The following is a 63,064-nucleotide window of genomic DNA, read 5'->3' as shown; positions in this document are numbered from 1 at the left end:
CAATAATACATTTTAAGGGAGTAGCGTTTTTATCTTCGTTTTAAAAATGAGTTATTTAAAAAATTGAGCTAGCTTTAACGCGTCGTAAATTATACGGGGTGTAACTCCAAGTGGAGGATCAGTTTTTTAGGGGTAATACTACGTGTTCTCGTGAATACAAATCTGAAATTATTTTCTTTTAATCAAACAAATAGTCGTTTTTTACACCATTTCAATTCTTGGGGGCCACTCGAAGTTAATGTGGTAAGTTGTATCAGTGCACTATCGATGATGCCAGTTTATTTTTTTAAAATAACTGTAAGAGGGATACAATGGGAAATAATTTAGTAAAACAGTAATTTTTTGATATCAACATGCCGAACATTAAAAATTGTTTGTTTTTGAAAAAATAAAATTTTTTACATTTATTAAATATTAATTAATATTGGTAGACAAAATAATTTATGTTTTACGATAATTATTTTGACCGTTTTAAAAAATGTAATAAAGGAGAGTTAAAGCAGATAATATTAAAAAAATATATAATGCGGTACTTTTTTTTCTTATTTAGCCACTTTGGCAGCCAATTGGACCAGACACTTTAAATTCATCCAAAGTAAATAAAACAACAACAAAATTAAATCGTGGACAGTTTTAATTTAAGCAGAATCCGATCCTGTTCTGAACGCTTACGAAGGTGTCGTGCGTGCACCGAAAATGGTGGTGGTCATTTTGAGCATATGTTGTAGTTTGTTTTATACTTGTGCGTTTAAAAATTATAGTTTAAATTATTTTTAATGCGTGTGATTATTTGGATGACGTGAATCTTTGGGTACTTTAACTACATATTTTTCAAATTCATAATTTGATTAAAAGTCAAGTTCCTGTTTTGAGAGATTCATAATTACTAAAATTCGAGCTAAAATTTAAGCACAACACTATCTTCGTACTACAAAATCGACACATTTTATTTTATTTATTTAAAAACTGGAAAACAATTGTCTTGAAATAGTTGTTTACATTTTTTCCGTAGGACAAGTCTGCCGCGAGTAATACGTGTACACCAGCTGTGTAGCGTTAGGTTAAGCGCTGTTGTCACGTTGTGATGAAACTCCCAAATATTAATACTCGCTGTATTTTGAAACCTGTTAATCTTACGCCCCTGTAATATACAACTTTTTTGTTCATTTGTGATTAATCTACCTCATGCTGAAATAATAGCAGTCGAGCTTCTTACACCCTGTAGATAATAGAATATGTAGGGCTAAAATTAATTTTGTTCACGAAAACTAAAGAAATCGCTCTGTTGACTTTATTTCATTTCTGTATGCAACAGCGAGATCTTGCGCTGAGCTAAATACAAATAAATCCCAACTGAGCGTAAAATTATGCGCTTCACATACCCCAATGTGCAATCTCATTGAAATTTCCGACGAATCTAGTTTTGCATTAACCAAGGAGCTCTTAGAAGGCGTACAATCCTCGTATGACTAGAGGTATGGTTGTAATACTACGTGTTAGTCTTATAGGTAGCAGAATGAGATACAGCTGGAGTATTGGCAGCAATTTCGGTAATATATCAAAACTTTACCGAAACGGGGATCTTTGCAACAGGCTCCTAATTCAAAGATGTTTATTACGTCCAAGGTATTTGACAAATGTTCCTGTTTGTTACGAAATTGCTTTAATTCTCTACTGCAATCTTGGCGAAAACTTTCCTGTTTTTAATTACAAGCCAAATAAATGGATCACAAGGTACAAACAGAAAAATGGGTGGATTTCTTTGAAGAACTAATTAACGTAGGATTATGTAAAATTAGTCAAAGTTAAAACATAAAGTATACATATTTTTTCAGGGAAATTGCTTTTTTTCAATCACTTCGGGAAATAGTACAAACACCCTAAAATTGTGGAAAATGAAACGCCTTGTGCAGTACAGGATCCTGTAATTTTTGAATTCTGTTAGGAAAGCGTAAACACGTAAATACTTGTAATTCGTTTTGTTTCCCGTCGTAGAAAGGAAAAGTTAGCGGCCCCTTATCATATTTTGAGGATCCTCTTTCATTAAATCAGGCATCATTCCGGGAACGTCACAAAGCGGGCAGAAAATACCCCAAAAATATAAAAAATACGCGTGCACACGAAGCACATCGTATTTCTCAAACCTTCCGTGAACCAGCAATATCTCCGGGGCTACCACTAAATGTAAAATCGATTTACTCTTGGACCGAATAAAAGCCAGATCTAAATTCTGTTTCAGGGCATAAGATTTAGGAATATTTCACCTTACATTGTACATTGTAACGGTAAGGGCGTGATGTCACAATCGCGTTTGACCGACCACCGAATTTCGAGGAGGAAATGGAGTCATTTAGCATATATTTTTTTTATTCGTATCCAGAATATACATTACAGTTAGTTAATGTAAAAAAAAAACTAGAATTTTTTTCCAGCAATTTCTCCCTCAAAATGAGCGCGGGGAAACACACGGTGTGACGTCACACCATTCGTTAGCGGCTACTGGCTTGGACTATCTCAAATATTTTACGTCTTAAAATTTCTTTACCAGGGACAATATTAAAACTATCGACCTGATTTTTTCTCCATATTAAGGGGGTTAAGTGTTTATACAGGGTGTACGAAGTTTGACTGCCATTACTTCAGCATGAGATAGAGTACAGCGAGTATTAATATTGGGGAGTTTCATCACAACGTGACAACAGAGCTTAACCTGCTGATGCACACCACGTGTGCAGACTTGTCCTATGGAAAAAATGTAAACAACTATTATTGTGAAACATTTAGTAAATTTCAAGGCAATTGTTTTCCAGTTTTTAAATAAATAAAATAAAATGTATCGATTTTGTAGTACGAAGATGGTGTTGTGCTTAAATTTTAGCTCGAATTTTAGTAATTATAATTGTGAATTCGAAAAATATGTAATTAAAGTACCCAAAGATTCACGTCATCCAAATAATCATACGTATTAAAAATAATTTAAACTAGAATTTTTAAACGCACAAGTACAAAACAAACTAGAACATATGCTCAAAATGTCCACCACCATTTTCGATGCACGCACGACACCTTCGAATCTAATTTTCGCGCAATCGCTGGAAAACACCTCAAGAAAAGCAAATAATGGTACGCAAAAAACACTCAGACACGGTCCAATTCCAGATACCAACTGAATTGCGTATTGTTTGAGAGCTTAGTACCTCTTGTTATCCGCCGCGCCGTTGTCACATTGCTCGATATGAATTTTATCGAATTTAAATTTATTACAACGCTAATTATTTTTTAGAATTAAGCATAAAGAAGTTCAAAAAATCGATAAACATTGTATTTTATGGTATTCTATGCACGCAGTTATGTTTTTTTCTCACAAATAGTTGAGTTTAGGAGCCATGTCATATAAGGTTTTTAAAATTAAGACAGCCAAATTTCTAACACCCTGTAGAAAATAAAAGCACACTAATTCATTATTGTTTACTTCTATATAAAAATATACCCCGAGTATAAACGCATTATTTATTTAGGATTGATTTAGGAGATATTTCGAGTATTTTAATAGTTTGAGGTAATATCCTAATTGATATTTACGCGTAAATTACCCAAACTGACGCAGAAATGTTACAGATGTCCGGCAAACGTACCACCGAGCAGCTCCGTCCGCTAAGAGCTGGCCGCGGTGTCCAGTTACATTTTTCCAGTCGTCATAGCAACGTTATTATAAATAAAAGTCGAAAACCAACCAGACTGGAATCTTGCCGTTTCAGGAATAGGCGAATCGGGTATAATGTTTCTCATTTTAACGAATGACCACTAAACTAAGCAAGATGAAGGCATATAAAAGGTACTCCTCGAGTCAATGGCCAGTCACTCAGTGAACCTCACAGTGTCTTGCTGCTCGTCCATCGGGTCCACCATGTTAACTAGGATACTGGCTATGTTCTCCGTCTCTCTCATCATCACAAGAGCTACCGGTGTGTACTTTTATCACTAACCTATTAACTAACCCCCAATAGTGACATTTGAGTTGCCGCAAGCCGTCCGGATATTTGAATCTCGCGCAATGTGTTCATGTAAATTGGTTTGCTGTAACTTTTCTCAATTTTAGTTCGATACAAGTATTGAATAAATTTTACTAATGTTTCTAATACATTGACTAAAATTTATGTATTTGTGGCTTTTCCTTCGTTTATTTGGCATTTGACACCTGTGAAAAATTAAGCGATTAAACGAACTAAAATAAAATCAGGTTCTTTTTGATAATCTGAAATGAATCAATGAAAGTTATCCAACAACAAAATTTATTTCCGTTGCAGTTTTATATCAAATGTAATTTATTTATCGTAAACAGTAGCTTTTATTCACACATTTTAATTGCAAATAATAGTATTTTTAGCACAGTAGTCAAGCTAACATTTTATCAATAATTATATCACAACGAAATATTAGATTTTAACGAAGTTTTAAAATTTTATTTTAATTTTGCATCGGTATTTAGTTGTGTTTCGTATTTTTTCATAATCTGTAATTAGTCCCGTTCCATTTTTGTCCTTATTTTGAAAATGAAACGACCTTTCATTTTTAAACGTTTTATAGTTTAAATTTTGATTGTTTATCTGAATCATTCGATATTTATTCTATTATTATTTATTTACCTCCTTTTAAAATTTTTGTAGCATCCAAGTTAATAAAATAATTTGACACACATCTTTGGTCTATTAATAAAATAAGTTAATATTTTTCTAAAATTTTGTATGAAAGTGTATTTTCTACTTGTGTTTTATTTTTCAACGTTTTTTGGCGCAAAATTTAGCATTTTTTTCACACGAAATACACAAATAAATAGAAAGGAAAATAAAAATATCCACAAATAACTAAATTTAAAGATGTTTTGTGTAGATTTTTCTGATCTAATTTAAACAAGAAAATTCCACATAATTCACGAACTAAAGCACATAAACTTAAACTACTCTATAGCCAGTATTAACATTATACACGTATTTTTAACGATGCCACGATTTTATTATTTTCGCCAAAAACAATGCCCTGAGGTAATCTTTTCCACAATAATGCTTAAAGGGAATTCTAACACGATTCTACGGTCAGTCCATTTTGTTTTTTATCAAAAATGTATTCAATTAGAAGCGGAAAAAAGCCGATTCATTATTTTCTAACGGAACTATAAAAGTTCAAATGCTATTTTTTGTTAAATAAAAATTGACACAACGGAACAGATTGACTGAACAGTATTTTATGCCGTTATTCGTTTTTTTAAGAAATGGGAATACGCCGCTACCCAGAAACTCAACAATTAAATTAATTGTTGAATGTTCCTTTAAATATTACGTTAAAAGTAAACGTTTTTTTAATACAAAAGTTTTTTGTGTAAATAATTTTACAAATATGTGGCTAAGAACGTAAAATAAAACCGTATGTTTATTTTCTTTGTATAAAAAATTACATTACTTACATCAGTAGCACCTGTCTGCACCTGAACCTGAAAAATAAAAAAAACATCATTAGTTTCATGATTTTAAGTGTTCGAAAATGTAAAAATGTAAATTATCGCTGTAAATTATCCATTGATATCTAGAACACCCCATATGTGTGCGTAAACATAAAAAACTACATATGTCCATTAATAACTTTAATTTTCCGATATGCTGGTCCGAATCTCTTTAACACCCTGTATAACGCAACGCTTCTTTGCAGAAGGCGCGCCAGCGGTGGCCACGGGACGACAGTTCCTTCCTGCTTTGCCGGGATACGTTCCCGTCTACATCCGAACTGGTGACACGCCATTAGAGGAAATTAACCCAGATCTGGCCGAGGCTTTCGGCAGTTACTCTTCGAAACACGCGAGGAAGGCGTTCAGCCGCTCAAACAACGCCATTAGCGACAAACAGGATGACTTGGACGTCAAGGAGACAGACGTCTCCTTGGGTGAGGATTCGAGTACAGACGAAGCCACCCAAAAAGTGGAGGTCGTGTACGGCGAGCCCCAGCACATCCAGAAAATCCCCAGGACCTGAGACGTTGTGATATACATATTTTTTATTTATTTTTGTTGTAAATAAGTGCTCAATATAACGATTTTTTTATAACATCTTTTATTGCCGCACTGGAAAATTGCTCGAGTTGTCCAGTGATGAAAAAATGTACTATAAAAATAAATTAACGTAACTTTTAATACAGAAAAATAATATACCTACCTGTTATTGTTTGCTTAAATATTATTTGATTAGATAGAATTATCTTATCTCATAACCCAAAGACCGACGAGCTGTATGGTATAGTAGTACATATCTAGGTACAACCGAGCAGGTTCAAAAGGTATGTAATTTTTATTTAATATTTATATAATTTTAATCTGTAGCATCCCGGAGCATACGACAACTATGTGATCGACCTGATTTAACGCACAGATTTAAATTGGGTCAAAAAGGAAGCTTAATATATTCACCTTATTGTAGATATAACCTGTAAATACAGGGTGCTCTAATTTCTACAGAGAATTTAAAGACGGTTGTAAAATACAATTTAATTTTACCGACCTTTTGAAACTAGCAAACGTTTTTCTAATTAATTCCGTTTGAACACTGATCCTAAAGCTCGAAATCAGTGAGTCACGCATACAAAGAAAACGTGAAAAAATAATTATTCAATTTTTTTGTTAATCTAACCACATTACTAAATACGTAATTACATTATTTATACTTATTATGATGATGCAAACCACATAATAAAAACGATGAGTAACAATAACTAGTTTCTAACTGATTTACCTATATTGTTAATTAAAGGTCATACAGGTTATATGTCTATATATTTTTATTTCGTTCCGACACCTTTAAAAACAATTAATGTTCGCAGATTTCTTTGGCTGACTCATTAAATAGTTTAACGGGCGGTAATGATGACATACCGCCTTTTCCGTCCGTCGTCTAACTTTCTATTTACGAGGCAAACCCTGTAAAAATTTCGACCCAACCCACTTCGGGTTAATATTTATAGCACTTTATTTATTTAGACATTGAGTCATATTCTTATCTTATCGAATTTCCAATGTATCCATCTTTTATAATCATGATATATTGGTACGAGGCTTACTTTGTTGTGTAGAAATCATTTCGAACATAATTTTGCAAGTGAACGTGCCACTACTTAACTTTTACTCCATAACTTATTGATTTTTTTTACTATACCTCTTTTAGAATGATTCCCAAAGAAGCGATAGTACTGAGTTTAGTTCTGGTGGGCCTGTCGCCGGTTCTAAGTCAAACCAATGGGGTCAGGCAGAACCTCATCCAGTGTTACAACAGTTCATACCTACCGGAAATACAGATAGCGGATGGCAGACCACCCGCCACTTTAAACATTTTGATAGAATTTATAAGACGACTGGAAGACAACAACCCAACAATAACTTCCAGGGAATTGTCAGCACTCATATTACACAGGCGAGTAAAACTATCCATCTTCCAACTTGAATTTACTCAATTTTGATCGTTTTAACGAGTATGTTATTTCTCAGACTTCGTCAAGATGGCATAATGGGTACAAGAAGTACAGGAGTAACTGACCTTAGATTTGGAGTACCCTTCAGTACGAAGCGATTGGAGGCGTATAAATCCACTTTGATTCTACAGAGATTCCTGACGAACATCACCGTTGATTTGAACTTCGGCGACCTCGAACCTGCTGAAGTTGTAAGTGCTTTTTAACTATGCTATTTTCCTTCATCTTCATTACTTTTCCTTTACGTCATATATTTTTCAGTGTTCCCTACATTTCCTCATATCCAGCACAGTAGAAAACAGAGTAAGAAGTGACGAAACTACCACATGTTCAAGGTCATCCCGGTACACGTCCAGAATATTTAGAAGAAAAAGAGAAGGAGAGGAACCTCCAGTTACCGAGGAACCTGTAATCCCTGATCTTCCCGAAGTTGATGGTAACTCTGGAGATGGTAAAAGCATCAATGAATAAGTCTGTGAATATCATAATCTTAAACACTTCCAATATCATAGGTAATGTTGAGGTGGTGGAAGGAGTGGAAGGATTTGGCGTACGATCCATTTTAGGAAGCACTAGCGACGTTAGCCAGTGTCCTATCGAACTAGGAGTTGTATACACCAACCACGGTACGATCAAGGCTGGTCAAGTCCTTGTTGGGATAGCAACAGGTTTCAACGCTGAAACTGTTTCTGGGAGCGATAACAGATACGCCAGTACGATTGCAGGTAAGTCGGTACCAATAATCCCTACGAATCGTTTTAAACAAATCATTGATTCCCAGGAGAAATAGCGGAAGCCGCCTTGGCACAAGCCACTACAACCATAGTCATAGGAGCTAGCGGTGGATGGAACAGCACCTTAAACCCCAGGTATTTCTTCCTACAAAGAAACACCCAGCTCCAAACCACTGACGCAGAAATAAGAGGATCTTTGGACGGTTTATACATGGCTTTAAGATTGGACTCGTGGAGGTCGCAGTTTTCCGATATCAAAGTGTCTCAAATTTTGGATTTGTACTATGCTTCTTACCAAAGGGGAGTATTCGATGAGTCCTTTAGATCTTGCAACAGAAGTCTCCTTTATACGGAACTGGTGGACCCGGAAACGCTTCGAGCTCAGATACAGGCTTTCATGGGTCCTTTGGATGACGCTTCGCAATACGGACAAACCGTTTCTTCAGCTGCTTATGAAGAACTCACAACCGCCGCTTTGAGCAGCTTTAACAGCTACTTCAGTAAGTCACTGATGATAGTAAATTAAACACAGACGGACCTGAACTGTTTTTGTTCGGCTTTACGTGTTATCAATGCGTTAATAATTGCAGTCTAATTAATAGAGTTATCATATTTCAGCACAAATGAACACCAACGATTTAGCTTGTACTCCGGATAATTCAAATATTGAAAGGGTTGCAACCGATTTATTGATTTTCCTCGACACCAGTTGGAATTACAACACCGTACAATCAATTTTATCGTAAGTACACATTAAATTAATAACTAATAATCCGGTCATATAATTATATATTACCATTCTTATCTGTTCTATTGCAGGTACGTATTGGATAATATCGACGTAAACAGATTTGGAAGCAGATACACTATTTTCAACGGACAAGATGGGACAAATGTTACATCGAACAACACTAACAATATACTAGATTTCTACAAGCAATACAATCAAACAGTTCATACTAGATGTAAGCTTGAGTGTTACAACAATTGTTCCAGTGCTAAGCTTTGTTTTAATTTTAGTATCCAATGGTTTCTCCTACACAAGAGTTATCGAGATAATAGAAACCATTGGTAGGGCAAAATTGGACAACAACACCTACGACGGTGCGGAGTCAACCATAGCACTTTTGATCCCAAGGACTACACCCACTGCCTCTGACAACACATTCTTGACTCAAAGAAGAGAAATTTTCAGGCAGTCCATACCAGGTATGACCGCCACTGTATAGACTCTAGCGGTTTCAATTTTTGTCTCTTTCAGATGTAACGTTTTTGGTACTTGGAACTGGCACTCAGAACGACTACAGCTCGATTGTCAATACTCCCAGTAGAGAAGTACTCATTTTAACTGAAAGCACTAACGAGGAAACGCTTAAACAATTCGGTCAGAACCTTGTGGAAAGGATCCAGAATGGTAAATATGGAAACATAGTCGTATCATTAACGAATTAACGTAACTCATCGTTTTCAGTACCAAGATCCATCATAAATCCATCCTGTGGTTCTGCATTCACTGGTTCCTCCAACACCTTCAGCGTGACAGACTTCGTGGAACCAAGAGGTGTTAACTACTACCGTATTTCTCCAAACTACTTCTTCACTGGGGACGGTACAAGGAACTTGAGGATAACCGAAAACAGTTACGGCAGCATCGACGTTTGCATCTCCAGAGAGCAAATTAGACCCAACAACCAAACTGGGGACTGTGAAACGCTAAGGTCACAAGTCAGGACGATTGACATTTCCGGCTACTGTGGGGAGACTGTTACTGGGTGTTCGCCGATCTTCATTTCAGTATTTGGAAATACCACCCAAACCAGATGTACAGGTAAATGTCAGGACCTTTTAATTTATACAGTTTTGGAAACGAAATGAAAAATGTGTCTTTGCCATTTCGTACGTCTTGTATAGACGATCCAAGCACCTCATGGTTTTGAGTGGTAGTATAACACTGTTTATTTTTGTTCCAGATAATTTGTGCCGTTTTCCAGACAACGTCAAGTACACGATAACCTTAGAAAATGTCGGTTGTGCCAGTAGTGCTTTCCGCATATTATCCAACTTTTTAGTTGTTGCGTTGTTATTTTCATTATTGCGTTTTTAAATACAATATGTCGCCCTAATTTATTTTTAATGGACTAAATAATTATTAACAGCAGCAGCTGCGTAAAATGCCATTTTTTATAAATAGTTTTAAGAAATACTATTTGTAAAGGCTAGTAATGTGCCAAAAAAAACAAAAAATTAAAATTTTATTATATTAAATTTCATCCAAACTCACACATATCTCTGCCAGTATTATAAAATCAATATGTATGACAAGTTTTGTAAATATAGGTATATTCTTAGTAAGAATAAATGTTTTTACATTATATTTCTTGTTAATTTAATATGCGTTGTTATTATTACTACACTCAAAAATTTCACTCAAATTTCACTAAATTTTACTCAATAATGTATCAATTTTTGTCCACACCCAATTGAGTGAAATTTTCACTCTGTTAGTATGAGTACAACTGATTGTGAATGAAACTATTGCATCAGAAATGAGTGAGTTTTACTCAAACCCGAGTTACTCCTAACTATCAATTGAGCGACCTTTGACTCTATTCTGAGTATATAAAACCAATTTAGAGTTGACTTTTTCTCTAATATGATTTAAATTTAACTATTATTGAATCAATTTTTACTCAGACTTGGTTTTTAATTAACTAAATAATGAGAGCAAAAATAAATCTCTCATAAATGATTAATTAGGATATACAGTGTATTCTGTAGGAAAAATTGACAAAATATGAGCTACATTATAGTTTATGTAGGTATATTCCGTACGAAATTTTACCAAAATATGAAAGTGCCCAAAACCTTTATAAAAGCAGCCCTATATATACGTTTTCCAACTCGCTGAAAACGCTGGTTTTCTCAGATTTACTCTAACTAAAAAAATATTGTCCAAAATTGCTTGAACTATATTATAGTTTATAGTATATTCTGTAGAAATTACCAAAATATGAAAGTGCCCAAAACCTTTATAAAAACGGCAAAATATTACGTTGTCGGACTCGCTGAAAACGCTGGCTTTGTCAAATTTACTCTAACTAAAAAAAAATTTTGTCCTAATTTTCTTGAGATATATTTATATGATATGTTTATGTATATTCTGTAGGAAAAAAATAAAAAGATATGAAAGTGCCCAAACCCTTTATAAAAACGGCCAAATATACGTTTTCGGACTCGCTGAAATCGCTGGTTTTGTCAGATTTACTCTAACTAAAAAAAATTCTGTCCTAATTTTCTTGAGCTATATTGTAGTTTATGTATATTACGTAGGAAATATTACCAAATTATGAAAGTGCCCAAAACCTTTATAAAAGCAGTCAAATATACGTTATCGAACTCGCTGAAAACGCTGGTTTTGTCAGACTTACTCTAACTAAAAAAAAATGTTGTCCTAATTTTCTTGAGCTATATTATAGTTTATGTATATTACTTAGGAAATATTACCAAAATATGAAAGTGCCCAAAACCTTTATAAAAGCAGTCAAATATACGTTTTCGAACTCGCTGAAAACGCTGGTTTTGTCAGATTTATTCTAACTAAAAAAAAATTTTGTCCTAATTTTCTTCAGCTATATTATACCTAGTTTATGTATATTACTTAGGAAATATTACCAAAATATGAAAGTGCCCAAAACCTTTATAAAAGCAGTCAAATATACGTTTTCGAACTCGCTGAAAACGCTGGTTTTGTCAGATTTATTCTAACTAAAAAAAAATTTTGTCCTAATTTTCTTCAGCTATATTATACCTAGTTTATGTATATTACTTAGGAAATATTACCAAAATATGAAAGTGCCCAAAACTTTTATAAAAGCAGTCAAATATACGTTTTCGAACTCGCTGAAAACGCTGGTTTTGTCAGATTTAATCTAACTAAAAAAAAATTTTGTCCTAATTTTCTTGAGCTATATTATAGTTTATGTATATTACTTAGGAAATATTACCAAAATATGAAAGTGCCCAAAACTTTTATAAAAGCAGTCAAATATACGTTTTCGAACTCGCTGAAAACGCTGGTTTTGTCAGATTTAATCTAACTAAAAAAAAATTTTGTCCTAATTTTCTTGAGCTATATTATAGTTTATGTATATTACTTAGGAAATATTACCAAAATATGAAAGTGCCCAAAACCTTTATAAAAGCAGTCAAATATACGTTTTCGAATTCGCTGAAAACGCTGGTTTTGCCAGATTTACTCTAACTAAAAAAAAATTTTATCCTAATTTTCTAGAGCTATATTATAGTTTATGTATATTCTGTAGGAAAAATGACCAAAATATGAAAGTGTCCAAAACCTTTATAAAAACGGACAAATAAACGTTTTCCAACTCACTGAAAACGCTGGTTTTGTCAGATTTACTCTGACTAAAAAAAAATTTTTGTCCTAATTTTCTTGAGCTATATTATAGTTTATGTATATTACGTAGGAAATATTACCAAAATATGAAGGTGCCTAAAACCTTCATAAAAGCAGTCAAATATACGTTTTCGAATTCGCTGAAAACGCTGGTTTTGTCAGATTTACTCTAACTAAATAAAAAAATTAACCTAATTTTGTTGAGCTGTATTATAGGTTATATATATTACTTAGGAAATATTACCAAAATATGAAAGTGCCCAAAACCTTTATAAAAGCAGTCAAATATACGTTTTCGAACTCGCTGAAAACGCTGGTTTTGTCAGATCTACTCTAACTAAAAAAAAATTTTGTCCTAATTTTCTTGAGCTATATTATAGTTTATGTATATTACTTAGGAAATATTACCAAAATATGAAAGTGCCCAAAACCTTTATAAAAGCAGTCAAATATACGATTTCGAACTCGCTGAAAACGCTGATTTTGTCAGATCTACTCTAACTAAAAAAAAATTTTGTCCTAATTTTCTTGAGCTATTTATAGTTTATGTATATTACTTAAGAAATATTACCAAAATATGAAAGTGCCCAAAACCTTTATAAAAGCAGTCAAATATACGTTTTCGAATACGCTGAAAACGCTGGCTTTATAAGATTTATTCTAACTAAAAAAATTTTGTCCTAATTTTCTTGAGCCATATTATATTCTGTAGGAAAAAATATAATCACAAATGAGTAAGATGCCCAATATTGACTGAAAATGTACTCAATTTCACTCAATGGATTCACTTCGAACCTTTATTGCTTCACTCACACAGATTTTTTTACAGTGTATTATTAACAAATAACGGTATGTTCTTTTCCAATATCCTTCAGACCTTTTACCTTTTATGAACTATACATTAAGTTATTTAGACTGTGCAATACCCAATCGAGTGGGGTTGAGAAATTGAGAAATCTTTAACAAAATTACGGAGCTTTTCTACTCCAAAGGAAGGATGCTCTGTAACATTAATAATTTTCCTTTGCAACAAAGGACGGCTTACATTCTGGATACCCACTATATATCCGTACTATATTGAAGATTATTACGTGCTGAAACGATGTTCAGTTTCTCAACCCCAAGATGATTTCTATTAGAGCTTGAAGTATACACACGACATTTATAAACATTAAGTATTATACGAAACCCGTTTCCCCATAGTCTAGATGAATTTATTAACATCATGTACCATGTTTGCTTCATAACAAAATTTTACTGATCTTTCCAATACATTTTCCGTTTTAACATTTATTCAAAAATAAATATTACCTTTATTGTCTTCGATATCATTTGCAAACCTTAACCAACTTTGTTTTTATAACTCGGAAGGTTGGGTGCGTACCCAACCTTATGGGCAGATATGTAAGGAAGCTAAGGGACTATAGTTTTGAGGTTTAAGGAAAACACTAGTACGAAATAATAATGCGTACTGTTCCCGAGAAAATTAATTTCAAACAGAATGTAGTTTGTACAGGCACTCGCTTTATTGTCTTCAATTATCAAACTAACCTACAAATTGCTACAAAGCTATCAAAGGGAACCTCGACATAATGGCGCGATAAGTGGAAAATTATTTTTTCCAAGTTAGATATTCTTAGAAGCACTTACTTTTTAGTATCTTGGATGGGATATTGTGACAATCCTATCAAATTAACAAAAGTAAATGGGTGGATTTAAAAAACGTTTATTGGAAAGTTCGGCGAAATATTTTTTTACTATACTTTCGAATAAAAGCGCAATTAAAAATAGCAAATGAACCATTGTAAAATTGAATTTCTCAATATCTCCGTTCGTGTAGGGTATATCCTTTCTGACATAACATTTCTCGGATTTTGACACGTAGGAGCAACTTTGTAAACCGTTAGTACAATCTGATCGAGGGACTCAAGTTCGTAAACTTCTAATAAAGTAATGGGTTACACGATGTAAGGCTCGATAAATTAGACGCCTCGTGAAGTTCATTCTAGGTACTAAATACGTCACAGGAGTTTAGACAAAGAAGAATTTATGCAATTGCAGTGTACCATTTATCCTCGACAACTTTTTATATAATGTAGCTGTACGGGAGACGCACGATGTTCTTAATTGTTTTTTACATGTTTTCTTGTGTGTACGACGGAATTGAATAATATTAAAAACTTTTGAAACTGCTTCTACGCCGTTGCCACGCGGATGAAGAATGTTACCTTCTATAGAGACACATAACAATAACCAGATCATTGGCGCCAAATTAATGCGGAATTTATCTTATTTAGATCTAGGAAGGAGGGCATTCACCTACCCCTTTACGCTTATTCGCTTATTAAATTCGATATTCACGAAAATAATTCAGCCAAACAGAAGTTTTACGTCTATAAATAGAACTCATTAATGAATCGACAGTGGCCGCAAGAGAATAGTAATACAACGACACTCCCACACACAAATTTCACGTATTTATAATGTACATACAACTGTTTGTTTGAATGAGCAACATCCATTAAAATTTAATTTTTAAAGATTAATTTTGCACATTGCTATCAAACGTTTCTTGTATCGATATAAAAGTTAAATAGATTTATTTGCAAACACCGTGGCATTATTTTTTAAACAGAACAAGGTTGTGATGGGTTCGTTAATCGATATACAGGGTGTCCCAAAGAGACCAGAATCACTCGATCCGTTTTCAGGATAAAGTTCTATCAAGAAAAGTTGCAGATAAAAGTTCCAGATATCATGAAACGAATGACCTTGAGTTTGACCTTGACACAAACTTTCAAGGTCAAACTAAGGCCTACTTGAAAATATTAAACTGAACGTTGAACTGGAGGTCAATATCATTTTTCTCCAAATAACTCAACGAAAAGGTTTCAAGCAAAATTTTATGTCCATTATTTTTTGTGAAGAATTAATTTGCCCTTCAAATGACCTACAAGGACATCCCAGAAAAATTCTTCGATCCCAGCGTATTCCATTTGATATTAATATGACCTTGGTTTCATCTTGCAAATTGTGGTGAAGGTCGAGTCCATCAGGTCATCATCTAATTTGTCCATCAAACTCCTATTACTTTTGCTAGAAACCACATTCGTATGTAAAATTTAGCGCTCCATCGTTTGTTGGCATAAAAACAGGGTGTTCCATTTAATATTTTCAAGTTAACCTTGATTTGACCTTGACAATGTCAAATTCAAAGTCATCATCATATGGGTTTCATCATATGGGTATTTTTTGATATCCTACAATAGAGCGTAAGTGGCTCCATCTATTGTGCTACGTCCTACCTACGCCATTCTGTGAACTACAATTTTCTTTCAAGAAAACGTAAATTTGATTATAATATGCTACATTTGTCTTGAATAATTCCTACATTAATACTAAATTTTAAATATATATACAGGGTGTTTCAGTTCGAGTGAATCAAACTTTAACTACAAATAGAACTCAATAAATAATTCAGAATTGCCTTATAAAGTTAAGTCTCACCGTTTTCACCGTACAAGGTCAGTTTTTAAAATATCAGTATTTAAGAAACCCTTGCTTTATAAGGCACTTATTGAATTCTATTTGTAGTTAAAGTTTGATTCACTCGAACTGAAACACCCTGTATATTTTAAGGAACTGGTAGTTTTGAAACAAATATGTTTGCAGTAAGGGATATTGTAGCTAAAGTCCGATAATAATAAATTTCAAAACTATAAAAGAATTGAATTTAATGATAATATATTTACAAATAATATAAATTCTAAGAAATATTATAGATTACAGCAAATATTTCACATAGTTTGAAGAAAGTGTATACATTTGAATAGAATAGAATAACATTTACGGCAAATAATTCCATTTAAAACTATCTGCTCGTTTGATCCAAACACTTTTTTTTTTCAGTGTATAAAAAACATTTTGGGAACTGTTTAGCTCTAAAACTTTAGTAGTCTAGACACTTGTGTAAATTATAATACTAATAATATAGTAAGAATCCAGTGATATCAAAACAAAATCTATATTTGTTTTTTTCTATTTCTGTTGTAAATGCTTTCTAACGTCTAGGCAATAGCCTTTGTTCGAAGCTGTTCGTATTGTATATTTCGCTGTTAAATAAATTATACCTACCAGCCAACTACGCTATCAAATTTTCAGTATCTAGTCACGACTGACAATAATATTTGTGAAATGAGAATGCAGAATTTATCGGAAAGGTGTGGGAAACATTTCTTGACTTTAGACATCCATCTTTTGCTATTTAAAGAAGTATCTTAATTAGACGGAGTGCTAAAGGATTTGACGCCTCCGAACCGATCAAATTTTCATCCGGGTAGTTAAACCAGGATCAGGGCACGCTGTGATTAAATAGTCGAAATTATTCAGAAATACCTTTACCAACGACTTTGTCTAAACCTGAGGATTAAACCGGGAATGGGGGGGGGAAGAAATTTTATTAGCTTGCTGTGGAATGCGAATTAACAACTGGGAAACCGTAAAAGGCAACTACACGGAATATCAAACCTAATTTAAATTAGATATATGCGTTTCCGTTATCCGGAACTGTGAAGATTTACCAAAGTTTAACAACTAAATCGACTAACATGTTATTGGAAACAGTGTCGAATAAATTATGTTCCATTTTTTGAACAAATGTTTGTAAATCACCTGCGTGTGACAAATTCCGCTATCTGCAGTATCTGTTTATGTAAATAGTTGGCCGTGGGAGGGAAGATAAGATACAGCGATCCATTATCTGTTTCAATCGTCCCTCCGGCAATAATGTGATAAATAACGAAAAAATGAAGTGCAAGTGTGTATTGATCCTACTGTTGATACATAGTAAGCGTCCGTTTCGACGTTAAAGCGCCGGAATTTAATTGTGAAATTTCAGGTTGTGCAACGCAAAATGTCCGACAAACCTCGTCGGCCCTACCCGAAATCATCAGGGATTGTTACAGAAGAAATTTCACAATCACCTCCAGACCCCCTTTAACCCTACCTTTATTAATTGAGTTAATCCGCAAAATTGAACTAGACGAGGGCAACTCTGTTTCTATGAGAATACTTGCAACATCTATGCTACATGGGTGAGGTCATTGCTTTGTCATTTCCATTGTAATCGAATTGCGCCCTACAGGGCGATACTAATAACTAACGCTTAAATCATGAATATATTAACGTCGAATATGCTGCGAACGATATTCTTTATTTGCAAACATAACCACGTACATATTTATTGATCGTATAAAACTTTAATAAAATATTGCATCAGTATCAGCAATGTACGGGTGTAAACATCTTGTCATTTATTTACTATCTATTATTTATAGGTATTACTATTTCAAATAGAAAATCGACTGCTATTTAAGAAGGATCGGATGCTTAATGGGGGGGGGGGTAAAGTGACACGCGGGGAGGTCTTTACTTACCGTGTTAGATAACACAGCCACACACAAAAAAAAGTTGTCTGTACTTTCATAACCGTAGTATTTTTGCCTCCTGATAGCGAATCCTGTGTCAGAATTGAGCTATCACATCACGAGAATTTCCTAACCTCAAAAACAGGTCAAAAATAGCAAAAATTCACGAAAAAGTACTAGGAAAAATTTTTTCTGTATTCAAATGTTAATTTATATGGTTAAGACCACGCCGAACATGAATCCGCGCCCAGAATTGATGATTCTTTTACTAACCTCAAAAAAACCTGTCAATTATGGTCAGATATCACGAATTTTCAAAAAAATAACAGATTCGCGCCAAATTTGGTATTCGGGGGATTTCGGGATCACTGATCACGGATCAGAGGTCAATTTTGCAAAATTCAAGATGGCGGATCCAAGATGGCATCAAATTTTCAAAAAATAATAAATTCGCGCCAAATTTGGTATACTGGGGTTTTCGGGGTCAATGATCACGAATCCGAGATCAGATTTACAAAATTCGTTTTCAAAAATTTTATCAATTACCTATGGGCAAACAACAAGTGAATAGATTTTTTACAGAAAAATATACAGCCGACAAAAAGGTTAGAACATGATTGGGTACTCAGGTTATAAAGTAAAAAAAATATTACAAAATGAACTTTTTTTTGTGTGGCTGTGTAATCATTGCTGCCAATGCAAAGAAAAATATTCTTTATGACTACAAAGTAAGTAGATTGAGATACTTGCTTGTAAATATTGAAATCGAGTTTAAATTATATATTTCCATCTAAAAGCTGTTGAAGGGCAATTTGTGGAGCCAGAACCTCCGCACACCGTTCGAGGGCAACAACTAATCGACTAAGAGTACATGGCACAAAGCATGCACTGCTCTTTTTGCAAAGAACTTTTACGTATTTTAAATATCTACAAACTTTGATCACGAAGTGAATCGCGTGGAAAAGTTTAAATATGATTTAGTTACATGCATAAGTAGCATACTACGATGGTGCACTTCAGTGAATACAAATGTTCCTTATAAGACAAGGGTTTAAAACGAAAGTATAATACAAATTGATATATGTAGTATTATACTGTGATACGATGTTATTGCTGCCAAAAATATTCTAAATAATATACTGAAGTTATTGAAATGTTAACACTTTAAAACAAAAACAAATCTATAAATAATTCGAGAATAATTCACAGAATTTAATTTCGCATTGCAAAAATAATATCTCAATAATACGAAACTGGTTGCATTTTTTCATAGCACCCGATCCTCAGGTTGGTAGGAAAAACAAAGACGGTTCTTAAAAACTGTACTTAAGTACAGAAAAATCAATAATCTCGTTGACATTTTCCCAGAGATATAAACCGCAGATAATTTGGTACATTCGAACTCATTATTTATGGCAACTAGTTTGGGACACTCTTTATAAGTACGCACCTTCTTGAATAAGCCAGTGACTCAAATGAAATGCATTAGGTACAAGTATCTACCCACACGTTGAACGGTACAGCTAAATTGTTTCAGCCGTACCCCCTTCTAAATCTTTAATATTTAAATCCTACCTACCTAATTTCAACGACGTTTCGGATGCCACCGTTTCTTTGTGATCATTTATTTACGAACGCATATTAACTTTTATTTTAATGCAATGACAAATATCTAGGAACATACAATGTTTTATGCGTATTCCCTCTGGGCGAATAACGAAAAAGTTACATCTTCCAGAGTGATGTTCAACGGCATTAGGCGGTCACAAAGCGTCCTCCAGGACAACGACATCCTGATCCCTTACAGAGCTACTGGAGAGCAATTCTACAAGTACAGGGTGATTGTGGACTACCTAACGCCGGGACAAATAGAACTCTTCCCTTCAGACGCCTTGAGTACTCCAGAATTGTGCTTCCTCCACAGAATGATATCCAACACTGTCGATCCCTTCAGGAGAGGGGATGAGCTTTTTACTTGCAACGATCGATCAAGTATGCCGCTGTAAGTATACGTACCTCGTTTGTTTCGGGTGTAACTTGATGTGATTGCGAATTTGGCGGTGCCATAAGAGCTGGCATAATATGCTGAGGGTATATAATTATGCGTAATACTAAGGGTATATCAAATCTGTAGGGTTTTCGTACGACAAAGGACCAGCGCTAGTCTAAGATTCCTTCAAATTCCCTTTATTATAGTTGGAAAATTAAACATTAAAAGGATGCGATACTGTTTCTGTTGGACATGATGGCTTTTCCATGCGATTGTTTATTAGTTTAAATACGGAAAATGCTGTGGCAGAAAAATATTTTACGCTGACAATGAGCCATAAAAATGAATAATAATTGCGTTACCATTTTTGTACCTATTTAAAAGTTATTAAATTAATTTAATGTGAAAACCGTACTATCTACATAAATTACAGGTAAATGGAAACATTTAACATTTTACAAAACATGTTATTGACTCATAAAACGTACGTATAAAAATAAAGTTACTAGAAATTGTAAATAAATTTAACACTGATAATAAGCGATCCGGTTTTCAAGGTTTTTAAATATAAATCTGACTTTATTCTAAATCAAGTACGCTCCGGTCTACGGTTCACCAACGAGTTGCCGCCCAATGTTGGTAACGCGCTACTTATTTAGCAATGACTCGATCCGCATAAAGTAAAACACTGCACACGGAACTTCCGCTTACATTTTAAAACAATTACGCTCATCGCAACTTTGGTTGCATATGTAACTAACTTGTTTCATTCCGCCGAGAGCTACATCCAAACTACCAGAAAAGCCATTAGTTAGTTTAACTGAAATTGATAATTCTGTGTTTATAGTGTTGTCTAAATCAAATGTACAGACTAAACGTAACTCTGTACATTTACCAGAAATTGTAGCAGACACCACCTAGTTATCCAAATGGGATTAAATATACAGGGTGTGAGAAGTTTGACTGCTATTACCTCAGCATGAGATAGTAATCATAAATGAACAAAAAGGTTATATATTACAGGAGCGTAAGATTAACAGTTTTCAAAATACAGGGAGTATTAATATTAGCGAGTTTCATCACAACGTGACAACAGCGCGACATGTCCTACGGAAAAAATGTAAACAACTATTATTATGAAGCATTTAGTAAATTTCAAGACAATTGTTTTCCAGTTTTTAAATAAATTAAATAAAATGTATCGATTTAGTAGTACGAATATAGTGCTGTGCTTAAATTTTAGCTCGAATTTTAGTAATTACGAATCTCTTAAAACAGGAACTTAACTTTTAATCAAACTATGAATTTGAAAAATATGTAATTAAAGTACCCAAATAATTACGTCATCCAAATAATCATACGTTTTAAAAATAATTTAGGTGCTTACCAAAGAGCAAATTCAGTAATTTTTAAACGCGCAAGTATAAAACAAACTACAACATGCGCTCAAAATGTCCACCACCATTTTCTATCCACGCACGACACCTTCGAATCCAATATTAGAGCACTCACTGGAAAACACCTCAAAAAAGGAAATAGTGGTACGTAAAAAACACTCCGACACGGTCGAATCCAGATACCAACTGAATTGCGTATTGGTGGTTGCTGGACACCTTAGTACCTCGTGTCGTGTTGTTAATAAACCGCCGCACCGTTGTCAAATTGCTTGATATGAATTTTATCGAATTTTAAATTTATTACAACGCATTTTTTAGAATTAAACATAAAGAAGTGCAAAAAAATGATAAACATTGTATTTTATGGTATTCTATGCACACACATGTCAATATTCCTTAATTATTCGAAATGGTTGAATTTAGGACCCATGTCATATAAGGTTTTTTTGTTTATTTTAATGTATTCTATCGTCTGTTAAAATTAAGGAAGTCAAGCTTCTAACATCCTGTAGAACTCAAACAAATCCTGCTAGAAAACAGTAAACAAGAAACATCCAAATGTATTCTTTGACTTATTTTAAAACGAAGAGTAAAGGGAAGCACGCCACTGGTCTACATAAACCCAAAATATCCGAAAATTTATTGGCTATTTTACTACGTAATGCTGGTCCGACTTTTTTAAGAATTTTATGCTTTTTATGGTTTAATGACAGGGCGCTAAAACTACCAAACGAGTTTTTAAGGACATTTTTTATTATTTAAATACAGTTTTGCATTAAAGTTCAATAATTCACACACGAAAATGTGTTACCTAAATAGAAATTTTCAATAGTCTGGCAAAAATTATACAGTGGCGGCGTACAGTTAAGAGCAACAGGAAACAGAATGTTATGATAATATCTCTATAATTTAATCCCTATATACAGGGTGTTCCATTTCGCGTGGGCGCTACATAACTTTGTTATTTTAAATGGACACCCTGTATATTATTGCGTTCTTGAATTCCATTAGGTAGAGTTTATTAAATGTACATGGTATTTAAAACTTACCGTTTTCGAGAACACCCTGTATATATATAAATATCTAATTATTGGTATGTCAATGCTGAGCATTGGAAAGTTGTACGTAGGCATAGAAATAGCGGAAAATTTAATTTTCCGCAAAATTGGAAACTGAGGCGAAATTATTAATATTTCCAGGGAGGTGACGCAGGGCAGTACGGACGTCCTGAGTGGCTGTCCAGTGCAGTACGGCATCATCAAAACAAAGTTCGGACCCATATCAGCCGGACACGTAATATCGGGATTGGCGTCTGGATTAGAGAAGAACCAGGTGACGTTCCAGCGGGTCATCCAAGCTATTAATGAAAATCACAATGCCACAGACATTCCCGACACATTCATATCGAGCGATAATGAAGTTAACAGCGTATGGGTAGCCACGATAGCAGGGGATTTGGCCGAGGTTATCCTGAATCAGACCACGGATGAACCTGTTATTGGCAACGACGGGTTTTGGAACGACACTGCGCTGCCCAGGGCTTTTTATTTGAAATTGGCCACTTGGGACATGACGGAACCTGACATATTAGGCGGAATCGACGGTATAACATCCATATTTCTATTTCTAATCTATTTTTTTTTTTCAATTTCGAAGCCATTTCCTCACACTTTTTTACTACAGTTAATTGGATATGCAGGGTATTTTGTAAGTCCACATCATTTAACACTAAATGGACCAAGGATCCCGAACCCCCAGTTTTCGAGATACAGGGTGGAGTTAAAATAACATTCAATTTATTCAAATATCCCTAAAAATGTTTCGTGTTGCCAATTATAAGCAAAAATTCACTGTATTGTACATTGGAAGGTTTTCGAACGACAAACGTGGGTGGCAAAGGGTGCTGAGGGTTGACGAGGGGGTTGGATTAATTTTCGGTAGTCTTCTTTGTTTTCAGCAGCCTAGAAAACGTAGGCATACAAACCCACTCGACTTTGTATCAAAATTGACACTTCAACCCTCACAAAGGAATACTCATCCTATCGACATCCCTCATCGACTTTGTATGAGAATTGATATTTCAACTCCCAGAAAGGGGTGTAGGGGGGTGATAAAGATACGCTAGGGGGTAACGAGGGGGTAGGGGGGTCTACCCTCTGGGCCTTGACACTTTTTTTTGTGTGCCTGTGTATTTTAATAAACTTGTCATTTATATACAGGGTGTTCTCAAAGTTGAGTCATTTGTTTTAACAGCTGGTAGAACTCGTAAAAAAGTCGATTTACCAAAAATCGTTTATATAAAAGTTGCAGAAAAAGAGTTAAAAAAATCCTGTTCTACAAAAATTGTTCAAAACTGTTAACATTTATGTTTTTACAACGCAGTGGTCGAACATGACAATAAATCAAATTTGTATTATAAAGTTTTTAAATTTAAATTTTTTTAAATAATTATTAATAATAGCTTTATTTGGCAACTTTTATGTAAACGATAAACGATGGTAAATCGACTTTTTTTACGAGTTCTACCAGCTGTTAAAATAAATGACTCAACTTTGAGAATACCCGATATAGTTATACACTACTGAAAAAAATTGAAACAGAAAATATTCATGCCTCTACAAAATCAAGGCTAACATGATTTTTGAAATATTTGAAAAAAAACGAAATGTTGGAAATCCGTTTTTACTTCAGCAGCTACTTAGGGTATAGAATAATTCAATAAACATAGAAATCTGAATAAAAATTTAGATAAATTTAGAACAAATACATTGAAGATGAATTTTTCGAGACAAAACGTCTGAATCTGATTCGGACTGAGGCAATACAGTATTGGGGGTCATGAAGGGAACAAAAAATGTAATAAAATTTCCAGGATCGTATTAAAAAAAATAAAGTTGATGATGGTCCTGGAGTGACGAAACGTTACATATAATAATTGATTATGCCATTTGATGGATTTGATTAGATGGCAAAAAGTTACCAGTTTCTTTTTCAATATTATCTCAAACAAGGCTGAAATGAAACAAAAACGGATTTACAAAATTTCGGTTTTTTCAAATATTTCGAGAACTTTTTAGAGGCATAATGTTGGTCCCCTGATTATGCAGCTTTGCCCCATTTAAGCTACGTATCACTTACCGTTTCCGAAATCCCTGTAGTGAGAAGCGAATTTGTAACACGGTGATATATCAATCTCAATCAAATTGAAACCATGGTAGTTAATGCTTCCAAAGCGATGGTACTTTCTTCAAAACCGATCGTTAACTTATACTTTGTAATTTGCTCGTTAACTGAACCATTGAAGTAAAAACATAAGTAATTACTGTCAATTCTTATTAAGGAATTATCTATGCAAATGCCTGGAGCAATGAAAGTGCTTTAATTGCGATCTCTATTTCAACGAACTCTGAATGAAGAAAAGTTAATGTATTCTGTTCCTTTACTGCCATTTCTCCTGCCTTTTTTCACCTACCGACAACCACCGGGAAATACACCCCGTTTTTAAAATGTAAATTTCCGCTGTTACCGTTTCCGGGTACGAGATTAAGTGTATAATTTATTAACCATTCGCGTGTGATTTTATAAAGTTCTCTGAAAAATATAAAATAGTCCCAAGATGGATAAAAAAATCTTAGTGTTAATAAAGGAGCATTATTAATTTCGCAACCTTAACCTTTACAGTCCTCCAGGGCTTTGTTCACCACGAGCCGCCACTGAGTTCTTACCGATCTTTGCAAATTTAACCGTTTAATTTGTTCTTTGTTTAAGTGAACGAATTCGAAAGTGCATAAAAAATTACCCGCTTCTCCGTCGTACAATTTCCTTTCAGGAGTAAATTATAAACTGTAATATTAAATTTATAACCCCGCAATTAGTTCCCTTGACATTTTCCGGCAACGCTAACAGCTCTTACGCAATCCGACACAATCTTTAATAATGCATCGTTATCCCTTTTTCCAATGGCCCTTACGCCGCGCACAACGCGTGTAAATGTAGACAATTTTCCAAAATGTCATCATCACGCGTAGATTGCGCATACGGATTGTACGGATGCCTGTTCAGAAAATGACCGGACATTTTTAATTACGTGCATAGCCTCCTTTGTTCTTGGATTATCTCGATTTAATCCAATCGAATTAGATAACACCTGAAAACTTGACTTATTAGTAGACATTTGAAACGTTGAAGGCAAAAATCTCGCGCGCGACGAGGGCAGCGTTCGCGCGCGTGTGCGGGCCTGGCGCTCCTTCTCCCACGAGCAGGCCGTTCTTTAACGTTAACTTTTAGTGCTTCTAGCGCGTTTATTATATAAACTGTCAATGTAAAACTTTCTGTTTAACCTTTTCTGTAATTGGCTCTAAAATTCCGGTCCGATACGTCCAATAGTTGATTAACAGTTAACGGTATAGAAAAATAGCTATCTTGGGAACAAAGAGGCGTAGGCGATTTCTCTTTTTTTTTAAATTACCGTAAACATAAGCTCTATTTAATGCAAAAAGAGCGAATTCCCGAGCGGCTTCTGCCTAATCCTAGGACGATTTATTTATAGCGCTGTTTTGCACATCCTACTTTGTTAGTTCCAAGAATAGCTCAAGTCAAGGTGAAACTGTGATCCCTGTGTACTATCAGTTTTGTCAATTCGTCAGTTTCATGCCAAAAATCAGATTACTGTCCTCCGTCACCCTGCGCAAAAAGCATTGTTTTCTACATACTTCACTTTTAGGGTCACTTTTATTCATAAAATCAAAAAATATACAGAATGATATATGTAACACGCACACATCTCTGTTTTTCTATGAAAAGTAGCTGCAAGTTTTTGAATGAAAATAAGATAAAAATGTGGGTCGGAAAATGTCAGTTAACCCGTTTAAAAATAACGAGATACGGTAATGACATAAACAGGGCCGAATGAAAGCTGTTATTAATGATTATCCTTTATTCTCGCGTTTCACTTGTCTCACAGCTACATTCATCCCTCTTAAATGTGGAAGTAATTCATTTTATCATATATTTACGGCGCACAAACACAACAGACGAACTTCTTTCAGGGCTCCTTAAGTATTTTCTTCTGTGAGGTGGAGTTTTATTTAGACTTGTCACTTTCCTGATAGGACCTTTTCACAACTTCTGACATTTTATCGGTAACCACACAGCGCACACATCTTTTAATTACCGTTAATTAACCATGAATTTTAAAGAAAATACTTTTTGGAACAGTGATGTCCGATGTAATTGAGATATACAGGGTGTTTGAAGTTTGACTGCCTCAGTTTTAACAGACGATAGAATACATTACAATAAACAAAAAAACTTTAATAACATGGGTCCTAAACTCAACCATTTCCGAGAAAAAAATTATCAAAATCTCCAAATTCGATAAAATTCATATCGAGCAATGTGACAACGGCGCGGCGGACAACACGAGGTACTAAGCTGTCCAGCAATACGCAATTCAGTTGGTATCTGGAATTGGACTGTGTCTGAGTGTTTTTTGCGTACCACTATTTCCTTTTCTTGAGGCGTTTTCCAGCGAATGCGCGAAAATTGGATTCGAAGGTGCACAGAAAATGAACATTTTGAGCGATTTAGTTTGTTACACGTGGTACGCACCAGCTGTGTAGCGTAATACACAACTTTTTTGTTAATTTATGATTACTCCATCTCATGTTGAAGTAATGGCAGTCAAACTGCTTACACCCTGTAGAATAGAATATCGATCGAAAATACTTTGTACGTGAAACACAAAGTAGCTCTTTGTTGGCCACGTTTTACGAGTTGACAGAATTTATAGACCGTTTAAGTAACTTTCGAGGAAGATTATTTATTCTTCGAATTTCATTTCTTAAGGTTAATCCCGAGCTAGAAGTGAAAAGGTAAATATCGCCCGTCCGCCATCCTTTTTACTTTCAGTCAATACAAATAAAGTCAAATTAGGGTTACACGATAAGCACGAGCAGGGCTTTCTCCACGTCACTGGGGACATCCATCAAACATTTTTATTTCATATTCAGAATTTGCGCTTTCACATGCTCCATCTGTAAAATAAAATCACTACAAGAAGCGAAAGTTAATGCAACGCTCGACATCGAACCTACAGAGCGCTCCCAGATCTCCAGTCAAACAAAACGCAAATCTGTATTCGAAAGTTAAGTAAAAAATTTTATTCGAAAGTTAAGTAAAAAATTTTATTCGAAACTGCAGTAAAAAACTTTTTACGAAAGTGAAGACAACTTTGTTTTTAACAACACCACTGGACACCCTGTACGTTAATTGTCAAACTTTTTCCTCCTACGTGTGGGCTGCTCCTTTCACTCTAACACGAATTCGCGATGCTGGTAGCTAGATGCGAGGTTTCTTTTAATTCGAGCCGTTTTATGGGTCAGTTTCCTTTTCGCTCATTTACAAACCCGTGTGGTTGACATTTCCAAACTCCACTCCTTGGATAAACATGAAAGAAACATAAAAGAAATATTTCCCACTTAGCTAACAACATCGCAACTTCCCCGAAATTCCCGCACATCTGCGCACGAAGTCGACGCAGATAACGCACGTCGGGAGACCTGAACTTTCAGAACTTGTCGTTATTAATCTTAACGTGAGTACTGGCAGGTTGACACTTTAAAATTATACAGGATGTCTCGTAAAAATCAGTCTCAAGGACGAATATGTGTTTTTAGGTGCAATGTTGGGAACAAACGTCAACTACTGGTTAAATATCCTGAGCAGCACACGTCTGTCCCAAGTCCTGGACATGTACTATTCAGAAAGAGGCATTCCTTTCAACTTTGGTCACAAAGCTAACAATAGAACTGCGGCGCTAAATGCTTTATTGGACAGCGTCAACTTTACTGAACAGGTAAAATATTTTATATTTAAATATCAAGAGGAGCTAGATATGGGAACTACACTGGTCACTGTACAAATATCTGCTATTAGAAAAAGTTAAAATTGTATCTATCTACGAAATAGATCGAAATACGGCAAATACTATTACATTATTGATGCTATAATCTACAATATTACGGTTATTAATATTTCAGTGACGAGGCAAGCCCGATGGAGGTGGATTAAATTCGTATCCCATCGACATAAAAAAAACTAATTGACGTAGAACAATGAAATGCCACATAATCTCTTAAGCTCTGACGTTCTGTTTTAGGTAATCGGATCAGTGAAATTGTTACAAGCTGTTGGACAATATGAAGTTACCCTTGGCGATAACGCCATTACAGTTTTAGCGGACAAAGCCATCCAGCAACTGAAAACCGTCGCAGGTCAGTTTATATACGTGGCGTCTCGCATTGATCGTTGACTTTGTTATTATTATAGGTACGAAATCGGCACAAATACAAGAGAAATAGCCATTGATAATCGCGTTTGCCACATTTCTATATGTAAATAGAATCACAGACAATATAGCTTATCGCCACAGACCGCGCATTAAATGACCTACATCATACATTTAAGTAAATACAGTAACGCAAAAAACAGATATTGATAAAAAAAGTGTACAAAATAAATCCGTAAGTACGCCTGGCAACATTGCCAAAGTGTTGTTTATATGTTGCTAGAATATATGTAGGAATGCGGGCCGCTGCATTTGATTCTTCCTAAAATTCTGCTGGTGGTGTACTCTATCGGCAATTCGGTTTAAAACTGCTGTCCTATCCCAGTAGCGGTCTGGGGCGAAGCTATATTGTCTGTGATAGAATAGAATAATCTTGTGAGTATCACTGTATCACTACAACAAAGTTTTAAAATATCGTCTCGGATACGTTTTGGGTTAAACTTGACGCAAATTGCGTCCGAAATTTTGCATAAATCACATTTAACGTTCACAAAGAAGGCTCTTAAACCGCATTGTATTTAACGATGCACTAAAATTATTCATATGCTCACGTGAAAGTTGTGAGACGGAAGAGATATTGAACATACAATCTATCGTTTTCGAATTAGGTTCAACGTTACAAGACTGGTTTTGTGGTTTATAAAAGTATTAGCTTAGCTAGCTCGTTCTTAATTAATTAATTATTCAATTATCGGCATCAATAAGTTGAAATATCCACAAACCTACCGAAAAAAAAATATATTTTTCCGCTATTTCGAGGTTTGACGCAAATTGAGAAGGAAATATTGCGTGACATGACAGCAAATATTTTAGAGGTTATAGTTCATTTATACAGGGTGTCCCGTAAAGTACTTCTTCGTTTGTCCGCTAAATGGATTCAAAGTTCCTGAAATGTTTGTGTGGCTAGATATCTTCTGCATCTTGCATTTCTGGAATCGAACATTTTTTGACTTCATACGAAAAGATTTAAAAAAAATATTGAATTTGAATAAGCTTAATGGGGAAAACCGATATTTTTACCGAGATCGCCATAGATTGACTAAGGTGCTGAGACTTCTAGTAGGCAAAGGGACAAACGGGATTTTCCCGCATCACTAGGGTAGACGTCCGATCACAGTCCTTGACGGGTCCGCAGAGGTTCTCTAGCGAAGTCCGTCTAAGATTCCCCAGTTCGAATTTTGTAATATTCAGTTTCCGAAATTCGAAACTGAGGTGATTTTTTCTTTTCGCAAAAAGTAATCTTTAGACTTGCAAAAACCTCGACATCGCCAAATTTTAATTTATTAAACAAAAAACATTTGTTTTTCGTACCATCAATTAAAAAAACTAAATAAAAGATTTTGAATTATTTAAATAGTACCTTTTCAATTTTCGCTGATCTTTCGAGACAATAATGAAATTAAAACCTACACAACAGTTAACAGAGATGGAAAATGGTAGAAACAGTGCAGCTTTTTGCGCACCGTGTATTTTGGCATTTGTAGTTATACCTGATGTTTATTGCATTTTTTTGTAACCGGCATGCGTTCAAACTAGCAAATTTTACGTGAGTAAATAGAGCAAATGCGCCTTCAACTAGAAGTATAAACCCGACTACAGATTTACCTAGTATAAAAACTGATTTGTGTAACTTTTTAGAAGTTGAACAACGTACCCACGTAGCTTAACGTTAGAATACCTAATTTCGACGGTGATGTAATATTTACGAGCGACCAGTGCTCAGACCTTAGCCTAAATCTACTGTGGCTAATTCAAATTTCTGCAGTTCTTGGGTAGAATCATTAACTCGACATTTGCAAGCGGTTACATGAACTTGCTCGGTCGAATTTTTAAGCAGGTCGCTTTTTTGGATCTACAGGGTGTCTCGAGTTACAAGGTACACTGCTACAGACCTATAATATTACCGACATTTTTTTAAATAGAATGCTCTATATTTTATAGTATAAATAGTTGTCAAAAAATGGAGGAATCGACTGAAAACAATAATTTAGTATTACTTTTTATTTTATTACAGCAAATGTTCAAAGTGGCCCCCATTAACCATTGCACAATACCCAATTCGGTGTTCAAAGTTATCAATTACATTTTGAATGACATTTGGTTTCGAACTTCTTCTCTGATAGTGTCTGGTCTGTTCACATGCACTTTTCCTTTTAGATAACTCCACAAAAAAAAATCTGGAGGTGTTAAGTCAGGGGTGCGTGGTGGCCATTCAAGCGACACTGCCTATATCCATCGATTTGGGAAAACTCCATTAAGGTAATTTTCTTACATCGAGGCGAAAATGTGGAGGGGCACCATCTTGTTGGAACAAGACATCACCAGCAGCAAAAAAAACGTCGTTAATGTTATAAGTCTGTCAAACGTGGCTCAAAAAAATAACTGTTTCAGCGATTTTTTAAAGTTTAAACTGGAAAAAATTATGAATTTTGTACCATTATTTTGGGACACTCTTTACATTTTTTTAATTTTGACATATTTCCACCACACTAAGCTGACATCTTAATTCCATTGAAAAACTTTAAAAACATATTTTATTATTAGTTTTTATATTTTTCCGGTACAATTTCTTAAAAATATTTATTTTTTAGGTAACACAGTAAGTGAATACGATAAGGTGGAGTACATAAACGGCAAAGAAATGGCATCTTCGCTAGAGTTAATCATAATTTTGGACGGCACCTTTGCCTACTACGATGCTCTGAAACTGATATAGTAAGTATGAGTACAACTTTTTGAAAAAGTTTACGAGCCGGTCCTGTATAAAATAAGAAGTATGTTGTCGGTGCAACGCAACAATAACTTCAACATTAATTAATTATGAATGACTCGTAGTGGAGTGAATGAATAAGGAATTTTAATTTTGAAATGATTCAGAATTATATTTAGTTTCTACATAAATTTGGATTTCCCACAGTTCTAAATTTATGATTTATCTGTACAGGGTGGAGATCTCAATAAACCAGATAATCAAATATAAAAAATGGATCTACTATAAAATATAAGTCCGTGACTTTAAAACTGTTTATAATAAAACAAAAACGTCAAAATTGAAAAATCTATTAGCGCGGTATTCATTTATCTCGTATGTTATTAACTGGACAATTTCAGTTAATTCAGAATAATTAATTAGACAGATAATTAATTACTTAATTAATTAATTAATTATTCAAAATTATCTTCATTAATGTAAAAAGAAAGTGATATTAAAAAGCAGAGTTAAATTACCATATTGTTTAACTTTTTACTTTATTTTAAAGATTTTAAGCTGATTCAAATCCAGATAATACAGATTTTTGTTATCAGAGAACATTGTTTGGCTTCTTATGAAGACTTTTGGGACAAATTTTTGAATTTATGTGAATTAAATTGTCCACCCTGTACAAATGAGTGTACGGTGAAGCCGCATTACTCACAAGACATATATCCTTTAGCGGACATTTTTTACCGCAGATAACGATTTTTTCAACCCACCCACCGATGGAAAACGCCAATAAGGTATATAATAATGAATCATAAACCTAAAAATGGCATCAGAAGGATCTTAGCAGCAAAGACGAATGGCAACTAAAGAAAACAAATTAATTTAATAAGTTTTGCTCGGGAGACGAAGTTAAGATTTCACGGCAAGCAAATCATCAGGTAATGGGATTTAAATACCCGATAAGATTACAAAATCTATCACTTTAAGATTTAGACGCACCTCTTTCGATGCATCCTAATTTCGAGGGAAGCCTGCAAAAGTAAATATAATCCCGACTCTATTTCCTTATCTGTACTAGTAACATTTTCTCTTTCCTCATCCGGCAAATGTTTTAAGACGAAATAATTCGGGCGTGTTTTGAAAAATCGATAATTAATTTTCTCCCAAATTTAACATCCGGGAGGAGACTTTTTCTTATTGTACGTTTTAAATCATGGAAAATGATAATCCCCGCTGCCGAAAAAGTTAAAATCGATACCCAGGAACGGAAAGGATATAAGGAGTGCGAACTATATTGTTCTAACGACACTTCTGCCAGAAAATCCGATTCTCCTTTGTTTGTGTTCTTTTGGGGCAACATGACTCTATACCCTCTGATTCCAGGAAAACTTATAAAATAAATTTTAATCCCGCAGAAGCCCCATTGTTATTTGACAAAGCCAGAGAGAGAGCAAGGATAACGCTTTCTGTCTCGTTTCCTCAAATCTGAAGATCTGCTCCAGAAATGTATATCAATATTTTTACTCTCGGAACAATATTAAATTAGGAATACTTGAGATTCTGGGGCAGAATAACATTTTTCTACAAAGATGACTGATACCGTGAACAATGGAACAAGTTTTATTACCTTCGACATCAGTGCCAGCTCAAACATATCGAAACACACTACAGGGTGTTTCGTGTATAATCTATAAAAATTAAAAAGTTCTATCTTCGCTTTTTTTTGTAAATTAAAGTTCATTTATTCAACGAAAACGAAGGCCGACCCTGTGTTATTTATTAAAAACTTTGGAAATGCAACTTTATAATTTAAGTCGATATAATCTAATATTAGTATTACTAAAAGAAGGTTAGGTTACATTGTCAAAAAATTTGTGCAGTCAACTAATTTTGTAATTGTACTGAATTCATTATTCACTTAATTATTAAATATTAAGCATCGTCCATCGACTCATCACTGTTAAAAAGTGAAAGATTCAAGACAAAAGTATTTATTTTGTAATTCCACGATAGTGACAGTGTAATTTTTATAAAGAAGTAAAAAGTAAGAATAGCGTGCCGATTACATTAACAACGAGATTCTTATTTCTTACTTTACTTAATTTTTTAATTTGTGCACAAACTAGTTTTACAATGAACCGAGAAAACAATGCATTTACTGTTTCCGAAGGTGTCGATATGGTGTTAGTGTATGGTGCAACCGGAGAAAATGCGCTCGCGACGACTAGGTTGTACCGGGAACGATGGCCACAACGTCACCCCCCATGTGCAAATACAATCATACAGTGCGTTGTTGGAAAATCTTGACGAAGACCCCACAATTAGTACTCGACGACTCGCACAGCAAGTAGGAACCTCATCTCGAACCGTACAACGCATATTAAGGCGCCAGCTGTCCAGTTGCAACCAGTTCAACAGATTTTACCCCCGGATTGTGATCAACGAATGCGATTTTGCAGATGGTTCTTACGACAATGTGCCAATCAAGTAGACTTTCCTACTGATGCTTGTGTAACAGATGAGGCGACATTTACCCGCGATGAAGTAAATTTCAATAATATGCACATATAATAATAATAATAATAATAATAATAATAATAATAATATCTCTACTCCTCATTCTAACTACGAGAATTAGCCCAGAAGTCGGAGACTTGTGCGGGAGAGGAGGCGGCATATTATTATTACGCAGGCCGCATTTGCGCCCAGGAACGACTTATGTTGGTAGGCCCTAACCACCATTCAGTGCAGGAATGAGGGAAACCTGGAAAACCTCATTAATTAGGGGGGTGGTCAAATGCCAACCGGTGTCAATCTCTCACATTGACCCAAGCCAACATTCTTCCACCCTACCATACCTGCACAGAGGGTGCCAATCCTCCGTACAAGCATAGCTAATCAACGGTCTACCGGCCGCGGGATTCGAAACCCGGGCAGATCGACACATCGATTTAAATATTGACGCCTTAAACCGTGCGGCTATCGACCGAATGAAAATCCTCACGCGATTAGGGAAACTCATTTTCAACATCGGTTCTCGGTAAATGTTTGGTCTGTACTTGTGGGTCCCTATTTCTTTGAAGGACAACTAAACAGACCAACATATGCTGACTTTTTAGAGAACCGGTTGCCTAAATTATTAGACGATGTGGCATTACAAGTTCGGGCACGCATGTTTTATCTTCAAGATGGGACTCCTCCACACAGCACTCGAGAAGTAACGACACTTTTGAATGAAACGTTTCCTCACCGATGGATTGGACGCTTTGGTCCTGTGCCGTGGCCACCTCGGTCGCCCGATCTAACTCCAATGGACTTTTACCTTTGGAGTCACTTGAAGTCATTGGTTTACAATACTCCAGTTGCTACGGTGGAAGAATTGCGAAACCGTATACTTGAAGCTGCTGACTCAATTAGGGGAATACCTGGAATTTGGGAAAATATTCGCCAGAATTGGGTGCGTCGGTGCCCCTGTTTCCGCGCTAATGGGAATCAATTTCAACATTTTCATTTATTTCATTTTGTTCCATATTATTAGTTTTTTTAATATCTATTTTTCTTAATTTGTACTTTTGCATTGAAAAATTCCCCAAAAATTGAGAAGTATCTTTCTATCTTTTAACGACGATTTGTTTACGCGGCTGGTCTAGAGCACGTAACTCAGCGTACAGCACACGGACAGGACCGTTCCTGATAAAATATTTTGATCCATAATTGAACTTGAATTTACGAAAAAAACCGCAAAAATAGAACTTTTTCGTATAAAACTTTTCTTTAGGAAGCTGTAGTTTAATTTTTATAGATTATAGACGCCCCACCCTGTATACAGTGGAAAGACGGGTTAGATAATGTATTTCTGTGCACAAACTAGGCTTATATTCATTCCGCTCAAACACCGTTTTATTTAAAATTTATGAATTCTACATATATAGTATAAAATCACTGAATTCAACCCTGAAATTTATGGTACCGAATGAATAATAAATCACATTTGCAGCACCCTCGCTGAGGCCATCCAAGTATCATATCATGGAAGCAAGCTGGGAATTATAAATGGACAAACCGGAAGTTGGATGGTTAACGCGACTTGGGAATACTTCCAAATTTTTACCGGTTTAAACAACCCACAGGAATGTAAGTGTGATATTACATTGTTAGTTAATTAGATATAACTTACCCTCTCGCCGTACCTTTTCAAATATTTACCCGTTTCGCGATTTTTTTAACAACGGAAAACCAGGTTCTTTTACCGGCTTCGCGGCGCGGATATTTGATATTCGAAACTCCAGCGAAAATTTCATATTTAAATACAAGAACAACGCTGTGTGGCATATATTTTCTGACCTCAAAACCTACACTTTTCTATAAAAAAATCTCCTTATTTTCTTGGATTACTTACAATTAAAACTTCAGTTTAGCAAAACAAAGGCAGGAGCGATATAGTTGAGACCAGAATAGCGTTGGATCTACACTCTGGGGGCTTAGGCTGTAACATTCTAAACAGGAATTAGTAGTATGTTTGATGAAGAGGCGGTACGCAGATAAGCTCATCTCATTATCACGGTGCTATAAAGGTGTACCTGCTATAAAGGAATACTCAGAACCAGATCAAATCCTGCTAATGAGTAACCGTCGATATTTACTGGAAGTTTCAAAATTATACGCATTTTGTTAACTGTGAAAAAGAAAAAGGCAAGGGAGTTACTGTCCACTTAATCGAAAATTTAACAAGATAATATTTAATGTAAACTTTGAAATTGAGTTCAAAAGGTTGGGTCCATTCAGTTAAAACCGGAAGTATGATAAAGTGTGGTAGTTTAAAATATGAAATTTTACCTCTAACCGAGTATCCCAGAATTAGTTAACTTACTGCAAATATTTACGGGACAAAAGGGATGACCTTATTACCCTGTACGAATTTTGCTTCTCTTTTTCAATAATAAAACCTCACAAACAACGATGTATCCCATTTATTATGCATAAAACAGGCAGAAAAGAGAGATGAGGAACGAACTATATTATTCACTGAGGGGATTCGATATTTTCGGAATACATCACTTTTTACTTAATTTTACACAGCGCTCGAAAGAATGCGAATATATTTCCTCCTGCGCCTTCTCGATTGACAATAACTGGAAAATCGGAAAATTGGCTTATACCGAGTCATCGACCTCTTTGTTGTGATATTCCGAATAATTATATTGTTTTCAATATTAAACTCGCTTTATTCGCGAATCGCTTACAGTCTAGTTATTTCAGTCGCTTTTATCTAACAATAAAACAAAAGAGGGTTATAAAAGTTATAAAATCGGTGTGTTGCTACATTTTTATACAACCCCCAGATTGGAAACTATAGCGAAAAAAAATCAATTTTCAAAAACGTAAAGATTTCATCACAACCAATTATTTCTTTGATGAGAAGGTGTTACTTACTCATTCGCTTACCGTACGGCACAAATGCATCGGTAAGCGAAACAATAAACTAATAAAATGACATTTTAAAAGACTGTTTACCCGGCGTAGTAAAGGTTTTCGTGTATTGTGAATGCAGTTCACATTTCACTTAAACAACAACTGTACGCACGCATTTAGAAGCAGGTAATCAACAAACGTCACTTCTTTGCTATGTGAACTTCGATGAAGCCATTAAATAGGCAGTTAACGCCTTACCAAGAACTCCTTCCTCAAATACACACAATGGGAACAAGCCAATGTAGGCTATTTCCGTTGATGATGCTCCACAGAACAACGTAAATCTACTAAGCACGGTTTATAGCTAATTCTTTCTAGGGCCTGTAACCTTATCCTTGGGGAGAAGTCTGGAGACCGTAATAGCTTACTACCAGAACAAGACGAACCTAGACTGTTCCTACCAAACTATCCGACCTTTTGGCCAGTCGATCCTAGTCTTCGGTGATGGGAGATTGACTGATGGGGATCTGACTAGATCTAGAAGAGCTATAAATTCCATAAAAGGATCCTACCCAGAAACCAGTTTCATCTTCGTTACACCGAACGAGAACACTGGTTTCCAGGACCTCGCCAACGATAACGAAGACGACGTTGTGGTGTCTCTGGCAACTGACGTCTATTCCATGGTGGACCAACTCACTGACAGACTCAGCAAAGTACCTGCTAGCATTATCAAGTTTTATTGCAATCACGTCGACGTGCGGTTCGAGGATTATATCACTCCAGAGGTCGACACGCTGTACGAGATCCACCGGGAGTATATAAGAAGGGGACACGTCAGGACAAGGGTAAGGGAGGTTTTTGCTTTTCCACTATTAGAACAAGTAAAAATTTTGATTTTTTCCGCGCAATAATAAGTATTGTTGAGTTAAATATACGCATTGTAGGAACAAACAAAAATATATTTGTGTTTAATAAGTTATTTATTTCCCCAGAAGGATAACGGGTATACAGTAAAATCAAATTTCAAGCCGCGTTAATGCCAATTATTGTTATTATTGTTAGTAAAGTTAGTGTGTAATTTTATCCCCCTTGTGCCTGTCATCGGTAAAAGGATTGCCAGAGTTAATTGTCGTCACTAGCAGGGATTTACTTTTCTAATTGTGTTCCAGTTCATAAACAGCGACTATGGGGACCTCAGAATCTGCGCTCTCACGAGCAGAACAGCACCAGGCAACAGGGTATGCAAAGATGTAACTGTAAGCAGTGAGATCAGCTTTGCGTCTAAGGATTTCTGTGCGGCAGACTCGCTGTGCGATTTACAGTTTGCCGTAACAGCAAACAACTCTCAAATGAAATGCACAGGTAAAACTTCAACAAACTGATGTGTACAGGGCGTTATCTGTACAGATTCTTTTGCTTCTAGAATGAATAAAGTTCATTTCGTTCGTATGTACAGAAAACGCCTTGTATTTTGTGCCTAGATTATTTCTTTCGAGCTTTTCGTATAATGGTTACATTTCCAATAATGGGACCGCCTAGCCGGGTGTCTTGGCCGGTGGATTTCGATCTGCCGAGGCAAGCATCATGGACGCAAGCTGGAATTTGGATGGGTGACCTAAGGCAACATTTGCCGCATGCGTGTCGTCCCCGATAAATGGTAATGAGAACAGAGCAAAGAAAAATCTCTGTAACTCAAGACCATGCTATCCTACATAAAATGTACGAGACTTTACCACCAAGCCACCCGTGTAGTAAATAGGATGGTTTGAAGAAAAGTACTCGAGTAATGAAGGAGGGTGTACAAGGGGCCTAATAACGCCTAAGTGCCGCGGTGGAAAAAACAATTCCACACGTACATATTTACATACATACATCTCCAATAGAAGCAGGTCATTTAAACTAAATCCATATTACCATAAATTTCATAGACAATATCATTTTATTCCACGCAATTGCTTTATATCGAATTATATAAAACATTTACGAGTTCCGTTTTACCGCTTTTTGTTAGATGAAACGCTAAATTAGTTACAACGTAATCGTTTGAATGTATGCCTTTTGGCCATATTTCAACATCGACCTTAGGATGGAGGATTAAAACTGGAGTTAAAGGTGAACATGCAAATGGTATATTCCGAAATGCCTTCTCTTCCACATTTATTTCATCTGGACATAAAACGATAATCACAAAAAACGTTGAGAAGATGATAAAATCAATAAGATTCTATGAATTGATTATATTTTCCATATTCCAACTTCTCCAGACTCCTTTTGGCAGAAGTCTATAACATCTATTTCTTGGATCCCTTTCTTGTTCTGTTACAGAAAAAAAAATTATTGAGGTCAAAAGCTGTGATTAATTTTGTTGCAGTCATTTAACTCGCTCACAGAAGCTCTGTTGGGGTAAGATCTGGACGGACTGGCTGTATGTCAATTTCTGGTTCTGACTATAACGCATTAAAAAACGCTTATACCGAGGATTATAAATTCACTGTAATTCAACGATCGTCATATCATGAAAGGTCTTGATTGAGACTTATGCAAGATACTTCGAAAAAATTCCTATCCGATTTCTTGTGGTAGAAATGATAAAAAAACCGCTTGAATTCATTAGTGCGCAGCGCAGAGGTGTGGATAATTCAAGGGCGGTCACAAAGGGGGTTATGGGGGGGCCATGACCTGTCGTCAAACTTTATTTGTTAAATAGGTTTCATCTACCACAGTCCAGTGGAGTTTTTTATTACGAACAAATAAATAATTCTAAAATGTCGTTAACTGATGCATGATTGACATGAATTTTAATACTTAGCATCGCTTTCGCACGACGTAATTCAATTCTAGACATGTGTCATTCCAATTGATGTAATGTCATATCAAATGTCAAACTGTAGTAGAAACAGATAAAATGAAAAGAGTAGTTTGTCAGGTAAAAATGAATTCAAGATTAAAGACCCCTCTTTCTAATCGCAGAAGTGTGTGGGAGAGTGGGCGGCATATTAATATATACACGATTTCGACGGCATCTTGTCTTGAGCAGGTTCCAAACCAAAAACTAGAAGTGAGTTCAATAATAGACAGACAGTCAATGTCAACTACTTGATTGCAATTAGGCTCTTCATTATTTTCTGATGTATAGGAGAACTGAAAAAGATTTAAAAACTATTTTAACTGCACTACAACTTTATTTCTAAACAATATCAATTTCTACATCGTGAGTTTCAAATAAAAGAGATCGCCTGATAAAGTCGTGTTCGTGATTGCGGTGGTGTTTTTTTCAGGCATGTTATTACATGATTCTCTGAAAATCCAAGGGATTACCCTTCGGTACCCAATAATGCGGCTTTTTTAATGAAACTAGTATGCGGGGCAGCTAAATTGTTTTGCTTGAAATGTCGGTTTGATATATAGGAAATTATTTAACATGTGCTTCGGGATTTAACGAAAATTGGAGGGAAACATCCGATACCTCATAAATTTCTATTCCTCGTGAACGCTGAAAGTTTAAAATTATTGCTGCGGTAGGCCAAATTTGCGTGCATACTTTTGGAGTTAAATAATTCGCGTTAAATTAGAAAAAAACATGTACATGTAATGCCAATTTTATTACCCCTTAGATTTACGCGAACATATAATAACAGAGCTTTGAATAAAAGTCCTGAAAAATATAACTTTTCTTGTCAAAAACTTTTCCGCTGACACAATGCTGTAAAATTAGGTCAACTTACCAAGTTCCTGTTGTTTCCAATACCTTAAAAGTTTGTAAATCTTTAACCTGTAACACGGACATGAAAGGGTTAGCTTAAACAAATTGTCCTGAACAACTGCTAAAAACTTTGTTATAAATATCTTTACCTTTTCCTGTTTTGCTTCAACGCTAAAAAGTTTGGTATTTTCGTTCCTGGATAAACGCAATAATTAAAATAGCATAATGTCAATTACCGAAATATAGCAATAAAAGTAGATTTTAACGCCCATTTGAAATGAGAATTTCATTCTCCGCTAAGGTTTTTCAATCAGAGAAATGGTTCACAATGGAGTGGTGGTGTAATGAAAAACGTAATCCTTAATAAAGTAGAAGTTCTTACAGAGCTTTAAGATATTGGAAGGAACTCATTGTCTTGTCATTTTCTATACGCCATTGAAAAAGAAGACGTTACGTTTTTAAGCCGATGCAGAAACATTTGCTTTCTCAAACCAAAATTTCGTGTATCTAGAAAAAGATTAATCGTAAGATTATTTTATCAAAGTTTTGAACGTTTCGCAGCGGAGGAAATAAATCTTGTACCTTTTGACAATGTAGCAGCCAAACAACTTCAGCAAACCTGTTTTTTGCCGATATGTAGATCTAAATATAACATGGCGAATAAAAAAAAAACGAAATTAATGAAGGATAACTAAATGAGAATTAATTTACAAGGTATATAGAAATACCGTTTTAATTAAATTCTAATGAAGTCGATAAAAAATTCTCAATTAATATTTGTAAATTTCTGACAGCCAATATTTTTGTTATCGCTGCATTTTAATATTCAGTATTTTTTGTGGTGCAAACTGCAAAAGACAGATACGAATTTCTTTGTGTTTCTATTTCCTTTAAATTTCAGGATTATGTCGAATCTAAAGTTAATGTTTATTAGTCCGACAATTATTTTAACCGTTATATTATTTAAATTTCTATTAAGTACGGCTTAATACGCGAAGGCCAAAAGCCCGCTAAATTTAGTTCCAAATGTCGCCACCGTCCATTTTTTAAGGTTAGGTACATTTTTAAAAAATTAAGTTTTAAAAATTCCCTTTCGTAGATTGTTCCCTTTAAGAGAATTTACTTTAGGAATATTCCATCTGCATGAAAGGTAAAATAAAATAAATAAATTCTGATTAAAAACTACCTGTGGAATGACAACAGTTTAATCCAACAAAATATTTGTATTAGGAAATTTAATGAGTATTGATCACAATATGGCAATGTCGGTGTGAAATCTATAAATATTAATGATAATTCAGCCTGCATACGTAAGACATAACTGTTTCAATTTACTCGACCATATGGTCAGGATGGAAATTTCTTAAAAATATCGAGATATGTAAGAGGAGAGGAAGAAGAAGAAGGACTGAAGGCATCACTTCTCTGATAACTGGAAATTTACGTTAACGATGCCCAAAAAATAGTTTTCCGTCTCGCTATCTTAGATAAAAATAATTTTTTCCGAACATATCTAAAATTAAAGTTCACGTTACCAATTAGCAAGTTATTAATGGGATAAAGATCTGCATTTAAAGGGGAATGATCTAAAAATTCTGTATAAATATAACAAGTAAGTGTTAATTAAATTATGTTTAACTCTGGTATTTTTTTTAGAATATGACTGCAGATACCCGGACCAGATACGGTTGGACATAAGATACACCTATACAGCATCCGGAACTGCCGCAATTCCTAGTATTTTATTAGTAGTCGTAGTTAATTTATTTTTTACCGTTTGTTAATGATTTATACAGAACGTCGTTAATATAATTTACATTTTCGTTGCGTATTCGTTCCACAGCTAAGCATACGAATGACGCACAAGTTTTTAGAAATTTGTTAGAATTACCTATGGAGATGAGATCTGGTCCATTAAATCAATATGTCGCAGAATGGAAACTGGTTTTAACTCCGGTAACCTAGCTTTATGACGTCTGAAATACTCATACAGCTAGATAACCAAAGAAAATATCAGTTCCATTGTCGTATCGGAAACACATGGGCATATGCTGAACCCGCACAAGTGGAACCACGTGAGCGCACGCCGGCACAGAACGCACAAACAGGTCGGAAAAAATTCAGGTTGAAACTTTATCTTCAGTCGCACATGAAGAACTGAGCAAGGACTAAGCGATGGCTGCTTACCAACTGGGACGTTGCTTTCCCCATGCCATCGGTAGAGCTCGAAGTTAATCGTTAGGAAAACCAGTTTCAAGAGCCAAGCCTCAGCCTGGCCTGTATGTCACTATGTTGCCAAACTTTCTAGTCTCAAGGCAATATTTGGAAACGAGCGATCACGATCGTATTTTCTTAATCAAGCGTCTTCACTTGCTCACCGCTGGGGCTAAACTAATCTCTGCAAGGTACCTCATTCTATTCTTCCTACCCCTCTTATTGACACCCGCCCATGACGTCACGGTACTACCTGCACCACCTTGACCGTAAAAAAAATCCGATTATCCCGCTTTGTGGCTTTCGGACCAGCTAATGGGATAGGGTTATTTCTCAACCGCAAGTGCGGTGGTTATTGTCCACCGGAGTCCTACAATAACAAGGAAACGCGGACGACATTTTGACCATTAGACCAGGCGAAATCTGTTTTGGAAAAAATTGGAAAAAAATTTAATTTTTTCTCCCTTTTTTCAACACAGTTCAAAAACTATTCATTTTAGAGAAAAATTGAAGAGGAAAAAAAGATTCGTAACTAAATTTTACACAAGAAATGGACTACCGCCAATCTTAGGATTTTTCCCTAAATGATTAGTAATTAACAATTTTATCATTATTTCAAAAAAATTTTTATTACAATTTTTAATTTAATAAACTATTTAAAATTTATATAAATAATAACTAAACAAAATCAATTATAATGCTTTTTTCTAATTGTAAGATAATTTGATTTTAAAAATTTATTTATACAGGGTGCCCCGAAATTCATGCAACAAAATTTGATCACAGAATCTTAAGGGGGACCCGTATTTTTTATTTTTCCTCTTTCGGAGTTGCAGCCCCCTGAAGTCCGCCCCTAAAAATAATCTTTTTTTATATCTCAGAACTTTGTTGTACGAGAATCACTAAATTTGGTACACAGAGGTTCTATGACATGTGGAATTTGATGGTGCTACTTAAGACAATTTTTCGTGGGCCCCCTTGTCTTTGGAGCCAAAAAAAATTGGTTTTATATTTAAATTTCTTAAAAATTATCTGTCCACTAGGAAGCCATTAAATTTAGAAACTTTTTGTCCCTTTATACTTTTTTCGTAAAACGCAATGTTTTCGAGAAAAATGTCAAAATGTGATCGAATGCATATCGTGATTCGCCATTTTCCTCAAAAACATTGCGTTTTACGAAACAAATATCAATAGACAAAAAAGTTTCTAAATTCAATGGCTTTCTAGATAACTAATATTTTTTTTTAAAATAAAATTGGCGACCAAATTTTTCTGGTTCCAAAGACAAGGGGGCCCACGAAAAAGTGTCTTAAGGGGGTTTCTCGCCAAAAAGCGTAGCACTGTGAGACTCCACATGTCATAAAACCCCTGTGTACCAAATTTAGTGATTCTCGTACAACATGGTTTTGAGATATAAAAAGGACTTCTTAGGGGCAAAATACGGGTCCCCTAAATTTGTTTGTAAAGAATCTATGACCAAATTTTGGTACATGAATTTCGGGGCATCCTGTATAATTATTGTTTGAAAAAATTTGAATGTTTAAACAGATTGAATACAATGTAAGGATAAAAACTATATAAATTTGACTAATATTCATTAATAGAATAAAGAAAAATACGAGAAATGTAAAGCAAATTAAAAAGTAGTAATTATCAATACGTTAATAGGTCGATAATTAACAGTAATTCGCATTTGAAAATGCGATATTTGGACTTTTCAGCTCATGAGACATTGATTTAAAAAAAAAACATCAAAATTAGACCACTAGAAGCCGAGATAATCTAGACCGGAGTACCCGAGCTCTCGACACCACCACTCCTAATTAACGGATTTCAATTTTTCTGGACGCATTTTAAAGTTTGAGTGCCCTTTTTTATGTGATAAAATTTTCAAGTATCTAGAAGTCTTAATTTAGGCTCAGTTAAATTTGCAAAAATTTCAATTTTTTTTCAAAAATCTGGATTTCAAAATTATTACTCGAAAACTATCGGACCGATTTTAACGAAAATTGGTGTGATGTTTTATTACATCAAAAAGATTTGTTTGGCCAAGTATGAAGATCCTACCTATAATATAAGTACTTTTAAAAAAATCGCAAAGTATTGTAATTTTGTTCACTTATTTTTGTTGTTTTTGCTATATTTGCAATAATTACGTTGTATTTTCTATTTGAAAAAAAATTAATTACGAATCTTTTTTTCCTCTTCAATTTTTCTCTAAAATTAATAGTTGTTGAGCTGTATTGAAAAAAGACAAAAAAAATGGAATTTTTTTACTATTTATTTAATAATAAGTTTAACACACGTTTTGAAGCGCCCATAGTGAAGTTATGTTTTGTTATATCGTTTTCTTGTAATTTAAACAGATCACAAATCATAGATTGTCTGCCACAATCTTGCTAATAAATTTAGCTTGATATACCTAGTAACTATTTTTTTCAAAAGAAAAGCGAACAATCTTTTGCCCATCCACTTTTTTTCAAAATATTGTATAACTAACTTTATTATATCACAAGTGTGTAAAATAAATCTGACTATACGCCACAACCATTTTTTTCAAAACATATTGATCTAATTAAGATCTCAAGCTCCAATAGGTGATCGTTCCTCTTATTTCAACCACATTTCCTTTGTTACTTCCTACCCTTACAAAAAATAAATAGGGAAAATGAACTACATTGCTTTAAAATCCAGATCCAATATAGTTTTTCAAAATTCAAGTGATTAATTGTAACGAATAACAAGAACATTAGGACTTTTTGTCAACTTTCCATTAGACCTTCATAAAAATGGAATACAGATCCCCTTACAGGCATTGTAGGGTGAGAGGGACCGGAGATCAAAAGGCCTGGACATATACTTCATAAATTATAATTTTTCCTTTGCCTACCTGCCTCGGAGTGCCGTGACAGGTGACGTAAATCAAGTATCTTTAAAAAAAAAAGCACCGGTGGAAAGGACTTATTAAATATGTGTTCTGTACACATGTCGTACTTGTAAAGAAGTCATAAAATTAATTCTGAATTTAACACGGTTGTTAGACCATAATTTTTAACTGGATTGCCTCGAAAAAAAGCGGGAACTTAGAAGCAATTTATTTTCACATGATGATGGAATGCGACGTGATTTTCAACGCATAATGCAACAATAAAAGCGGCAAAGTCCACGATTTTTTCGACAGTTATGCAAAACTCCCCAAGCCACAACCTCCTAACGCAGAAAAGCAATTTGGCAAGTTTTATTGCAAAAGTTTCATTACTACAGTACGTAGTAATACTACCGAGTTTATTTTAATTGCCAAGAACTGATCCAGACAAGTTAAATGGCTGGGGGCTACGATATTAAAAAAATATTATCCTAATTGCTTTAATATAGCTTGCAGACACCGGCGCCTTGGTCTTTTTAACACAATTACATAATAAGAGTTGATTTACAAGTAAATGTACCCAAACATAACACGTGATGTTGCCTTTTAAGACACTATTTTTTATACTGATAATTTGCTCGAAACGTGATACCATATGCATAATCAAAAGAAATTATACAACAAAAAGGGTTTTCGACAACAAAAAATTTTTTACCACACTTTCGAAACTATAAATGTGATCGCACGTGCGTAATTTGGAAGAAAATGATACGACAGCTTTGTACCCTTAAAACTGAGTCACCTTGGGATCCTAAACTCCGCTTAATTAATACAGGTTAGCGTAGTTTAATATAAATTTTAGTGCTAAGATCCCGCAAATGAAACGGAGAAACCGTGTATCATCGGATCGAACGTTACCCACCGATATTAACATAACCGGTTGAGCCAGTCGGAGTCCACTCAAGTTTCATTCCTTTACGACCTCGCAGCCTCCCGCGCTCCAGCCAGTGGCGCCCAGAGGGGTTAAGGGGGTTCCCTCCTCAAACGACGTACGTAACCACCGGGTCAAATTTACTAAACTTTCGAATATACTTCTTGTGGAAGAAAAAGAAGAATTCAGCTAAAAGAGATTGGAAGCTAGTTGTGACAATTTTAATGAAGAGCGATAATATTTATTTGTTTACAAAAACACACAATTTTAACAGAAAATGTAGTAATAAATCACGATCATACTGAGACATACACTTAAATGTCAGAAAATTTATTAAACAAATAAAGAGAAGATGAAGATGCCGTGTATTTGTTCAAGGAATATGAAGATTAATCATTTTTAACAAGTCCTAGAATTTTATAACATTTTTTAGTTTTTGAAGAAAAATATTGCATTATGAACATAAAAAGATTATTGTAAAAAAAACCTTAACGGGTAACTCAAGCTTAGATTTGATAAATGTAGAAAACAACAAGTTCAGGGTGTTCAATTTTCATCGATAACGATAAAACTTAGGTTATGTTTATCAAAAGAAAGTTTATAATCGAAAAATAACCAGGTAAGGTCGATGTGGGATAAGCCTTTATTTTATTTAAACTAAAAATATTACGCTTGATATTGCACCAAGAGTTTATTACATTTAAATTTCGTTGTAGAATATGTGCGCCGAGTTCATTATTTTTAGGACAAAATATTTTCATAATTCAGTATTCAGAGACATGGTCATTAATGAAAACTATAAACATTAAAGGTCCAAGGACGGAACCCTGCGGAACCTCTTAATCTGGGCGATTTTGGCAGACGTGACTTGGACAAACTTAGATCTACCGAAGAAACATGAGATCATAAGCTTCAAGCTTTGTCAATGATCTCAATATATTGCGTTATACAGACTGAATTAGTGACCGTTTTTTTGCCACCTGTAAAAAAATTTATAATTAATAAAACAAAAGTCCAAAATTTGTTTGGAGATGAGATAGGGGAATCATAAACGAACAAAAAAGTATTGCAGGGGCGTAAGATTAACAGTTTTCAAAATACAGCGAGTATTAACTTTGGGGAGTTACTCAAAAAACACTCCGACAAGGTCGAATTCCAGATACCAACTGAATGGAGTATTGGTGGTTGCTGGACACCTTAATACCTCGTGTTAACCGCCGCGCCGTTGTCACATTGCCCGATATGAATTTTATCAAAAAGAAGTTCATAAAAGTGAGAAACATGGTATTTTATGGTATATAAGTTGGATATTTTGATAATTTTTTTCTCGGAAATAGTTGAGTTTAGGACCCATGTCATATAAGGTTTTTTTGTTTATTTTAATGTATTATATCGTCTGTTAAAATTAACGCAGTCAAACTTCTAGCACCCTGTATTTTACCTCGGTTTCAACGTTAAAAATATATGTTTTATTTTTATTTTCAACAGTTAATCCTCCTTTGAAATTTTGAAAATATGTTCTTGGGACATATTTCTTCTAACCAGAATTTAAAATTTCATGAAACAAGACCTTTGTTACATGTGAGTTGCTTTAGAATGGACCAATCACCTGAAATAATCTGGAAAAATATGCTTTTCTAATGTTTAGACCTGAACTAAATATTTCTCATTTTCTCTTCACAATATTTTGAACAAAAAAGCTAAAAAGTAATGCAGGGTGATGTAGATCTTCAAATAATCACAATTACGCAGTTTAGTTTAGATTTTAGTGCTAAAAACTATGTAAATTTAGTTTCAGTTGCAAATAATAAGCTGTTACCGGAAGAACAAGAAAATTTGGAACATTGTTATCATTTTAACTAACTTTCCAATAAATTTTTGGGGAAATCCATGGTTTTCTCCGATATTCCTCGAAAAATCACACTATCGTCCATATTTCCGCTGCTGGAAATCGAATCTCAACGGCATCCAAACTCTTCTCGAGGTGTGACCCCGAAGAAGAACGTCCACGCGCGCCCCTGGACTCAGCCATTGTGCGACAGGAATGCGGTCTTCGTTTCGTTAGGCCGCGGCCGTCTCCTGTCCGGGCATAAAACTAACGTGGCCCGATCCAGACCAAATGGCCACGAATTCCAAACCATCTTTGCGGAAGCACCGCTGCTGCACCCAGAAGACCGAGGCTGGTGTATTAGCGATCATCCGCCGTTTCCCGCCCGATTTTTAGCGCTTATTCTGCGCCGACAACTTCAAATGCGCTGATGACCGCCAAGCTAGACTGTGATTCGATTACGGAAAGAAAAATGTATTTATTTTATCCCTCGTTCCGCTTTTCCCGTCTCGACAGAGTGACAAGAGGAAAAAAACCAATCAATTCCTAACTAACGAAACGAATATCTCGTTACTGACTTTTGGAACATCGTCAAGCCAAGTTGAAAGATTGTTCCTTCGGGCTAACAAAGCGCATGATTTTTAATGTTTAATAAATCTGTCTTGACATACAAAACACACATAAAAATGACACGTCTAATGTAATTAATACAAAAACGTATTCTTGATACAAGTACTGAAGTTCGTAAATAGTGCAATCAACCAAAGAAATGGCCTGTATTCTTGCCGTTCTATCCACACCCTTGACAAGACTAATCATGTAAAAAACGGCTACTACAAAAGAGAGCTTTGTATGAATGGTATTTGTCATCTGTATAATTTTGTCAGTGGTATATTACAACGCACTGTATACTCAAGAAATAAATTTGCAGCCCAATATCACCTGAGCCTTCTTTCAGCCGTTCTATGAAGGCCAATTTTATCCCACAGTTCCTTCCCTTTATTCCCAAAAGGGTCTTCCACGTGTGGAGTTCATCTTTAATAAATCACCATCTAGTTCTAATTATTTACAGACAGCCAACTTTATTCTCAAATATATAGGGTGTTAGAAGTTTGACTGCCTTAATTTTAACAGACGATAAAATACATAAAATAAACAAAAAAAGTAAAGATGTGCCGCGAACATGTCAGCTGGACATGTCCATCGGACATGTCGTGAAAAGTGGACATGTCCTGAGGACACTTTTCAAGAGTGAAAAGTTGTATGCGCGTATGCAGAATTATTTGTCGCATTCATAATTCCCGCAAAAAAGGTTGGTACATGTAAAATTAAAGATATTTAGCCATTTTCTTGTAATTTTATTGGTAATTATTTAACTGGAACTGACATTTTAAAAATATAACCTTATATGTCCATATTTTATTATTTTTGGCAAAGTTAACGATTAGTATATAGTAATCAGTTGATTCTTAATTTAATATTTAACACACAAATAGTTTATAAATGAAGTATGACGCCAAAATCAACAGTTTGATTATATTTTTCTGAATTGAGTAAAAATCATTATAAATGTAACTTCTGCTCAAAAACAATTTTTAAGAATTCCAGTAGTATGGAAAAATAATTTCACAATTTTATGTTTTATATTAGACAAAAATGAAGCATTCTAATGAAAAATTAATCAAAAATATAATAAACAATAAATAACATTTAATAAGACACATATTCATTAGAATAAATTGCTTTATGTACCTCAAGCAGTCACTTTTAGGTGCCCTATTAGATTCAAGGTCAAAAGTACTTTTCCCGACATGTCCGGACATTTCATGACATGTCCGTAACACACTTTGCTCTAAAAAAAAATTAAATGACGTGGGTCCTAAACTCAACCATTTCCGAGAAAAAAATTATCAAAATATCTGAACTTCTTTGATTATTTAGATGACGTGAATATTTGGGTATTTTAATTACATATTTTTCAAATTCATAATTTGATTATGAGAAATTCATAATTACTAAAATTCGATCTAAAATTTAAGCANACTGAATTTTGCTTTTTGGTAAGTACCTAAATTATTTTTAATACGTATGATTATTTAGATGACGTGAATATTTGGGTATTTTAATTACATATTTTTCAAATTCATAATTTGATTATGAGAAATTCATAATTACTAAAATTCGATCTAAAATTTAAGCACAACACTATCTTCGTACTACAAAACGGATACATTTTATTTTATTTATTTAAAAACTGGAAAACAATTGTCTTGAAATGTATTAAATGTTTCACAATAATGGCTGTTTACATTTTTACCGTAGGACAAGTCTGCCGCGTGCACAGGTGGTATGCATCAGCTGTGTAGCGTTCGGTTAAGCGTTGTTGTCACGTTGTGATGAAACTCCCCAATATTAATACTCGCGGTATTTTGAAAACTGTTAACCTTGCGTCCCTGTAATATACAACTTTTTTGTTCATTTATGATTACTATGAACAAAACAAAAAAACGTAAACGATGTTTTTCGATAAATTTAGCGAAGGTTTTAGTAAAATAAGGATTCTAAAGAAACCTACAGATAAGTCAATATCAATGAGGAAAAATATATGATACGGTATAAATTTACAGGTGAATAAATGCCGAAACGGAAAAATCGACCGTAAAAATGAGGGAAAACAGACATCTGATACCTCGATGAGAAAGATCAGGTATCAAATCTTTCAGGAGAAAGGTGCATTCTTTTATATGCGATATTATGAATGTGACGAGGTGTATCCACAGAGGAAGCGTTTGTAATTTCTCTTGACTGTGTGATAAAAGAGTAAAAAGTATACAAGTGTAAAGAGCGCTAGGTGCTTTCGTTTAGCTGACGACAGTACAGCAGTATCGATTGAATAAGTGGATTTCAGTGTGGTATGAAACAGTGCAACTCTCAAAGGATACGGCCAATTCAATCAATCAGATGGAGAGTTGGATCAATGCAGGACGATACAAAAGGACAAACTATTTTAATCAGAAGCAGCACGACCTCCATTAAATAAAAGTCTAATAAGCATCGAGTTCATTTTCCGATAAGTTTTGTAATCCCCCCTAAGGGCACAAAGGCATAATTAATTAATTACCTGTTGACTCGCTTTATCCGCAATTCGTATAAAAAAATGTTTACTTCGTACCTAACAGACTGAGATGTTGAGCAAATTCCGCTTAGTTGTCAGAAAACTACTGAAATGTTAATTAATACATGGATTTAAAATAGAAAATACCGCTTTTTCTCAGGCAGAAGCACATGTGTATCACACGAACAGTTCTGTAAAGAACGAGCACGCCATTCTGCCAGGATGAGTTCGAACAGGTGCGAAATATTACACGAACTGGTTAATATTGGGAGCTATCTTTTTTTTGGCCATTATGTACTATCCACGCTCGACCATATTTATTAGGGTAGGCAAGAAACAAGAAATAACGCGTCACGCGTATTTTTAAAACCAAATGCACCTCCACGTATCAGATATCAAATTCCACGACGATTTACGAGCTAATACTGTCTAATAATGACTTTTACTATTCTCAGATTCATATTCCACGGACATATTTTTGAGTGCGGCATCGATCGTAAAATATAACATCGGGGGATAAATTTTCATTTTTATACCCTCGTAAAAAATATGCAATGACGTGGACTACAAAAGTACTGGTTATTTTATTTTTGTTCTCGATTGTAGTAGTCACAGCATTTACATGTACCATTCAATAGCTGCACTTTTACAGTTTGTTTTGTCTAGGCGATTGAAATTTAATCGTGGCCTAAACTCCTTTACTTCTTAAATGTAGCGGCTCCTTCCCAGCGATTGTTTTTCGAATGTTTCGTTCACTGTACAATTAATATGAATATCGCAATACGGCTGACTCTTTCCGAATAAATATTAACGTTGGCAAATTATGGTTATTCCATCCAAATCAAACATACAACTAATAATAAAATTCAATTATATGAGCAACTTGACCGCAAAATTATTTGAATTGGTCAGTTTTACTAAATTAATTAAAATCATATCAACACAAAGTTAATAAAGCAACAGCAGTAAAGCTTCCTTCTCTAAAATAATCAATACTACACGTCGTATTTGTTTAATTCTAGTGCTTTTATTAAACAACGCGTAGGTTTCGTGTAACCAAAACTAATATTACAAAATTTTAATATGCACTGTCCGGTTTCTGGTTCCATACGGTCCTGACCTCCCTGGTCGATTAATATTCGAAGTTTGTTGCAAACGCGGTGTCTTCTGCAGTCTAAAATTTAAATTGCTACATTACTTTAGTTTTTGCAATTACCTTCCTTTGTAGCATTTTATATTTTATACAGGGTGTTTGTAACTAAGCGCGAAATATTTTAGGGGGCGGTTGTTGAATTGACTCGAACTTTTATTTTCAATGTTGAATTGCATTTTTACTTTGACCATAATAACGCTTTATTAAAAGAGACCTTTAAATAAAAGATTAACAAAACCTACAATAAGATATGTTTTATTTTTTTCCTTAAAAACGGTGCATCCTACGAAAAAAAATGAAGGGGCCAATTTCATTCAGAATTGATAGCGGATTTCTAAAAAAATATCAAAACGGGGAAAAGTAAGTGGTGTACCATTTTCTTTATTAATAAAGGCTGTGGCATTCTCGCACGCACGCCACTGGTGCAAGTAGAAATATTCGGAACACCCCAAAAAATGCACATTTATCCCTCCAAAGCGTTTTTCAAATTTTGAGTCAATATCTTTAAAACTCTTTGAAATAATTAATAAAAATTAATAAAACATTTAAATTTAAACACTCTGTATATCGGAAACGAAGCATATTTCGACCTACGTTTATATGAACTTTTTTCACAAACTAACGTAGGCAACCACCCCTTAAAATATTTCGCATCTGAAATTTGTTTAGCTCAAACAACCCCGAAATTTTGAGTAATTGGAAAAAATAGTGAAAAATCGTTGAAAATTGCGTTAGTAAACGCAAAAAAATTAAAATAATTTGATCTGAACTTGTTCAAGTAGGTTTATTATGTATTTTGATGTGCTGAATCAAAATCTAAGTCTTTTATTCTGCATCCCCCCAGAATTTGCAAAGATCGCAAATAATAGCAAAAAGTCACCAAAAATAACGAAAAATCGCAAAAAATTTACGTTAGTGAACGCAAAAAATTGGAAAAAGTCTGTTCTAACTTTGATCAAGAGTGTTTCTTATGTATTTTAATACGCTGAATTCGAGTCTATTTGTAAGTCTATTAGCTTTATCCCCCACAAATTTTCAAAAAAAAAACGCAAAAAATGACTGAAAATGGCAAAAAATCGTATTAATGAGAGTGGGAAAATTTAGAAAGAGATTTTCTAGATTAAATCAAGTGTTTCTGTCATAAACTTTGTCGAGTCGAATTTGAATCTAAATTAATTACCCAAAAAATTTACAAAAATCGCAATATTGCAAAAAAATGGAAATCGTGAATCCAAAAAATCTTGAATAAATGTCATGGATTAGTTCTAAATAATTTCGACTGACTAAAACCAGACTTTTTTTTCAACAAATTTTTTCGCTTTTTTTTGCGCTCGCTAACGTGATTCTCGGCCATGTTTCACTATATTTTTCCAATTACTCAAAATGTTGGGGGTGTTTGAGTTAAACTAACAGTGCGATTTCTTGTCTATAAAACACCAGTCTTAATTCGTAATTGTCTGCAGAAAGTGGGACGAATTTAATATATCCGATGTGTCTATTTAGATTTAGGTTCAAGGGAAATGACGTATTAATAATTTCAAATTTCTCCTCTTCAAACAGAAGTCGGATTATTAGGTTCGTGCTGTTTGTATCTCTAACCTACTAAGCATCATAAGAAGCTACATATAATGTTAATGAACATCTTACATCGTTCATCATAGACTTGTGAAGTTTCCATTAATTAACTTCGAAAAAAAAACACCGTGCTTTTAAATCCAACCACAGCGAACTCAGCCAACTGGTTTGCATCGAGCAAGTTTTTTCTTATAATACAATTGTATATAATGAAAACAATTACGTAATATATTTACTGGGCAAACGAAAACTGGTATCGACATTTTTTTTTTCATTTTCAGGTTCTTATCAACGCGATATTATCAATTAAACGTGTGTATTTCACGAAATCAATAAAATTAATATTACACATACACCAGTTTTTACGCGAGCACGAAAGGAAATGTTAAAAAAAATCGAATTTCGACTTTTCTCGTTTACCTATGCCAAACCCAGACCTTTATGTATTTATATGCAAAACAGTATAAGATAAATGTTCAGAAGCTCAATCCATTATATAAACGTTCCTCGAAAACACTGGTTACTAAAATACTCTTTTTTTCTTTCCAACCCGAGAAATATTTCCTTCTTCAAAAAGAAATTTCAGTATACAGGGTGTTAGAAGTTTAACTGCCTTAATTTTAACAGACGACATTAAAATACACAAAATATGATATGGGTCCTAAACTCAACCATTTTCGAGAAAAAAATTATCAAAATCTCCAAGTTGATGCGCAAAAGTTCGATTAATTAAGGAATATTGACATAACTGCGTGCATAGAATACCGTAAAATACAATGTTTATCACTTTTTTTAACTTCTTTATGCTTAATTCTAAAAAATTATCGCTGTAATAAATTTAAAATTCGATAAAATTCATATCGAGCAATGTGATTAACACGAGATACTTAGCTGTCCAACAATACGCAATTCAGTTGGTGTTGGTATCTGGAATTGGACCGTGTCGGAGTGTGTTTTGCGTACCACTATTTCCTTTTCTTGAGATGTTTTCCAGCGAATGCACGAAAATTGGGTTCGAAGGTGTCGTGTGCGTATCGAAAATGGTGATGGACATTTTGAGCATATGTTGTAGTTTGTTTTATACTTGAATTTTGCTTTTTGGTAAGTCCCTAAATTATGTTTAATACGTATGATTATTTGGACGACGTGAATCTCTGGGTACTTTAATTACATATTTTTCAAATTCATAATTTGATTAAAAGTTAAGTTCCTGTTTTAAGAGATTCATAATTACTAAAATTCGAGTTAAAATTTAAGCACAACACTATACATTTTAATTTATTTATTTAAAAACTGGAAAACAATTGTCTTGAAATTTACTAAATGTTTCACAATAATAGTTGTTTACATTTTTTCCGTAGGACAAGTCTCCGCGCGCACACGCGCTGTTGTCATGTTGTGATGAAAGTCCCCAATATTAATACTCGCTGTATTTTGAAAACTGTTAATCTTACGCCCCTGTAACATACAACTTTTTTGTTCATTTATGATTACTCTATCTCATGCTGAAGTTATGGCAGTCATACTTCTTACACCCTGTATACAGCCTTTTAAATGATTACAAATCACGTGACATTAAGATCAAGATTACATTAAAACACAACACTTAAATCGCGGGCTGTGATTGGTGTAACTTTTCACAAGATTCTATTCAATTAATCGGCGACCGCCTTATCTCGAGCGTTGGCGCAACGGTTTGTCACTGTTAATTGTAAACGAAATATTTAGGCGTTTAGGGTTACCAGTACCACTTGTGCAATGTTAAGTTGCCTAAGCAACATTTCTAGAAGTTGCGAAGTTAGTCCTAACTCGTTATAAAGTCGATGCGACTTTAGTTGTTTAGAAATCTATCGGAGGGGCGTGGCCACTGCTCCGATTCAGTGAAATGCGATCTGTTATTAACGAATTCTGGCGCATGATTTGAATTTAATGAAGGATCGAGTTTAGATCCGGACCTGATACCTGACAGTTTTATAGTAAGAAAGATATGCATTAGTAAATACCAAAGATCGGGTGCACCGAAGGAAAGACTGAAGACGCAACCAAGAGTCAGGATAATAGTGGCTTTTGTCAGAATCGTGGATCGGGTCTCGAATCGCGACCATAGACGGAGATAGACCAAATCGTCACGATCGGCACGGGGGCGTCTGGCTGGAAAATGCAATTTACATCCCCCTTTTATTACGCATTTATTCATTGCACTGCCATTTTGATACGTTCACGATTATTTGGGAAAATATAACAGCATCATAAACAAAAAATTGAAGAGATACAAATAAAAGGAATTTTCTATCCCATTTTGTTTATTCTCCGTCGAACACCCTGTACGGGAAAAAATGCGCTCCGCGACGAAAATAAACGAGTTATTTCGATGATATCGACGTTGGAAGTCGATTTTTTCCGCTTTTGTCGATGACTAAGAAAATAAGCGACAACCTCTCTGACCCCTCTGTATACGTCTATGATGGTGTCCGGTGGTTGACCAAGGCCATCGAGTTAGTAGGGAGCCTCAGCCGTCGGCGAAGCGCATTCCTCGCGTAGGCGATTACCTGGGACCTGTGAACCAGTCATTCAACAGCGGTCACACCGATCCTAGCCGGGGTGCTGCCCCCGAGAACACGGGACTGGCGCTCGAAGCTCCCGCACTCGTTAACGGCGGTTATCGGATACATCAGCAAAAATACTCAAAGGTGGGGGAGGTATTCATTTTCTTGCCTGTTTTTTTATACGTACAATGAAGTCAAAGGTGTCATTTTCAAGATAAAATATTTTTTGGGTATTTAATTGCTGAGAGACATGTCATGACATGTTTTTAACCCTTTAGGTTTGTCACGATAACAGATCCTCCCTATTTTCTTGTGTAGTTTGATTCATATGCGACCACCTTTTATAAAATGGTATGATAATCTGTCAGGAATTTAAAAACCAAATGGCTTTTATTAACATAAAATGTATTAAAGCCTTATTCCTTGAACGTTTTTGCTCAATTTCAGATCTCAAGACTTCAGACATTAAATTCCGATCCGGTAAGTTTTCATGAATTCACCACCCGTTTCTTTTTCTTATTTTTCTATATATGCTTAATGAAAACTAAAGGAAATATTGGATAAACATTATAGCCTTAAGTGTCTTCCTCCTACATATTTATCAGGTATTGACATCACGTTTCTGAAAGTTTCGTTCTGGTGGAAAGTTTTACATACAGCCAGCCTTCGCAGATAACAAAAAAAAGTACCGAATTTAAACTGTTAATATCTAGAGGAAAATTTAAATAATACATCAACGTACCACAATCTGCGCGACGGAAACCCATCATATTTTACGGGAAACGAACAACCAGAAAATGCAATCGCTGAAACTGACCCGAAATCAATATTTTTGTGAATACCGCATATTCGTTTCTGTTCAACAATTTCATATTTTAGCGATGTGCAATGCAACGCAAAAAATCACGTTATTTGCGTCTCTTCCCACTACATCAAATAAAATGCAGCGTACCGCGCTATTTTAGTAAATCGTAGATAAAAAGGCTAAAAAATCAACGTGGCTCCATATTATTTGCGCTCCTGTGCCCTAGTTTCGCCGAATGTTTCTTTCCGTATCAACAAAGCTTTTACCTTTACAAATGACAAAGTTCAAGCTCAATATTTAACTCGTAGTTTTATTCCATAAATCTTCGAACCGACTGCGGAATTTCTACAGGAATGTCAATATCTATATAGCATTTAGTTGCAAGTTAATAAACCATACTCGTCATAAGATGGAAAGGCCGCAAATAACAGCCACACAAAAAAAAGTTGTCTGTACTTTTCATGCGACATACGTTATCTTAGCATTTTTGCTTCCTGATCACGAATCCGGTGTCGGAACTGAGCTCTCACATCACAGGAATTTCCTAACCTCAAAAAACAGGTCAAAAATAGCAAAAATTCAAGGAAAAGTGCTAGGAAATATACAAAATTTTTTTTTTCGCGGTCAGAATTGATAGTTCTTTTTCTAACCTCGAAAAAACGGGTCAATTAAGGTCAGATATCACGAATTTTCAAAAGATAACAGATTCGCGCCAAATTTGGTATACCAACGGGGGATTTCGGGGTCGCTGATCACGGATCCGAGGTCAATTTTGCAAAATTCAAGATGGCGGATCCAAGATGGCCGACTAAATTTAAAAAAAATAACATTCGCGCCTTTGGTTTACAAAATGCGTTTTTAAAAATGTAATCAATTACTTATATACTTTTTTAATATACCACCAAGAACGGCGGTGACAACATTTTTAACATTAAGGCGAAGTTTCGCATCGTATTAGCTATATCCCGTACAAATTTAGTTTCGTGCAAACTAAAAAATGCACAAATGTCAATCTAGCGTCAAGCGAAATATAATTATCTCAAACAAAATTAGTGGTCACGAGGTTTGTAATAATTTATGTAGGCACTGTATCTTTTCCCTGTTACGCAAACGAAAAAAGAAATCAAAATCGTAATTAATAGATTCCCGTTTCAAGCAAATAATAATCCTTAACGTATGCTGTTGTAAGTCCATATGAGCTGTTTACGTAAACCATTCGGAATATTTAAGTGGGTTTTTATAAAAGCCTCATTCCTAAATTTACCTCAGTATATCGGGGTGTATGCTTTAAGGGCACCTACACGTTCGTATTTTTTCCGTTTAATAAACTTTGTCATTCATCATCGTATTAATAAAATTTAAAGGCAATGTAAATTTAAGGTATGTAATAAAATGAAAATAAAAAGTGGACGCTTCTTTGCCTCAACATTCGTTGTATCGCTAAATCAAACAACCGTTTAATTAAGCTCTCTGCATTAAAATACTCGTATAATTGTCCCCATCGTGTTTGCCGAATTTTCGTCTTAAAACGAGTAATTATATTTATGCTTATTGGATGTTAGATGACCTTGTTTATACTTTGTTCCCTCGTGTTTTTCCTTAAAGGAAAACAAATATTTTATCTGCTTTCACTGTACCACCCTAAATTCTAAATAAAGAATGTTTAATTTGGCTCCATTTTGAAACGAGCGCGAATAAAAGCTAAAGAATATTCCTAAAGGCATCTTATACGAGACTAGTGAACAGCACTTTTCCGCGCTAATACCCGAACTAAACCTCACCTCCCCACCTTGAAGATTTTGTATCAAAACGAATGTTAGGTGCTACAGCTTCGCTATAGTACTTGGACCAAAGGCTGCTTAGTGTTAGTGACTTCGTACCATATAATTAAGTAACCAAAAAAAAATATATTAACAAAAAGCTTATCACGTGTATAAAAAGTCGCGGTACAAATTAAATTTTTTTGCGGGGCTCTCTGGCGCATTGACCTCGGCGGGATTAAAATATTAAGCGGCCATTTTAAAACAAAACAATTGCATTGTTTAGACTAAACAATATTTCAGGGCGGGCGCGAATTATTTGTCATCCTGCCTATCAGAACATCATTCATCTAAATCCACCCCTTTTTCCGACACACTCGTCTAAAAAATGACACGAAAAAAGGGCAATTTTTATTGCATATTCACTAAAAATTGAGCTGACACAATGGCCACTTTATTGACACCTAATTAGTTAGATACCAACTGTTTTTAAGCTGAGGCTCGGAATATAAATGTGGCAACGGTTAATACAAGTAGGAATAGTGAAACATCCTTTCAATTATCACACATCCAAAGAAACGAGCTGACCGTTTCCATCCAATTGATTGTCCTAACACAGGAAGGTAAAAAAAAAGTGGTGCATCCGCTTTTAAAATGGTTTATAATTAACAATATCATTTGTAAAATAAAAAGCTATAATTTGTGGCTACTTAATGATCAACCAAACTAATGGCTCAGATCGGATTATAGCAGGTAGGAGCTATGTTTTAACTCGACATTTTACCGGTAATGTATTTCGGTGTGACATCGACGCTATCAATCAATATTAAAACGCCGATGTGATAGGAACTTTTATCTTTAAATATAACAGTTTAAAAGTTGGAAAGAAACGAACAAAGTTTTTTTTGAGAAATTTTATTATTAAACTACTTCGGGTTTACTTATTTATATTACCAAAATATAAAAATGCCCATAACCTTTATAAAAGCAGTCAAATATACGTTTTCGAACTCGCTGAAAACGCTGGTTTTGTCAGATTTACTCTAACTAAAACAAATTTTGTCCCTAACATTCTTGAGCTATACTATAGTTTATTTATATAATTTTCTTGAGCTTTATGTATATTCTGTAGGAAAAATTACCAAAATATGAAAGTGCCCAAAACCTTTATAAAAACGGCAAAATATTACGTCTTCGGACTCGCTGAAAACGCTGGCTTTGTCAGATTTACCCTATCTAAAAAAAAATTTTGTCCTAATTTTCTTGAACTATATTATAGTTTATGTATATTCTGTAGGAAATATTACCAAAATATGAAAGTGCCCAAAACCTTTATAAAAGCAGTCAAATATACGTTTTCGAACTCGCTGAAAAACGTTGGTTTTGTTAGATTTATATTAACTAAAAAAAATTTTTGTCCTAATTTTCTTGAGCTATATTATAGTTTATGGAAATATTACCAAAATATGAAGGTGCCCTAAACCTTTATAGAAGCAGTCAAATATACGTTTTCGAACTCGCTGAAAACGCTGGTTTTGTCAGATTTACTCTAACTAAAACAAAATTTGTCCTAACTTTCTTGGGCTATACTATAGTTTATTTATATAATTTTCTTGAGCTTTATGTAGGAAAAATTACCAAAATATGAAAGTGCCCAAAACCTTTATAAAAACGGCCAAATATACGTTTTTGGACTCGCTGAAAACGCTGGTTTTATCAGATTTGCTCTAACTAAATAAAAATTTTGTCCTAATTTTTTTGAGCTATATTATAGTTTATATATATTCCGTAGGGAATATTACCAAAATTTGAAAGTGCCCAAAACCTTTATAAAAGCAATCAAATATACGTTTTCGAACTCGCTGAAAACGCTGGTTTTGTCAGAATTACTATAACTAAAAGAAAATTTTGTCCTAATTTTCTTGAGCTATATTATGGTTTATGCATATTCCGTGGGAAATATTACCAAAATATGAAGGTGCCCTAAACCTTTATAAACACAGTCAAATATACGTTTTCGAACTCGCTGAAAACGCTGGTTTTGTAAGATTTACTCTAACTAAAAAAAATGTCTTAATTTTCTTGAGCTATATTATAGTTTATGTATATTACGTAGAAAATATTACCAAAATATGAAAGTGCCCAAAACCTTTATAAAAGCAGTCAAATAAGTCAAATATACGTTTTCGAACTCGCTGAAAACGCTGGTTTTGTCAGATTTACTCTAACTAAATAAAAAATTATGTCCTAATTTTCTTGAGCTATATTGTAGTTTATGTATATTCCGTAGGAAATATTACCAAAATATGAAAGTGCCCAAAACCTTTATAAAAGCAGTCAAATATACTTTTTAGTAAAAAACGCTGAAAACGCTGGTTTTGTCAGATTTACTAAATTTACTTTGTCTAATTTACTAAAAAATTTTGTTCTAATTTTCTTGAGTTGATTCTTATAGCATATTTATATTCCGTAGGAAAAATTACCAAAATATGAAAGTGCCCAAAACTTTTATAAAAACGGCCAAATATACGTTTTCTAACTCGCTGAGAACGCTGGTTTTGTCAGATTTACTCTAACTACAAAAAAAATTTGTCCTAATTTTATTGAGCTATATTATAGTTTATGTATGTTGTGTAGGAAAAATTACCAAAATAACAAAGTGGCAATTTTGAGGGACTTTTAGCGATTTACTCAAATCCTGTAGGTGCTAGAGTAAAATTAACGACGGATGCGGATAGCCTAGTGGGGCTTCCACTTTTTTATCTTGTCTGCCTGTTGTATTAATTATATTAGGTACATAATCAGACAAATGAATACGGTGTCTTAATACATCAAAATGTCTTCGCTTTTTCATCTGAGGAGAACCTCAGTAAACCGAAATGTATAAGAACGCGTCGACTCTACAACGTTAATTTTAAAAGGCATTAATTTAATCAGCTTCATTCCCCTGTTCAAAATGAACCGAAACCCGCGAATAAACCGGAAACGTGAAAATAAAAACAGAAACAATATGGAGAAACCGCTTAATGCAATGGGCCTTGCTCGCGAAACGGTCATGTTGGTTAAATTACAAAATGAACAACTAAGTAAAACAAATGAAAGCAGTACGCTTATTACGTATTTGTTATATAATTTAAGACATCGCGCCCAAGCAGCCTCGAACGCAGAGCCATATTCACCAGATTATACCAATTTTCCTCTTTCTTTGCATTCCAAGTATTCGTTTTCGCTTTGCATCTCCCGGGAAAATGTACCTAGACCCAAATGGGGTCAATACTTCCCAAACTTTTTACATAACGCGTAAAATAATGTAAAATGTAACAAAAAACCCAACGGGTTCGGCCCCAACAGCCTACGCTATAACGAGATACGAAACCTTTCGAATTTAAATAATTTTGATAAATGATTGGCACCAGAAAAGGGGTGTATGAAGCATTTTTATAAAAATTTACCATTGACATGTAGACACATAACTAACTAAACGAAAACTAAACACATTAGGAAAATCTGCATTTTTCAGTTGGAAATCCAGTCGATTCTGACGGGTTTATCATCCTTTCCAATATTTCGATCACATTTGGAAGTGTTCCGTCATCAGATAATGGCTATAAACAGAATGGGGGAAAAA

The 63,064-nt window shown here is 34.6% G+C and overlaps 3 protein-coding genes across 3 annotated transcripts; all 3 read left to right on the top strand.

The window, feature by feature from the left end:
* The first annotated feature begins 3,734 nt into the window (after positions 1-3,734).
* On the top strand, positions 3,735-6,092 carry LOC108916905. Its single transcript, XM_018723227.2, has 2 exons — positions 3,735-3,965; positions 5,704-6,092. Exons 1-2 carry the CDS (start codon positions 3,851-3,853, stop codon positions 6,021-6,023), a joined length of 435 nt encoding a protein of 144 aa, XP_018578743.1. The 5' UTR covers positions 3,735-3,850; the 3' UTR covers positions 6,024-6,092.
* Positions 6,093-6,243: 151 nt separating this feature from the next.
* Positions 6,244-10,480, top strand: LOC108916900. The gene is made up of 12 exons (XM_018723222.2): positions 6,244-6,324; positions 7,206-7,451; positions 7,526-7,700; positions 7,771-7,960; positions 8,022-8,234; positions 8,291-8,743; positions 8,862-8,985; positions 9,063-9,208; positions 9,264-9,452; positions 9,505-9,657; positions 9,715-10,071; positions 10,214-10,480. The coding sequence occupies exons 2-12, from the start codon at positions 7,207-7,209 to the stop codon at positions 10,345-10,347; spliced, it is 2,379 nt and encodes a 792-aa protein (XP_018578738.1). The 5' UTR covers positions 6,244-6,324; position 7,206; the 3' UTR covers positions 10,348-10,480.
* Positions 10,481-17,414: 6,934 nt separating this feature from the next.
* LOC108916902 lies at positions 17,415-42,520 on the top strand. The gene is made up of 11 exons (XM_018723223.1): positions 17,415-17,505; positions 17,558-17,753; positions 19,825-20,088; positions 22,673-23,076; positions 28,151-28,329; positions 28,633-28,747; positions 31,413-31,536; positions 35,523-35,659; positions 37,316-37,785; positions 38,110-38,302; positions 42,300-42,520. The coding sequence occupies exons 1-11, from the start codon at positions 17,466-17,468 to the stop codon at positions 42,425-42,427; spliced, it is 2,250 nt and encodes a 749-aa protein (XP_018578739.1). The 5' UTR covers positions 17,415-17,465; the 3' UTR covers positions 42,428-42,520.
* The last annotated feature ends 20,544 nt before the right edge of the window (positions 42,521-63,064 follow it).

Source organism: Anoplophora glabripennis, unplaced genomic scaffold (assembly GCF_000390285.2).
Source record: "Anoplophora glabripennis isolate ALB-LARVAE unplaced genomic scaffold, Agla_2.0 scaffold2, whole genome shotgun sequence".
NCBI classification, from domain to species: Eukaryota; Metazoa; Arthropoda; class Insecta; order Coleoptera; family Cerambycidae; genus Anoplophora; species Anoplophora glabripennis.
Note: the sequence above shows the minus strand (reverse complement) of the source record. Positions and strands in the feature narration are given on the sequence as shown.

Coding starts and splice junctions, on each gene's coding strand:
- LOC108916900 (XM_018723222.2), top strand. CDS start 7,207: ATGATTCCCAAAGAAGCGATAGTACTGAGTTTAGTTCTGGTGGGCCTG. Junction 7,452..7,525: donor TCAGCACTCATATTACACAG/GCGAGTAAAACT, acceptor GTTATTTCTCAG/ACTTCGTCAAGATGGCATAA. Junction 7,961..8,021: donor TGATGGTAACTCTGGAGATG/GTAAAAGCATCA, acceptor CCAATATCATAG/GTAATGTTGAGGTGGTGGAA.
- LOC108916905 (XM_018723227.2), top strand. CDS start 3,851: ATGGCCAGTCACTCAGTGAACCTCACAGTGTCTTGCTGCTCGTCCATC. Junction 3,966..5,703: donor CATCATCACAAGAGCTACCG/GTGTGTACTTTT, acceptor GCTTCTTTGCAG/AAGGCGCGCCAGCGGTGGCC.
- LOC108916902 (XM_018723223.1), top strand. CDS start 17,466: ATGAAGTGCAAGTGTGTATTGATCCTACTGTTGATACATA. Junction 28,748..31,412: donor GCAACTGAAAACCGTCGCAG/GTCAGTTTATAT, acceptor TTTATTTTTTAG/GTAACACAGTAAGTGAATAC. Junction 38,303..42,299: donor CTCTCAAATGAAATGCACAG/GTAAAACTTCAA, acceptor TATTTTTTTTAG/AATATGACTGCAGATACCCG.